This window comes from Triticum aestivum, chromosome 7D (assembly GCF_018294505.1).
Source record: "Triticum aestivum cultivar Chinese Spring chromosome 7D, IWGSC CS RefSeq v2.1, whole genome shotgun sequence".
Lineage (NCBI taxonomy): Eukaryota > Viridiplantae > Streptophyta > Magnoliopsida > Poales > Poaceae > Triticum > Triticum aestivum.
In genome coordinates, this window is record NC_057814.1 from 50,030,729 (window position 1) to 50,101,886 (window position 71,158).

At 44.5% G+C, this 71,158-nt stretch overlaps 4 protein-coding genes and 1 non-coding gene across 7 annotated transcripts; 3 read left to right on the forward strand and 2 right to left on the reverse strand.

Annotated features, from left to right (window-relative positions):
• The first annotated feature begins 2 nt into the window (after positions 1-2).
• LOC123170754 (tyrosine--tRNA ligase 2, cytoplasmic-like) lies at positions 3-15,256 on the forward strand. Its single transcript, XM_044588528.1, has 4 exons — positions 3-636; positions 702-938; positions 1,846-1,908; positions 15,251-15,256. The coding sequence occupies exons 1-4, from the start codon at positions 112-114 to the stop codon at positions 15,254-15,256; spliced, it is 831 nt and encodes a 276-aa protein (XP_044444463.1). The 5' UTR covers positions 3-111.
• Positions 15,257-28,520: 13,264 nt separating this feature from the next.
• Positions 28,521-35,519, forward strand: LOC123166560 (translation factor GUF1 homolog, mitochondrial). Its single transcript, XM_044584362.1, has 12 exons — positions 28,521-28,885; positions 29,695-30,442; positions 30,608-30,764; positions 30,888-30,942; positions 31,763-31,830; positions 31,898-32,002; positions 32,085-32,156; positions 32,233-32,346; positions 32,876-33,016; positions 33,609-33,668; positions 34,703-34,930; positions 35,016-35,519. The coding sequence occupies exons 1-11, from the start codon at positions 28,580-28,582 to the stop codon at positions 34,875-34,877; spliced, it is 2,001 nt and encodes a 666-aa protein (XP_044440297.1). The 5' UTR covers positions 28,521-28,579; the 3' UTR covers positions 34,878-34,930; positions 35,016-35,519.
• A 635-nt stretch (positions 35,520-36,154) lies between these two features.
• Positions 36,155-36,225, reverse strand: TRNAG-GCC (transfer RNA glycine (anticodon GCC)). Its single transcript has one exon. It is a non-coding gene; the product is annotated as a tRNA-Gly (tRNA).
• A 95-nt stretch (positions 36,226-36,320) lies between these two features.
• On the forward strand, positions 36,321-43,388 carry LOC123166561 (carboxypeptidase SOL1). Of its 3 annotated transcripts, XM_044584363.1 has the most exons (15): positions 36,321-36,514; positions 37,123-37,186; positions 37,286-37,381; positions 37,915-37,945; positions 38,030-38,086; positions 38,592-38,687; positions 39,086-39,208; positions 39,318-39,422; positions 40,276-40,322; positions 40,871-40,996; positions 41,120-41,222; positions 41,302-41,364; positions 42,351-42,434; positions 42,615-42,678; positions 42,818-43,388. In XM_044584363.1, the coding sequence occupies exons 1-15, from the start codon at positions 36,397-36,399 to the stop codon at positions 43,129-43,131; spliced, it is 1,491 nt and encodes a 496-aa protein (XP_044440298.1). In that variant the 5' UTR covers positions 36,321-36,396; the 3' UTR covers positions 43,132-43,388. The 3 variants fall into 3 exon arrangements, with proteins under 3 accessions (XP_044440298.1, XP_044440299.1, XP_044440302.1); XM_044584364.1 differs by lacking the exon at positions 36,321-36,514 and having other exon boundaries at positions 37,892-37,945; XM_044584367.1 differs by lacking the exons at positions 36,321-36,514; positions 37,123-37,186; positions 37,286-37,381; ... (1 more) ...; positions 38,030-38,086; positions 38,592-38,687 and having other exon boundaries at positions 39,141-39,208; positions 39,350-39,422.
• Positions 43,389-45,428: 2,040 nt separating this feature from the next.
• On the reverse strand, positions 45,429-48,891 carry LOC123165770 (uncharacterized). Its single transcript, XM_044583496.1, has 7 exons — positions 48,733-48,891; positions 48,294-48,649; positions 48,129-48,217; positions 47,665-48,045; positions 47,075-47,197; positions 46,688-46,970; positions 45,429-46,608 (listed from the first exon to the last, which is right to left on the reverse strand). Exons 2-4 carry the CDS (start codon positions 48,590-48,592, stop codon positions 47,696-47,698), a joined length of 738 nt encoding a protein of 245 aa, XP_044439431.1. The 5' UTR covers positions 48,593-48,649; positions 48,733-48,891; the 3' UTR covers positions 45,429-46,608; positions 46,688-46,970; positions 47,075-47,197; positions 47,665-47,695.
• Positions 48,892-71,158: the final 22,267 nt, after the last annotated feature.

Consider the following 71,158-nt stretch of genomic DNA (forward strand, 5'->3'; position numbering starts at 1 on the left):
CTAGCAGTAAACATCCTTACACGGGTGTAATCACGATTCCCTTTTCACTTCTTGTGGCGGGCTCTTATATATTTGTTGAGCTGTGTTTACGATCCTATATATTTCGTCCCCATGGACAACTCAGTTGAGGCGACAACTCAGATCAGCACTGCAGGGTATGCTGTCGAGATGAGTTTGGAGGAGAGGTTTGCGATAATGAGGAGCATCGGGTTGGGGAGCACCGACGAGGAAGAGGAGCTTAGGTTGCTACTAGAGAAGAAGGTCGCTCCTATCTGCTACGTTTGGTGCGATCCCTCGCCGTCGATACACATTGCCCAGGGGATCATGATGGTGCTCAATGTCAATAAAATGGTCAAAGCTGGCTGCAGGGTTAAAATTTTGATGGCTGATTGGTTTGCTCATATACACAACAGATTCGGTGGTGATATGAATGATATTCGGACTATTGGATGTTACATGATTGAGGTATGGAAAGCAGCAGGCTTGGAGCTTAACCGGGTAGAGTTCATGTGGTTGTCGGATGAAATAAATCGCCGTTCACATGAATACTGGACGCTTGTGATGGATGTTGCCAGAAATAACACTTTGGGGAGGATGATAAGGTGCTGGGACAAGACCTTTGAATATGCACTCACGGTGTATGGAATGCCTATGACCGGCCTGATGTGGTGGCTACAATGATCTTTGAACCTTGCATGCAGTGTGCTGTTGTATTACTCCCCAAGGCAGACATATGGCTGCTATCCATGGATCATGATGAGGATCTTGAGGAGGTTCGCGAGCTAACTAGAGAGTACTGCAAAGACATGAAGGGTGAAAATCGACCTATTATTCTGTCCCACAATAAGCTCCCCAATTTAATAGAAGACCATGAATTTGGTAATATAGGAGATCCAGCTTGGACCATCTTCATGGAAGATGGGGAGCAAAATCTGAGTGTGTGTAGCGACCCGACCTCAGACGGTCAAGTCTGTGTGCTTAAGTGTCATCCCTGGATCGGTATGCTGACACACACAGTACTCGAGGATTTATAACAGAGGTAAATCACATGTATAAAGTAACGTAAATAATATTACCTCAATCCAAATAGCGGAAGTAACAACAAGGTTGTGGATTCCCATCAACACCAACGGCAAGGTTGAGTGTAGAAATCGTAACCCTAACATATCACTTACTCGTCGTAAGATTCCTGCAACATGAGACGTTGCAGCCACAAAGGGTCAGTACATTGAATGTACTGGCAAATTCACACCATAGGATAATAATGAATAATAGTTATCACTACATGCATATTTGGCTGGTGGAAAAGCTCTATGGTTATAATGTTTTTGCGAAAAGCCAATTTTTCCCTACTGCAAAGGAATATATTTTATTAACTACAAAGTTGGTTGAATAATATTGAGAAGGTTCCTCCAACTCAATCCCAAATTAATAATCATCAACCCAACAGATTAATTAAGTAAAGTGATGAGATCAAATCAATAATTCAAGTACCAGATACTCAAAGATGTCCATAACCGGGGACACGGCTAATCATGATTAGTTTATACACTCTACAGAGGTTTGCGCACTTTTCCCCACAAGACTCGATCTCCTCCGTTGGATTTCTCGCACTACATGATGTTTGAGAAACGGATGACCGAGACACAGTCTTTCAGAAGCATTAACTCTTTACTCTGGGTAGACAGTTACACCTACTTTCCCTCTACATCTGTAGCCTACCACTGAAAGAGGTCATGCAACATACTCGACTATGTTAGAGCCCATAATAGCTTGTGGCTGCACACGGAAGTTTCTAGCATGAATAATCTTATGATCCCTTTGAGCCTGGGTGGCGAACCATAGGATGATCACATGGGTACTCCGGGATATCCTAGGATAACACTGGATTCTCCAGGTGCCCTGACAACCACTAGGTGCTCCAGGGTGCCTCAACCAATCCACCCAAATGTGTATTAAGTAGCCACATTAAGTTATCCATTAATTAACAATCTCACATTTGTCATGGATATGCTCAGCCAATCCACGTCTACGAGCATAGCATAGCAGTATAAGCATAACGTAGAAGTAACTCCCAAGGTTTGATAATAAAAGGGCAATAGGTTCTACCTCATCATCTACTTCCCAACCCACATTTAAGAGATCCTACTTATGCAATGTTTGAGGATTGTAACTAATGCATAAAAACTGGGTATGAAAGAAGTATGATCAAAGTGTGAACTTGCCTGTACTGTTGATGAAGATGATTCGCACTCATAACTCCTGATAGTTCTACTCGTCACACTCCGGTCAATCTATCGTGAGCAAGCAATTGCATACATAAGCACTCATGCAAAAGAATCGAAGAAAAGAACTCGGAAAACTTCGAAAACAGGCAAACAACTCTTGCAACAGAAAATAATTTCTAACAGTACCAAAATTGAGTGGATTTGGCCTTATTATAAAGTTTAGGTCAAGAGCTTCGACTTGCAAAAAGAATCAATTAAATCGGAGTTATAAAACTCAAGTTATGAACAAAAGAAGTTCAAATTCAAATCTGTTTGAAATCAAATTTTAAACTATCAAAAACATGTTTAAGTTGGTTATCTGGATAGAGGGGATCATAAAGAATAAGTGGGCGTTGGTTTTGTTGGATTTGGAAAAAACGGGTAAAAAGTTGCGGGGTTTTGAAGATCAAGGACTAATCTGTAAATAAAATATTCATGGATGGGTCCCTAGCCGAAAATTAAACAGAAAACAAGTCTATCGAGCGAACGCTCGCTAACAGAACTAATCTGACGAATAGACTGAAGAACCTAAACGAACGAACGAACTCTAAATAAGTAAAACTAAACAAAATCGGTTTTAAGACGAAAACCAAAACTAAAACAACTAAAAAGAAAACCGGGCGAACTGGGCGGTTCCCACCGGTTCAGGCGGGTCGGCGGTGGATCGGAACGGCGTCGGCAGTCAACTCCGGCGGCAGCGAGGCGAGGCGGCGCGGCGGTTTCGGTGAGCGCGGCGAGCTCCGGCGTCGGGACGAGGCGGCGGACGGCGGCGGATCGGGCGGAGGCGACAGCTACGCGGGGCTAGGCGAGGCGCGGCTGCGGCGGCGGCAATCTGCGGCGCCGGCGCGCTGGCTAAGCGGATCGGGCGGCGGCGAACTCGGGGTCCAATGGCCCGGGGTCGCTATTTAAAGGCTGGGGGCAGCGGACGGCTTGCGGGAGGGGCAAGGAGAGTCCGGCCTCGGCACGAAGGTCGAGATCGGCGCGGCGGCGATGGCGTACGGGCGGCGGAAACCGAGGCCCGGTCGGGGGTGACACGGCGCTGGGCTGGGGTCGGCCTGGCCCGGTTGGCTGGGCCGGCCTAGTTCGCGGAAAAAGTCCTTTTAAAAAACACACACAGAGAAAGAAATATTAAAAACAAAATAAATAAAAATATTATATAGGCATATAATATAGCAAAAATTTTAGAAAAATATTTCCTACAACCTGAACATTTTTCTAGCATCAAATAAAATCCACAAAAATTTAAATAAATCAAAGAGTGCTACTGGTGCACTAAAACCTCATAAAAATCATTTTCAAAATACCAAAATAAATTCAAATTTATTTCTCTCCAATTTTCTAATGTAGGGAATCATTTTACCCTATTTTCCATATAAAAATACAAATAGCAAAAGAGACCTAGGAACTAGGATGACGTGCTCGCTTGAGAGTGTGTGGGAAAAAATAGTTAATGATTATTTATGGTGGACTTGCATGCGCATGAAGAGTTAGTGGGAAAGCATATTTAAATGATGGATCTACTTAATTATGTGGATATCTTGCATGTTAAGATAAATAGGATAGTGGGGATGAATCTCATGCAATTCTCAGACCTCTAAGGAGCAAACGAGACATGGACAAAAGCGCAAGAGAATGAGAATGAAAAAATATGATCTTTTGGGCTTTCAGAATTAGAAGAGAGCATTAACAACACATGAAGTCTAATCAAATGGTTGGACAGGGACTCGTGATGTACGTCTGGAGTAGGTCGGATGACACCAATAATAAAAATACAAATAGCAAAAGAGACCTAGGATGACGTGCTCGCTTGAGAGTGCATGAGAAAAATAGTTAATGATTATTTGTGGTGGACTTGCATGCGCATGAAGAGTTAGTGGGGAGCATGCGCATGAAGACTTAGTGGGAAAGCATTTTATAATGATGGATCTACTTGATGATGTGGATAGTTTGCATGTCAAAATAAATAGGATAGTGGGGATGAATCTCACACAATTCTCTGACCTCTAAGGAGAAAAAGAGACATGGACAAAAGTGCAAGAGATTGAGAATGAAAAAGATACGATCTTTTGGGCTTTCAGTTGCAGAAGAGAGCATTAAAAACACATGAAGTCTAAAACGGTTGGACAAGGACTCGTGATGTACGTCTGGAGTAGGTCGGATGACGCCAATAAAAATACAAATAGCATAAGAGACCTAGGATGACGTGCTCGCTTGAGAGTGCATGAGAAAAATAGTTAATGATTATTTGTGGTGGACTTGCATGCCCATGAAGAGTTAGTGGGGAGCATGCGCATGAAGACTTAGTGGAAAAGCATTTTATAATGATGGATCTACTTGATGATGTGGATAGTTTGCATGTCAAAATAAATAGGATAGTGGGGATGAATCTCACACAATTCTCTGACCTCTAAGTAGCAAAAGAGACATGGACAAAAGCCCAAGAGATTGAGAATGAAAAAGATATGATCTTTTGGGCTTTCAGTTGCAGAAGAGAACATTAAAAACACATGAAGTCTAAAGCGGTTGGACAGGGATTCATGACGTACATCTGGAGTAGGTCAGATGACGCTAATAAAAATACAAATAGCATAAGAGACCTAGGATGATGTGCTCGCTTGAGAGTGCATCAGAAAAATAGTTAATGATTATTTGTGGTGGACTTGCATGCGCATAAGGCCCTTCCCAGTGCTCCATGATGGACAGGTGCTAAGCATGCCATATAGGCAAAAAAAATGACATGGCGCAGTAATTAAGGAGGAGAGAGAGCACTTTCGTGACCCCAGCAAGAACCAATGCCAAGCACATGAACTTAGGCAAACCACTTAAATGAAAGAAGTTGACCAATGCATGGAAGAGTTTAGGTGCTAAATCATTAAATACAGTGAGCTTAGAAACAACAAGTTAAACACCTATGCATTGGTGAGTTGAGTTGCTAAGCTATTTAATGCATTTAGCACCTCTTCTAAGCACCTTTGCATTGAGAGAGGTCTAAAGAGTTAGTGGGAAAGTATTTTTAAATGATGGATCTACTTGATGATGTGGATAGTTTGCATGTCAAGATAAATAGGATAGTGAGGATGAATCTCTTAGGTATATAGGATAGCGAGTATAAAATAAGGGTTCACATATATATTTCTTAAAGAAAAATAGGAAAATACATATAAAAATAATAAATACATATAAAAGCGGGATGTCGCATCTTCAAGCAATATGGATCCATCTCTTCGATGCCAGATGCATGTTATCCACGACGTAGAATGGACGGAGTATGATGCGGAGCATCCTATGGACATCACCATGTCAAGAGTCCATTCGACGAGTGACACGTGCAACATCTACTTCACATACGCAAAGGTGAATCATCTCCTTTACACGTGCTCACTTGACCCCTTCGAGGATGGTATACTACTTGACACTCCACTCGTGTGCATGCATAGGTATTGTCGGAACACTACGGACGACGAGGAGGAGTGCAAGCGCCAAGGTACAACTACACCATCCGCGAGGGAGGCCTGGAAGCGACGACGAAAGAAGACGGAGCTGCTGAAGCTACAGCGGCCGGACATCCGGCGCCTGTGCAGCCGCCAAGGAACTGCACCAACAGACGGCCAACAGCATCAGCGGCCGGACATCCCGCGCCTCGCCAAAGCCCGGACATCCGGCCCTTCCCCCGGAAATCCGGCATCGACGACAGAAGGCACCCGAAGTTTGGCCACTTCAGCCCGGACATCCGGCCCGAGCCCCGCACATCCGGCGCCTCGCGAAGCCCCAGACATCCGGCCCCTAGCCCGGACATCCGGCGCCTGCTTGCGCGCAGAGTCGGGCCAGAGGCCCATGTATCCCTTTCTCACTTACCCTTTCGTGACTTAGACAATATATACCCCTTCTCCTCCATCTTTCTAGGGTTAGCAAAGGATTAGCTCATTTAGAGATAGAGCTTTGCTCATCCATATCGGATCTACTCCACGAGAGAGACTGCGGCCCCTCTACGGAGAAGATCCACCTTGGATTCAAGACCCCTCACGGGAAGATCCCCTCGTGGATTCAAGACCTCCTCACGAAGAAGAACCGGTTACCGTTTGTATCGTCCGTTGTTGACTTTGGATCTTGTATCTTACCTTTGTGTTCATCGATCTAGCGCATGTGTGATCTATTCTTGTTGGTTGAGTGATTTCTCTCGTGTTCCTCTCGTGTTTCCCCTCGTGTTCATCACGTTCTTCGTAGGGATCCGCTCCTTTCGTGAAAGATCGGCCATCTAGGGTTCCACCCTACATCATCTTGGTATCATGAGCCACGTTGATCACGATTTCGGAGCCTCCCCGTTGTGTTTTCTAGCCTAGTTTTGTTGATTTTGTCCCAAAATTCGAAAATCCCCACCAAAAAATAGCCCCAATTTTTTTTGTGATTTGTTGGTTTGATGAAGTTTTGTTGGATTTGATCCATGGGTTTTCTTTGTTACTAGTGGATCTAGCTTTCCCCCAATTTTCCCCACTTTCTATCCACGAAATCTCCGCAATTTAGCCCCCGAAATCATCAATTTCCGCCCCCAAAATCGAGTTCCTCGAGTTCATCCTCGGATTTGGAGCCCGGACATCCGGCCCGTAGCCCTGGACATCTGGCCCCCCGGACATCCGGCCCGTAGCCCGGACATCCGGCTCCTGGAGCACATTTTCGCGCAAGTTTCTAGACATCAGGTCCCGGATATCCGGCCAAAGCCCCGGATGTCCGACCCCTGGCATTTCAGCCTTCCCCGTTTCACCGTTTTGTGCATAACTTCCACGTCCGAAGTCCGATTTTCGCGTTCTTTAGCTCGTTGAGTAGCTATTGACATCCTCTATCCCTCTAGATAGGTCCCATCACCATTTGACTCCATCAAATTTTTGGCACTTTGGCATCTTTGCCTAGGGCTTCCACCATAACTTCCGCTTAACCACCACCGACTTCCGCACCCTAACCAATTTTGTTCCCCTTAGCATTTTGAGGTTGTTTGAGTTGTGATTTGAGTCCCCTAAGGTGTTTCGGCTACTTAGGGATGATTGCTTCTTCATCAATCGCCACCATAACTTCCGCATAGGCTTACCCACCATACACTTCCACCAACCCAACTTAACCCAATTTTGTTTGTGTTGTGAGTTGTGTCTCCTAAGGTGTTTCGGCTACTTAGGGACCGTGTTTCGAACTCTGACACCGTGTATAGTCCATCCACCTTACCCTCGACTTCCGCATTGCGTCTCAAAACCCATCATTGCATTTCCGCAACCCCATTGAGCTTCCGCAAAACCACCACCGCTTACACTACCACCGTTTGACTTTTGTCCTAGATATTTTGAGTTCGCGGTTTTTCCGTTTCCTAAGGTGTTTCGGCTACTTAGGGACGAGTCTCCATCATCTTGGTATCTACATCAAGAACACCGCCACTCATCATCACCAAGGACGGTAACCTCGACGACACCATTGTATATTCCCCTTGCAATTGCATTGATAACCCCTAGCCCATTTTGCGTCACTTGCCTATCGAGACTAGCCATTTGAGTATTGCCGGCAACGTTACTTGTGCACATTAGTGTTCATACTTCACATAGCATACATACCATCATTGTGTTGCATATCTTGGTATCATTTCTTGTGTCACAAAGTTGTCTTCGCATACACAATTGCTATCTTGGTTTGTGCATTTTGCAAAGTGGCCATACAAAAAAAAAGAATAAGCTTTTAAGCAAAAGAGAAAGAGCAAAGAAGCTTGTAAGAAAATGCCATAGCATCATACCACATTGCATATAACATTGTCATATCCGATCATCTTGGATCATCTTGAGAGAAACACCGGGAACCATACATACATAGCATACTTGGGATAGAAGTTTATCCATTTTGCATATCATAGGTTGTGCACAAGTGTCGTATCCGCCTATTGAGCAATCGTGCTAGCGTCTCTCTTGAGTTGTGCAACACGAGCGTTTTCCGTGCACTCCACATTTTGTGCTCATTCCTTGGTTGCACGACCCCATTTATCTATCCGTGTGTGTGTTTCCGTGTGCCATTCTTTGCTATTGGTCTACTTGTTTCACTTGCGAATTTGTGAATCTCTTTCAACATTATTGACTCCTGCTAACATTTTGCATCAAATGTTTTGTGCCACTATCCTCACCGAGCTCCACTATAAGCCTTACTTGTGTAGGTGTGAGAAACCGACAAGAATTGGTACCAATTGTGCTATTTCCTTGTTACACATTGAGTGATCATTGATCCATCTTCAACATCGGTCAAGGTACATTTGGTATCGTTCTTCTCTTTCTCCCACTCACATTTGCTCGAGTCTTGCGATGGATAGGCAAGGCATTTCACCTTCGGTCTACAACAACGATGAGCTCGATGCCACGAACAACTCCAACGACGCCAAGATGCAAGCTCAAATGGAGGAGATCAAATCCCTCATCAAGTCATACAAGTGATCTTCCTCATCTTCGAGAAGACGCTCAAGAGCACATGCCTCAGAGCTACCATCTCCGGCAAGGTCACATCGGCATCGACACCATCACCACCACGAACGTGAAGGTCAAGAGCTCTACACCAACAACCGCTCAACGACTTCACCATCTCCCTTGGCATCGTCGCCAAGCGTCTTCAAGGCATCTTCGCCTACGGATATACGGCATCTTTGCCAACAAGCACCTCAAGACTACGCTCAAGAGAAGCTCCCCAAGCTCAAGTCTGCGACTTCCACGAGCTACTACGACCTCGACACCGACCATGCGATTCCTTTCTATGGGACTCAAGAACCCGAGGAGTATCTCGAGTGGGAGCACCTAATGGATGACTACCTCAAGCTACATCAAGTTCCTCCCGAAGATCAAGTGAAGTGCGCCATAAGAAACTTCCACGACTACGCCTCGACATGTTGGCTTCACACACCTTCAGAGACCTACGACATGAGTTGGCCCAAGACGAAGAGAGCTTTGCGGCGAGAATTTGTGCCTCCAACCTACTCGGAACAACTTCTACGCCAATTGGAGAACACCAACCAAGGATCCAAGTCCATCGACGCGTACTTCAAGGAGATGAAGATTGCCTTGCGACGAGCCGGCGTGGACGACCCCATGTCAATGAAGTTCCACTTCATGATGGGATTGAACAATGCCATCTCCAAGACCATCTTCCTCGAGAACTACAAGTCCCTCGACGACAACTACATTGGTGCTCTCAAGGCGGAACAAGAACTCATGAAGGCCAAGGCTTCTCCACCCCAAGCACACTTCTCGAAGTACAAACTCAAAGACGATGAGCATGAGGCTAGTACCACCAAGATGTCCAAGCCCGACGAGCTCCAAGACGATGCTCCCAAGTTCGACTTCACCGCCATCCCTCTTTGTGGCATTGATGATGCCGAGTCCTCCATGACTCTTTTTCAAGATGGTGCGGCGACGAGTACGACTACGGAGACCTTCAAGGACCAAGCTTTTGAGGCAAGCGACATGGTGACGAGCAAGGATGATGCTTCCATCTTAGGAGGCGAGAGTGATGATGTGCCATCTTCGGCCTTCATCCACGGCGACGGTGATGAGATGGTTGACTATTTCACTTCGACCACGGCGACGTATGATGACTTGAGTGACTTGTGCCACCATATTGAGAGTGAGAGTGACTTCACCACTAGCCCCATATCCAATGTGTTGCCCCAATTTCCATGTGCGGAGAGCCACAACCCCCACCACTTGAGTGAGATGAGTGCCTCCACCATACGTGCGATTGAGTGCACCTACTTTGAGGGAGTGAGTGAACCACCACATAGAGAGAGTGAGGAGATTTTGAACTCTAACGACTTAACCTCTACCTCTATTGTGTATTCTCATTTGGTGATAGGTCTCATTTATGATGACGCGCCGATTCACGACGACTTCGTCCTTCCTATGGACATGACGATTGCCATGGTGGAATATGATGCACCCCCACATGGTTCCATCAAGATGAAGATGACCACCATTTGGTCTTTGCCACCTCACCTACACCACTTGATTGGAATGACAAAGGTAACATAGGTGACGGTGATGCTCTAGTCCAACTAGTGGACATTCTTGACATTGATTGCTTGCATGATGTTGATCCACCTATTACCTTGCTTCATGATAGTGAGATTTCCCCATGGGATGATTTACCCATTTATGATGAGTATGATGATTGCCATGTGGAGTCTATTAGTTGTGATGCCATGTTACATAGGATTTCTTGTGACAATTCTTTAGGTCACATCATGTTTGACAATCCGCTTGACTTGTCATATGCTATGCATGAGATCAATCTTATGTCATATTTGCAATCTCTTCGTAGTGACTATGCATATGCCATTAAAATTACCCCAATTTGCACATATGGCATAGATGACAAGCCCATGGTTATTGGCATTTGTTTTTCTTGTGATGATATTGACATGCTCCCTTTGCATCATTTATCTCATATGCCATGCCATGACCACCTAGCTTCGGATATGCATTGTTGTGGATGTTGTCCATTTTCTCCATATGATTACAATATTGCTCATGAGGAGACCCCCTAGTTTCCTCATACATTTTAGGAAATTTTGATCCATCCTATCCATTGCATGATCCCAATAATTATGTGCACAATATGCTCCCCATGAATCATAATGATATTGTTGTGCCATATACTAGTATGCTCAATTTGCATCCCCATCGTGTCATACATAACAACTATTCTTTCATGATGGATGACATGTTCTTATACCATGCATCAAATTTCTTTGAGCGATGCTTATCTTGTGCTAACACTCACTTGCACATACACATCATGATGGATGATGTGTACATTTACCACGCGCACAATTTCTTTGGTTTGTGTCTCTTTTGTGTAGGTACCCATGAATACTTGTCAACCTCGCAATCCCACGAGTTGACAAAACGAGCTCTCGAGAGCAATGATGACTTGGGATCCCATGGATTGCCTTTCCCACCGCTCACTTCGCGCAAACACTTCGCGCATTTCTTTTACATGGCCCTCACATGGTTATCGGTTGTTGTCCATTATATATCCTTTGCCCATCTTGCCTTGTTCACTTTGCATGATATGCCCATTACTATGCCTTTGCCATGCATTTGTGACCCATGCTTTGCATTACACATGATGATTGATTCTAGTACTTGTATGTGTATTTGCAAGCGTGGTGGAGATATTGTTCGTTATTGCCATGATTGCTTTGTGCCCAATGCCTATGATGATACTATGATCTTGATTTGTGTTCGTGCTTGCGATATGTCATGTACATTGCCTATGCCTATTCTTTGCTCACATGACATGATTGCCATGATCTCCTCTAGTGTGTTGCATCTTCGCTCCACTAGTTTGCACGACTTGATTACTATTGCTTGTCTTATTGCATCACCAATTATTTATACTTGCTCACTTCATGCGGTTGATGACAACTATCTACATGCTTCGCACATGATTGTTATTGCTTCTTGTCATATATTTCCATATGTTGCCTCTATCATGCTAGATGATTTGACATGTATTGAGTGCAACAATGCTATTAGTCTTGCTTATGAGTTTGCCCCCATAGCATTCTCACATATATTTGGAGATTTTGACATATTTCTTGTAAAGCATGCTTGTCTTACCTCTTTGGACCATATACCTCGTGCCATGAATATTGCCATTGTTGCATCATATTATTCGTGCACTTGTGCTTCTAATGGTTATGTGCAAGAGAAGAGAACCATCATGATGGATGATGTGTTTATCTACCATGCGCATACGTTCTTTGTTTTGTTGTGTGCATGTGTAGGATACTTGGACTTTATGTCGACTTCCGCTTCACGTGAGTTGACCATTCGAGCTCTTGCGAGTGAACCACCTTCTACCACGACGATTCTACATCGCACTTGCTTATACTTCGGCATTGTGAAGGACGCACAAGGACATGCTTTCAAGGTGATATCCTTCTCTTTTGAGAACCTCCAAACCATGAGCATGGATATTGCGGATCATACTATTTGTGTTGCTTGCACCATGAGACTTATTGGTCATCTTGGACCATTTGATTGCGCACATGTTAGAGATCTTGCTTCGACTTGTCGTTGTCACCTTTCCATGCCTCATGACATATATACCTTGTGTGTTGCATCCAAATCTTGGATTACTTGCTCCTATCACATGTTTGGTTGCAACAATGTCATTCCTTCACATATGCTATGTCCCATTGCTTGTCACATGATTGAATTGATTGCCTCACACATGATGACCAATTGCTCTTTCTATTGTGTTGAGTGCCACACTATGTTCACTACACCCTATGCACATTATGTTTGGATTGTCTTGCACTTAATCCATGTGTTTAGACATCTCATCTTCTTAGGTGTTGTGAATGATTCCTATGCCTACCATAGACCTTTCATTGAGCGCTTTGCCCATGCTTGCTATGAACCTGAGGTAGATGCTTATTCTCTTGACACACATATTTGCATCTCTACCTCCAATTTACATGCTTGCCCCCATGATATCTTTGCTTGTGCTCGATTGATATACTTACATGCCATGTCTCAATCCTTTGTCACACCATATGCTTTGCATGATGACGACACTTGTTTGGTGAATCACCTCTTGAATGCTTGGTTTTGCACTAACGCTAACCACATTTGTTTTTCCAAGTGTTTGTTGTCCTTACTCCTTTTGAAGGATCACAAGATGGTGCGACATTGGAGAGTGCCCATTTCGAGCTTCAAGATGACACGTACTTGGTGAACGTCCAGTTCTACATGGCGAAGCCATCTCTTTTCCATGGTGATTTGGTTTTCGATCCGAGGTCGGATCTTTCCCAAGGGAGGGGAGATGATGCGGAGCATCCTATGGACATCACCATGTCAAGAGTCCATTCGGCGAGTGACACGTGCAACATCTACTTCACATACACAAAGGTGAATCATCTCCTTTACACGTGCTCACTTGACCCCTTCGAGGATGGTATACTACTTGACACCACTCGTGTGCATGCATAGGTATTGTCGGAACACTACGGACGACGAGGAGGAGTGCAAGCGCCAAGGTACAACTACACCATCTGCGAGGGAGGCCTGGAAGCGACGACGAAAGAAGACGGAGCTGCTGAAGCTACAGCGGCCGGACATCTGGGCCAAAGGCCGGACATCCGGCGCCTGTGTAGCCGCCAAGGAACTGCACCAACAGACGGCCAACAGCATCAGCGGCCGGACATCCGGCCCTTCCCCCGGAAATCCGGCATCGACGACAGAAGGCACCCGAAGTTTGGCCACTTCAGCCCAGACATCCGGCCCGAGCCCCGGACATCCGGCGCCTCGCGAAGCCCCGGACATCCGGCCCCCAGCCCGGAAATCCGGCGCCTGCCTGCGCGCAGAGTCGGGCCAGAGGCCCATGTATCCCTTTCCCACTTACCCTTTCGTGACTTAGACTATTTATACTCCTTCTCCTCCATCTTTCTAGGGTTAGCAAAGGATTAGCTCATTTAGAGATAGAGCTTTGCTCATCCATATCGGATCTACTCCACGAGAGAGACTGTGGCCCCTCTACGGAGAAGATCCACCTTGGATTCAAGACCCCTCACGGGAAGATCCCCTCGTGGATTCAAGACCTCCTCATGGAGAAGAACCGGTTACCGTTTGTATCGTCCGTTGTTGACTTTGGATCTTGTATCTTACCTTTGTGTTCATCGATCTAGCGCATGTGTGATCTATTCTTGTTGGTTGAGTGATTTCTCTCGTGTTCCTCTCGTGTTTCCCCTCGTGTTCATCACGTTCTTCGTAGGGATCCGCTCCTTTCGTGAAAGATCGGCCATCTAGGGTTCCACCCTACATCAGAGTAGAAGGTGTCACCACTATGCCCCACACGTGACCGTGGACCTTGTTCACTAAGTCTGTGAACCAGAATTGGACGAAGATGGCGTCGTCCCACTAGGGGATGAAGTTGTACTGGCGCTGGTCAGAAAATTCCATCTCCGGAACACCCCGGTCTGCCTCCTCAAGTGCTGAGGCAGGACGTTCTTCGTCTCTGCACGAACCTAGCCCCAGCTGGGGATGATGTCGGGCACCACACGCACGACATTGTTGTTGGCTGCCATTGGGATGATCTTCTTCAGTGAACATCCATCTTCAATCCCGCTTTTATATGTACATATTTGGTATTGTATATATAAATCGAAACCTATTTGGTTTTACACTACATTTCATGATCACATTACTGTTTTATATTTTTTGCCGCGTATTAGTGGTGCCGACCTATGAAAAGATGCCACAAAACTCAAGGCTGAAATGCCGTTGATAAACATGGTGCGGAAGTTTGCTCGTGGATTTCTACATCCTTAATTAAATAGTGGTAGGGATACATAAGCCAACGCTAGTATGACTACAATGTCATGACCATATGAATTCTACAATCAAACAAAGCATGTACAAATCAAACAAAATCATTTAGGCATGACTACAGTCGCATGGTCATGATTTTCAAGATGTTTGTTATGGTCATGACTACAATCATATGGTCAAAATCAAACAAAATAATGACCACATGACTACAAACAATTCAAGCAAAATCAAACAAAACACAAGCTTATGACCAAAATCAAAACAAAATCACGACCATATGACCACAAATCAAATAAACCAAACCCATATCAAACAAACCAAAATCATGTATTGATATATAAGAATTCTACATGATTACAATGTCATGACCATATGAGACATGATTTTGGTTTGTTTGATTTCTTTACTGGAAAAACAAAGGACTATTTTCAAGATGTTTGAGTGTATACTAAAATTTATACGCAATACAGTACTCCATCGGTTCCATAATGTAGCACGTATATTTAGAAAAAAGTCAAACTATGAAAAGTCAAACCGTGCAAACTTTGACCAAAGTTTATAGAGAAGCATATTTATATCTACAATACCAAATATGTACAATATGAAACAATATCTTATGATATATGTTTGGCATTTCAGATGTAAATGTTTTTCTTGACAAACTTGGTCAAAGTTTGTGAGGTTTGACTTTTCAAAAAATTTATATGCGCTACATTATGAAACGGAGATCAAGGTATTTTTAGTAAAAATTCATATAGAAGAGGCCCTTCCTCTTTGTAGAATGTTGCAAAGTGCAAACTGGTCCACCTTTAGAGCATCTCTAGCAGACCCTGCATAACGCCCCGACCCGCAAAATAACCGCCAAAATGCGGTTCGGCACGGAAAATCTTGCACGAACAGACCCTACAAATGCGGGCGGCCCGTAAAAAATTTTGAGGGGCGCGGCAAAATCTCGACCCCAACCGCGAATACGCTGGTTCCCCTCCCGGCCCGTCGGTGCCCTGCATATAGCGGGAGTGGTTGGTGGGGAGGACATTTCAGCCTCCACTTTTCCCCACCTACCACCTCCCCGCTCCCCCTCGCCCCGCCGCCGGGCCCGCCCATGATTCCGGCGAAAGTAGCCGACGAGATCACGCCGAATGCCGCCACGCGCATGAGGTTGCCCTCTGCTACCTCTTGAGCACTGCGTTGGTTTTCCCTTGAAGAGGAAAGGGTGATGCAGCAAAGTAGCGTAAGTATTTCCCTCAATTTTTGAGAACCAAGGTATCAATCCAGTAGGAGGCTACGCGCGAGTCCCTTGCACCTACACAAACAAATAAATCCTCGCAACCAACGCGATAAGGGGTTGTCAATCCCTACACGGTCACTTACGAGAGTGAGATCTGATAGATATGATAGGATAATATTTTTGGTATTTTTATGATAAAGATGCAAAGTAAAGAAAACAAAATAAAACGGCAAAAGAAATAGCTTGTTGTTGGAAGATTAATATGATGGAAAATAGACCCGGGGGCCATAGGTTTCACTAGTGGCTTCTCTCAAGAGCATAAGTATTCTACGGTGGGTGAACAAATTACTGTTGAGCAATTGACAGAATTGAGCATAGTTATGAGAATATCTAGGTATGATCACGTATATAGGCATAACGTCCGAGACAAGTAGAGACCGACTCCTGCCTGCATCTACTACTATTACTCCACACATCGACCGCTATCCAGCATGCATCTAGAGTATTAAGTTCATAAGAACAGAGTAACGCCTTAAGCAAGATGACATGATGTAGAGGGATAAACTCATGCAATATGATATAAACCCCATCTTGTTATCCTCGATGGCAACAATACTATACGTGCCTTGCTGCCCCTACTGTCACTGGGAAAGGACAGCGCAAGATTGAACCCAAAGCTAAGCACTTCTCCCATTGCAAGAAAGATCAATCTAGTAGGCCAAACCAAACTAATAATTCGAAGAGACTTGCAAAGATAACCAATCATACATAAAAGAATTCAGAAGATTCAAATATTGTTCATAGATAAACTTGATCATAAACCCACAATTCATCGGTCTCAACAAACACACCGCAAAAGAAGATTACATCGAATAGATCTCCACAAGAGAGGGGGAGAACATTGTATTGAGATCCAAAAAGAGAGAAGAAGCCATCTAGCTAATAACTATGGACCCGAAGGTCTGAGGTAAACTACTCACACTTCATCGGAGAGGCTATGGTGTTGATGTAGAAGCCCTCCATGATCGATGCCCCCTCCGGCGGATCTCCGGAACAGGCCCCAAGATGGGATCTCACGGGTACAGAAGGTTGCGGCGGTGGAATTAGGTTTTTGGCTCCGTATCTGGTAGTTTGGGGGTACGTAGGTATATATAGGAGGAAGGAGTACGTCGGTGGAGCAATGTGGGGCCCACGAGGGTGGAGGGCGTGCCCGGGGGGTAGGCGCGCCCCCTACCTCGTGGCTTCCTGGTAGCTTTCTTGACGTAGGGTCCAAGTCCTCTGGATCACGTTTGTTCCGAAAATCACGTTCCCGAAGGTTTCATTCCGTTTGCACTCCGCTTGATATTCTTTTTCTGCGAAACTCTGAAATAGGCAAAAAACAGCAATTCTGGGCTGGGCCTCCGGTTAATAGGTTAGTCCCAAAAATAATATAAAAGTGTATAATAAAGCCCAATAATGTCCAAAACAGAAGATAATATAGCATGGAGCAATCAAAAATTGTAGATACGTTGGAGACGTATCAAGCATCCCCAAGCTTAATTCCTGCTCGTCCTTGAGTAGGTAAATGATAAAAGCAGAATTTTTGATGTGGAATGCTACTTGGCATAATTTCAATGTAATTCTTCTTAATTGTGGTATGAATATTCAGATCCGAAAGATTCAAGATAAAAGTTCATATTGACATAAAAATAATAATACTTCAAGCATACTAACTAAGCAATTATGTCCTCTCAAAATAACATGGCCAAAGAAAGTTCATCCCTACAAAATCATATAGTTTAGTCATGCTCCATTTTCGTCACACAAGAATGCTCTCATCATGCACAACCCCGATGACAAGCCAAGCAATTGTTTCATACTTTAGTAATCTCAAACTTTTTCAACCTTCACGCAAATACATGAGCGTGAGCCATGGACATAGCACTTTGGGTGGAATAGAATATGATGATGGGGGTTATGTGGAGAAGATAAAAAAGGAGAAGGTCTCACATCAACGAGGCTAATCAATGAGCTATGGAGATGCCCATCGATTGATGTTAATGCAAGGAGTAGGGATTGTCATGCAACGGATGCACTAGAGCTATAAATATATGAAAGCTCAACAAAAGAAACTAAGTGGGTGTGCATCCAACTTGCTTGCTCATGAAGACCTAGGGCACTTGAGGAGGCCCATTGTTGGAATATACAAGCCAATTTCTATAATGAAAAATTCCCACTAGTATATGAAAGTAACAAAATAAGAGACTCTCTATTATGAAGATCATGGTGCTACTTTGAAGCACAAGTGTGGTAAAAGGATAGTAACATTGTCCCTTCTCTCTTTTTCTCTCATTTTTTTGGGCCTTCTCTTTTTTATGGGCTTTCTCTTTTTTTATTCCTCACTTGGGACAATGCTCTAGAAAATGATGATCATCACACTTCTATTTATTTACAACTCAATGATTACAACTCGATACTAGAACAAAATATGACTCTATATGAATGCCTCCGGCGGTGTACCGGGATATGCAATGAACCAAGAGTGACATGTATGAAAGAATTATGAATGGTGGCTTTGCCACAAATACTATGTCAACTACATGATCATGCAAAGCAATATGACAATGATGAATGTGTCATGATAAACGGAATGGTGGAAAGTTGCATGGCAATATATCTCGGAATGGCTATGGAAATGCCATAATAGGTAGGTATGGTGGCTGTTTTGAGGAAGATATAAGGAGGTTTATGTGTGAAAGAGCGTATCATATCACGGGGTTTGGATGCACCGGCGAAGTTTGCACCAACTCTCAATGTGAGAAAGGGCAATGCACGGTACCGAAGAGGCTAGCAATGGTGGAAAGGTGAGAGTGCGTATAATCCATGGACTCAACATTAGTCATAAAGAACTCACATACTTATTGCAAAAATCTACAAGTCATCAAAAACCAAGCACTACGCGCATGCTCCTAGGGGGATAGATTGGTAGGAAAAGACCATCGCTCGTCCCCGACCGCCACTCATAAGGAGGACAATCAAAGAACACCTCATGTTTCAAATTTGTTACATAACGTTTACCATACGTGCATGCTACGGGACTTGCAAACTTCAACACAAGTATTTCTCAAATTCACAACTACTCAACTAGCACAACTTTAATATCACTACCTCCATGTCTCAAAACAATCATCAAGCATCAAACTTCTCTTAGTATTCAAAACACTCATAAGAATGTTTTTACTAATCTTGAATACCTAGCATATTAGGATTATTTAAGCAAATTACCATGCTATTTAAGACTCTCAAAATAATCTAAGTGAAGCATGAGAGATCAATAGTTTCTATAAAACAAATCCACCACCGTGCTCTAAAAGATATAAGTGAAGTACTAGAGCAAAAACTATATAACTCAAAAGATATAAGTGAAGCACATAGAGTATTCTAATAATTTCCGAATCATGTGTGTCTCTCTCAAAAGGTGTGTACAGAAAAGATGATTGTGGTAAACTAAAAAGCAAAGACTCAAATCATACAAGACGCTCCAAGCAAAACACATATCATGTGGTGAATAAAAATATAGCTCCAAGTAAAGTTACCGATGGAAGTAGACGAAAGAGGGGATGCCTTCCGGGGCATCCCCAAGCTTTGGCTTTTAGGTGTCCTTAGATTATCTTGGGGGTGCCATGGGCATCCCCAAGCTTAGGCTCTTGCCACTCCTTGTTCCATAATCCATCAAATCTTTCACCCAAAACTTGAAAACTTCACAACACAAAACTCAGCAGAAAATCTCGTGAGCTCCGTTAGCGAAAGAAAACAAAAGACCACTTCAAGGTACTGTAATGAACTCATTCTTTATTTATATTGGTGTTAAACCTACTGTATTCCAACTTCTCTATGGTTTATAAACTATTTTACTAGCCATAGATTCATCAAAATAAGCAAACAACACACGAAAAACAGAATCTATCAGAAACAGAATAGTCTGTAGTAATCTGTAACTAACGCAAACTTCTGGAACTCCAAAAAATCAGCCAAAATAGTAAGACCTAGACAATTTGTTTATTGATCAGCAGCAATTGGAATCAATATTTTATCACGTTCTGGTGATTTTTAACAATTATTTTCGTGAACAGAAAGTTTCTGGAATTTTCTGCAAGATCAAATAACTATCATCCAAGAAAATCCTATAGGTTTAACTTGGCACAAACACTAATTAAAACATAAAAACATATCTAACCAGAGGTTAGAACAAATATTTATTACTAAACAGAAGCAAAAGGCAAAAAACTAAAAATAAAATTGGGTTGCCTCCCAACAAGCGCTATCGTTTAACGCCCCTAGCTAGGCATAATAGCAAGAATAGACCTAGGTATTGCCATCTTTGGTAGGCAATTCTTCAATGAGGCATCTACCATCCTTAGGAGTTTCTTTCTTTTTATTAATTATCAATCTTTTAGGCACAAGACCGAAAAATTCATTTGTAGCAAATGGTTCCTTAATGATAGCGAAAAGATTGGGATGAATACTTATAGATTTAAGATCCGCAGTTTCCTTACTAGAGGATTCAACCTTATTTTTAGGAACATACATAAGCTTGGCAATTTTAGTTGGAGGACTTGGAGTATTCTTTACGGAAGAAAAAGCGGTTCCCAAGTTAGTAATGATACCCTCAAGTTTATCGATTCTAGTGGAATCCTGATTTATTCTTTCATTAACTATGGGTTCCTTCTCCTTAATATTTTTCAAAGTGACTCCTACTTTAGATCCGTATTGGGTAATTTGATTATGTATCTTTTTGTCCAAATTTTCAATTAACTCTACGGTAGCAACTTTATTTTCAATAATTTCAAGTCTTTGCATTACATCTCCAAAGTTAACATAGTTCCATTAACCAAAAGAGGTGGTGAGCCAAACAAATCTATCAAAGCATTATAAGAATCAAAAGTATGGCTACCCAAGAAATTCCCTCCGGTAATGGTATCAAGGATATATCTGTACCAAGGAGTAGCACCTACATAAAAATTGCGGAGAAGAACGGAAGTAGATTGCTTCCGGGTAGATCTATTTTGAGCATTGCAAATTCTATAACAAGCGTCTTTTAGATTTTCTCCCTCCCTTTGCTTAAAATTTAGAACTTCATTCTCGGGAGACAACGGAGAAGATAGAGGACTAGCCATAACGACAAGCAAACGGAAAAGAGGCAAACGGAAAAGAGAGGGCGAATAAAACGGCAAGGGTGAAGTGGGGGAGAGGAAAACGAGAGGCAAATGGCCAATAATGTAATGCGGGACATAAGGGTTTGTGATGGGTACTTGGTATGTTGACTTTTGTGTAGACCTCCCCGGCAACGGCGCCAGAAATCCTTCTTGCTACCTCTTGAGCACTGCGTTGGTTTCCCTCGAAGAGGAAAGGGTGATGCAGCAAAGTAGCGTAAGTATTTCCCTCAGTTTTTGAGAACCAAGGTATCAATCCAGTACGAAGCTATGCGCGAGTCCCTCGCACCCACACAAACAAATAAATCCTCGCAACCAACGCGATAAGGGGTTGTCAATCCCTACACGGTCACTTACGAGAGTGAGATCTGATAGATATGATAGGATAATATTTTTGGTATTTTTATGATAAAGATGCAAAGTAAAGAAAAGCAAAATGAAACGACAAAAGAAATAGCTTGTTGTTGGAAGATTAATATGATGGAAAATAGACCCGGGGGCCATAGGTTTCACTAGTGGCTTCTCTCAAGAGCATAAGAATTTTACGGTGGGTGAACAAATTACTGTTGAGCAATTGACAGAATTGAGCATAGTTATGAGAATATCTAGGTATGATCATGTATATAGGCATCACGTCCGAGACAAGTAGACCGACTCCTGCCTGCATCTACTACTATTACTCCACACATCGACCGCTATCCAGCATGCATCTAGAGTATTAAGTTCATAAGAACAGAGTAACGCCTTAAGCAAGATGACATGATGTAGAGGGATAAAATCATGCAATATGATATAAACCCCATCTTGTTATCCTCGATGGCAACAATACTATACGTGCCTTGCTGCCCCTACTGTCACTGGGAAAGGACACCGCAAGATTGAACCCAAAGCTAAGCACTTCTCCCATTGCAAGAAAGATCAATCTAGTAGGCCAAACCAAACTGATAATTCGAAGAGACTTGCAAAGATAACCAATCATACATAAAAGAATTCAGAAGATTCAAATATTGTTCATAGATAAACTTGATCATAAACCCACAATTCATCGGTCTCAACAAACACACCGCAAAAGAAGATTACATCGAATAGATCTCCACAAGAGAGGGGGAGAACATTGTATTGAGATCCAAAAAGAGAGAAGAAGCCATCTAGCTAATAACTATGGACCCGAAGGTCTGAGGTAAACTACTCACACTTCATCGGAGAGGCTATGGTGTTGATGTAGAAGCCCTCCGTGATCGATGCCCCCTCCGGCGGAGCTCCGGAACAGGCCCCAAGATGGGATCTCACGGGTACAGAAGGTTGCGGCGGTGGAATTAGGTTTTTGGCTCCGTATCTGGTCGTTTGGGGGTACGTAGGTATATATAGGAGGAAGGAGTACGTCGGTGGAGCAACGTGGGGCCCACGAGGGTGGAGGGCGTGCCCGGGGGGTAGGCGCGCCCCCTACCTCGTGGCTTCCTGGTAGCTTTCTTGACGTAGGGTCCAAGTCCTCTGGATCACGTTCGTTCCGAAAATCACGTTCCCGAAGGTTTCATTCCGTTTGGACTCCGTTTGATATTCTTTTTCTGCGAAACTCTGAAATAGGCAAAAAACAGCAATTCTGGGCTGGGCCTCCGGTTAATAGGTTAGTCCCAAAAATAATATAAAAGTGAATAATAAAGCCCAATAATGTCCAAAACAGAAGATAATATAGCATGGAGCAATCAAAAATTGTAGATACGTTGGAGACGTATCACCCTCCGCCACCCCCTCCTGCGTCGGCGGGCCGGAAGTTGCAGATCTACGGCCCTTCGTCGCGGGCGGCCCGGATTTGGCTTTTCCAGCCGCCGGTGGCTACGCCTAGCGATGGAATGGCAGGGGAACACCTCGCGCAGCCCCCGCAAAGTCCCATCGCCGCATGCGGCTACGGGTTCGTCCTGTCGTCGCCGCCGACGGTTTGCCGGCATGGATTCGACCGGCTGTCCGCCGGGCTCGGCGCTCGCGCAGCGGCTCTGCGGCTCGCCGATGCCGCTCATACAGTGCGACGACTGCACGCGGACAGTGCTGCGGCTAATTTCGGGCACGCCGAAGCACCCTGGATGGGTGTTCTTCAAATGCGAAAACGATGGGGTACATGTTATTTTCATTCGGCTTTGACACCACATTCTTTGGTTCAATTGCAATAGCTCATTTCGAACACCAATACATTGATTTATTGATAGAAAGATGGATGCTCATTTTGATTTTGGGAAGACCAATACATTGATTTATTGATAGAAAGAAACTTAATAGACGTTGGTGCACTCCTTAGTAGAATTGAAGGCAATGAAGTGGCTGCAAATTTAGGTGAAATCAAAGCAAAGAAAAGCATTATCTTGTGTTAAATTGAGCTGCAAATTTAGGATTTGTGGGCCGGCGGAAGCGGCGCCAGACCAGACACCACAAAGCCGACCCGTAAAAGAGCATATTTCGCGAATATCCTTTTATACGAGTCCGTTTTACGGGGTCTGCCTCTGCGGCCGTTCACGCTGGCCCGCAAAGACATTTTTTCGCGAACTGCAAACGCGTTTTGCGGGTCGGTGTTAGAGCAACTCTAGCAGACCCTGCAAAAACTTGACCCGCAAAACGCGTTTGCAGTTTCACGAAGATCGTGTTGCGGGTCGAAAACTAGCGCGGCCGAACATATATCGTAAAACAAACTGTAAAACTGGAATAAAGAGCTCCTTCCTCCAGTCCGGCCGTTGCCGCCCCTTCCTCCAGCCGGCCGCGCCCCGTCGCCCGCAGGCCATGCCCCGTCGCCCGTCGGCCACGCCCCATCGCCCATCGCACTACTAGAAAAAGGGCTATAGATGGGATTGACACTAATGGCGCACCAGACAAGCGGTGCGCCATTAGTATATACTAATGGCGCACCAGACAAGCGGTGCGCCATTAGTATATACTAATGGCGCACCACCTTCTGATACGCCATTAGAGTTGAAACTACTAATGGCGCACCTGGCGCAGGGTGCGCCATTAGTATCTAATTTTTTTTAACTAGTGCGCCTGTCCAAACATACTAATGGCGCATCCAGACACAGTGCGCCATTACTAGTTGTAACTAGTAATGGCGCACCTGGCCCAGGGTGCGCCATTAGTATCAAATTTTTTTTAACTAGTGCGCCTGTCCAAACATACTAATGGCGCATCCAGACACAGTGCGCCATTACTAGTTGTAACTAGTAATGGCGCACCTGGCCCAGGGTGCGCCATTAGTATCAAATTTTTTTTTAACTAGTGCGCCCATCCAAACATACTAATGGCGCATCCAGACACAGTGCGCCATTGCTAGTTGTAACTAGTAATGGCGCACCTGGCCCAGGGTGCGCCATTAGTATCAAAAAAATTTTTTGCAGGGTCCTCCGTCAACTGCACGCCCGCCGTTGGCGGTGCCTCGACATTAGCCGAGCTCGACGCCATCATCACGGTAACTAATTAAGCCTCTCTCGGCCGAGGACTTCATCTCCTTGCCTTTGACTGGGCATCCCTAACGCCCTACATGTTTTCGCAGGGCGCCGCCGACGTTCCGTGCACTCTCCTGCACTTCGTGAACAACGAGTTGGTCGATGTCGCCAAGGGCAAAATCGTTCAACCGGGCAACCCCTTGTTCCACGGTACCCAGATGCCACCCAACTTGTTTAGGGTTCAACTAGTTCGGGTGCTGCCAGGCTGCGACGAGGTGTTACCTCCGATTCGACCCATCGGGGCCGACGATGATGACGTGATGAACCTCAGCGCCTGCCTGAGCTGGCCCCTGCTTTGGCCGAAGAGCCAGATTCGTTTGGGGGCGGGGGACACCACCCCAAAGACAACACCGCCAGTCGTGCCGGCGCCAAGTCGGCCCCATGGCAAGACCGCCGCAACGGTGCTGGACATCCCTATGCCACTGGATCCAAACATGCATATGGCACAGGATTAGAACGACGACGACGACGATACATTTGCCAACGTCGATCAGTACTTTGCCGATCATGGGGACGGTGGCAACTTCATGGGGCCTCCTTCTCAAGAACCCAACCCAACAAAAGACGTGTGCGATCTAGCTGGTACCGCAGAGAAGCCAAGTTGCAACAGGCGTCGTCTGCAGTTCAGCTCTCAGGAGACGCCTCCAGCTGCCGACTTCACCGAGCCTCAGATAGGCGAGGTGCGAAATATGATCAGCCCCAACACACTCAAGAAGGCGGTCTGTGAGCAGAACTCGGTCCCATTACAGGAGAAGAAGAAGGCACGCAAAAGAAAGACTAACAAGGGTGCGGGCCAGCCGGCACCGAGTACGATCCGTGCTCAGGACGGGCCACCTTCAACTGCGGATATCTCGAGGAGGGTGCATGTGGCGGGTAGGCCGATGCTACCGAGAAATATGCTCGATGCTGCAACCGGTGCTATGCGGAGTCTGCATGACAGTGTTCTTTCTTTGGAGAAGCGGCGTCTCCGAGAGAAGGATGTGGCATACCCGGTTTTCGCGGCCAAGGTGCCAGAGGGCAAGGGCTTTGTGGATAACTCCATCGGGGGTACGATCGTCCTGCGGTTTGATGACATCCACGCTATGTTGAACCTTCATCCGCTGCACTACACCTTCGTTCGGCTATTTTCGCTGAGTATGGAGATGCGGATCATTCGCGACAAGACCCCGGACATCGTGATAGTCGACCCCTTCTACATGCGTGCCAAGATCTTGGGCAGCGCTGGGGACCGGCAAGTCGCGAGTTCTTACCTCGAAGGCGTCATTCTGGCAAACCAAGATAAGGATAACTTCCTCGTGCCTTACTTTCCCGAGTAAGTCCTCCCCTCAACCGCCCCGTAACATATGAATTCTTAGATTTCGATTGTTTTTCTTTTAACATTCCGTGTTTTCTGCAGTGACACACATTGCACGCTCATCCTCCTAAGCCCCAAATATTCCATGGCCACGTATTTCGACCCGGACCGTCAGTCGAACGTAGACTACACAAATGTCAAGAAGGTTCTTGATGATGTTCTCCCCGGCTACGTCAAATCTGGAGGCACCTTCACCAGGCCTATTCGTAAGTACGGCAAGCACATGTTCTCCCACAATACGATGTTCTGCTGCGTCAAGCAGCCGCCTGGCGGTCAGAAGGGTGCCTACTATGCCATCCATCACATGCGGGCGATCGTACGGGACCATCATCAACTTCTGCTACCGAGTAGACTCAAAGATTGGGCCGCGAGCGTGTCGGCAATCCAGGACGCGGACATCAGACAAGAATTCTTTCGCATCCAGTCGGAGTTTGCGGAAATCATCCATCAAGATGTCCTTCGTACCTCGGGGCAGTTCTACCTCAGAAATCAACCGTCCAACAGTGACATCGACACAATCCTACAAATGCAGGCTGACAACGCCCGTTGTTTCATGACTCCCACGATAGACGGCGGCTTCATCCACGCTCCGGTCCCTTGAGTCGAGTCGAAAGCAGTGATGCTGTGTCTAGTTCTGAAACATCGATTGGCTCATGTTGTAATTAAACTTTAATGAACTTGTAGTATGTCTCTTTGGTTTCGAGAGTCCTTCAACTTAGATGTAATCGATGCTATTAATGTCTTGCTTTTCTCTTCCGATCGTTCTGTTGCATACTTATATATTGCTTATGTATTGTCTGTGAATTGGTACTAACGTTTCGTTTGGCTACTGCATAGCGATGCCGTGGTATGTCGTGTACAAGGGTAAGGTTACCGGAGTCTACGACGACTGGGAGGAGTGTCGGAGACAGGTTCACCGATTCAGCGGTAACAGTTACAAAGGGTACGCCACTAGGGCCGAGGCCGAATCTAGATACGCCCGCTATCTAGCGGGAGAGGGGAGGGAGCGTTGGAGGAACCGGATGAAGACGAGTTTCATCGTGATGATGCTCATCGTGATGACCGCAGCTCTCTTCTATGTGATGGTAGTTTAGATGATCGATATCGACTTGTAATGTGAAGACAAACTCGCGGTCTCGAGACTTGTAATATAATGTTCTATCTTTGTTCGGTCTTTTCAATTCGGAGACTAATATGATGAATTGTATTCGGAGACTAAAATGATGAATTGTATTCAGAGACTAATCTTCTATTGTATTCGATGAATCTGTTGTTGATGTGTGCTGTCTATATTTTGTCCAATTATACATTTTGTAACCTGTGCAAAAAACAGAAAATTAAAAAATAAAAAAACCTAATATTCATACTAATGGCGCATCACATCATAGTGCGCCATTAGTATGCTAAATTAAAAAATAAAAAACCTAATATTCATACTAATGGCGCATCACATCATAGTGCGCCATTAGTATGCTAAATTAAAAAATAAAAAACCTAATATTCATACTAATGGCGCATCACATCATAGTGCGCCATTAGTATGCTAAATTAAAAAATAAAAAAACCTAATATTCATACTAATGGCGCATCACATCATAGTGCGCCATTAGTATGCTAAATTAAAAAATAAAAAAACCTAATATTCATACTAATGGCGCATCACATCATAGTGCGCCATTAGTATGCCAAAGGATACTAATGGCGCATCACTAAACAGTGCGCCATTAGTATGCCGAAGTTACTAATGGCGCATCCTGTTGTTGTGCGCCATTAGTATGCCAAAGCACCTGGGTATACATGGCCCCCTGGGAGGCATACTAATGGCGCACTGTTGTATATACTAATGACGCATCTGGGGTGCGCCATTAGTATACCAGATACTAATGGCGCACCAGTGGTGCGCCATTAGTAAAATATACTAATGGCGTGCTACTAATGGCTCACCACTAATGCGCCATTAATGACCAAATTAGGTGCGCCATTAGTAGGCCTTTTCCTAGTAGTGTCGGTCGTGCCCCGTCCCTGCCGGTCGCGCCCCATCACCGTGCCGGTCGCGCCCAGCCTCGCCGGCCACGCCCCGTCACCTCCGTCGTCCGCGCCCAGCCTTGCCGGCCACGCCCCGTCGCCTCCGTCGTCCGCGCCTTGCTCTATTGCCAGGCGAGCCGTGCCCCTTTGCCTGCCGCGTCGGGAGGATTCCGGCGGCCAGGCTGAAGTCATGGGAGGCCACGACGATGTCGAGCTCGTCAATTCGAACCGGCGGCGATCGATTGCGGCATCTAGCGGCCTTTTCCGATGTGCGGTGATGAATTCCGGCGAGTTTAGGGCGGATTCCGGCAAACTCCGCGGCGGCGTGTTTGCTCCGACGAGGTTTGACCGGTATACGGGCCCCCCTATATTCGGCCTTCCAACCTCCAAAGATAAGGGTTTCGGGTGTGCATTTGCGGTGGCCCTTAAAATTTTTACGAGTTGGACTACTTTTACGGTTTCTGTTCTGCACACTTTTTCGCCCAAAACTGTAAAACGCAAATTTTTTACGGATTTGACCACTTATGCGGGGTCTGCTAGAGATGCTCTTATGCGGGGTCTAGATGCTCTTACAGTCTGCACAGACATTTTCTGGTCTATACACCCCTTCCACCCACTACCCCCGTCAAAGCCCGTCTCGCCAAAATCCCTCTCAGAACCCTAGCCCCCGCCGCCCCGCGGTTCCGCATGGCCGGCGCCGCCGCGCTCCGGCGGGCCGCCCGCAGCGCCGCCCGCGCGCTGGCCAACGCCCCCGCCCCCTCCCGGGCGATCGTGCTCCCCGAGCGCCTCTTGTCCTCCCAGGCCTCGCCGGAGCACCGCCCCCGCCCCGGCGTGTCGGCGTCGGAGCTGGGGCAGTACCCGCCGGAGCGGATCCGGAACTTCTCCATCATCGCGCACGTCGACCACGGCAAGTCCACGCTCGCCGACCGGCTGCTGGAGCTCACCGGCACCATCCAGAAGGGCCATGGGGCTCAGTACCTCGACAAGCTGCAGGTATGACGCGGAAATCTGCCCCCTTCTCAAAACACAGGCAATTCGATTGAAATGTTGGCTCTTTCATTACTTAATTTCACTGAATGAGGAAACATATTGCAGCGATGCATTCGTAATTTTGAAGTTCGTACATGGTAGAACTGCAGTACCAGCAACGTCATGACTTTGATAAAAGGATGATTTCCTTTCAATTGTTAATAAATGCGTCAGAGAGAGAGAGATAAACAGCCTTACAACGTACAGTTACATATTATTACTAGCTGAATACCTGCGTGTTGTTATGAAACTAATAAAAAAATCCAAATTATGTGGCACATCAGTTGCCATACAAACCCGCAGCCACAAAAACTGAGATGGATTTAGAAAAGACAAGGGAACAAACCAATAAAAAGTATTCATATGGTAACTACTAATTTACCCTACCGTGTGTGCTAAGAAAGTTATAGGAAGATTATTAGCATTTTTTTATCAGTACATTGGGCTATACAGGGGTTAGTAGATATGCTCTTGCTTGATATGGAATTTGGTAAATATATGGAGTTTGATAAAATTATACATTGGGAATTCTTCATTCTAAATTGCAAAATGGTTGAGGGCAGTTGGTTTCTCTTTAGGCTTCCTCATTTATGTCATTACTTATTTCCGGATGGTAATATTAGCATGAATGACATACCTTCACTGTTGACTTACCCTGTTTCTTAAATATTCCCATTTTCCTAAAGTTCCTCCTGTTCCTGAGGTTGATAAATCCCTGCTGTAGTTTTATACTTTCAGCCCTTTATTGCAACATTTATATCTGGTATCAACAGGTAGAGAAAGAAAGGGGCATCACCGTCAAAGCCCAAACCGCGACTATGTTCTACAAGCATACAGTGGAAAATCCCGAGTCCCATGGGACAGATTCTTCAAGCTATTTGCTTAACCTGATTGATACTCCAGGCCATGTGGATTTCAGCTATGAGGTCTCCAGGTCCCTAGTAGCTTGCCAGGGTGCTCTTTTAGTAGTTGATGCAGCCCAAGGTGTACAGGCACAAACAATTGCAAATTTTTACCTTGCATTTGAGTCAAACCTTAGCATTATTCCTGTCATTAACAAGATTGATCAGCCTACTGCTGACCCAGATAATGTAAAGGCCCAGTTGAAGAGGTTATTTGACATTGATCCAAGTGAAGCTCTGCTCACTTCTGCCAAAACTGGTCAAGGCCTTAGCCAGGTGCTACCTGCTGTTATCGAGCGTATACCTTGCCCACCAGGGAATTGTGATTCACCTGTACGAATGCTGCTCTTAGATTCATACTACGATGAATACAAAGGGGTGATATGTCATGTTGCTATTGTTGATGGTGCGATGCGCAAGGGAGATAAGATTTCATCAGCTGCGACTAGTCGCACATATGAAGTCTTTGATGTTGGCATTATGCATCCTGAGCTTACCCCTACCGGAGTGCTTTACACCGGACAAGTTGGATATGTTATAACTGGAATGCGTTCAACTAAAGAAGCACGGATTGGTGATACTCTTCATCAGGCTAAGACTATCGTTGAACCACTTCCTGGTATGGGATTCCAGACCCTCCTGAAATCATTTTTTATCATCTGATTAATTTAATAGTTGGGCCCTGGGAACACCTCATTTAATTTATTGACAGTTCTACATGCACTTTTTTTTCTTAGTTTTTCTTTTGTGGTATTATGTGACATCATGTAAAATAGTCATTTAGGTTTCAAGCCTGTGAGACACATGGTCTTCTCTGGTGTATACCCAGCTGATGGTTCTGACTTTGAGGCTCTTAGCCATGCAATTGAGAAGCTAACATGTAATGATGCCAGCGTGTCTGTTACAAAAGAGACAAGCACTGCACTTGGCATGGGCTTCAGGTATAAGCTTTTCTGCATGCTCAGTATATTCCCCTTCCGTTGATCACATGCTATCAAGTGTCCAAACATGCCTCAATTCATTATTGATCCGTACAAGAGTTTGTATCATGTGTATCTTTTCAGATGTGGTTTCCTAGGATTGCTGCACATGGATGTGTTTCATCAACGGCTTGAACAAGTATAGTTTTGCTATTACTTTTGCAAACAATTTTCAGTTTATTGGTGGCATGTAACTATAAGTTTTATTGTACACAGCTGTAAACAGCTTTGCACTTAATTAATACCACCACGAGTTCTTTCGAACACCAAAAATGGGCCAGTATACTCTCGTAGGAAAATTTGCGTCCCTATTACTGGAAGAGGCCAGTTAAGCTCCTGCTAGTCGATTGTAAGGGGGTCTATCTTGCCTATTATGGCTGATTATACTGATTAATTGGCCTGTTACTAAACCTGTTTACCTACTTTTAACTGGCGAGGGTACCCAGCATGAGTATACGGCGTAATATGAGGCCTAGTAGACCTGTTTTCAGTACATTGGATATAATACCAGCCAAAAGAGGTATTTTGTTAGTGCATCAGGATCCATGTGTGTATTAAGGCAAACTCTTTTGTTAAGAAAAGTAGCGAACACCTTTCAGCGATTCTATTGTTTAGTTTGCATGAAACCTCATTTTTAGTAATCAATACCCCGAAGGTTTTATGGTTCCTTTAGCCTCGGAAGAGGAATTGTTATCATTTTTGTTGTGTGGATTTAGGATTCAAACGAATTTACTTTGCATAATTACACCCACTTAAGTTTGCAATATCTATCCACCTATGTCACAATTCAATAATGGAGCCTTTTTTTTTTCTCAATTGGACCACATGCATGCACTTCTGCTCTCACCGAGAAATTGATGGAAAAAAGATGGTTGCGGTGTTCTTGCATCATCTGATGAAACTATTTCTACAGGAAGCAATCATTCATGAGATTTAATTTGCCACTGCATTTTGTACAGGAATATGGAGCTCAAGTCATATCCACCATACCAACTGTACCATATATCTTTGAATATGGCGATGAAAGGTGAGCATTTACAATGATATTATAATTGTTCTCTGCTAGGATATCTGAGCTTGATTGTTTTGTTCAGCAAAGTGCAAATTGAGAACCCTGCGGCCTTGTCTTTCAATGCTGGAAAACGTATAACGGCCTGCTGGGAGCCAACAGTCATTGCAACAATTATTATTCCTAGTGAGTAAGATCTGCTTCCTTTCTCATTAGTTTTCCTGTTCCATTTACAACTAGAAAGAGTGATGATGATCAACCATTTCTTTTAGGTATGTTGGGCCTGTAATTATGCTTTGTTCGGAAAGGAGGGGTGAACAGCAAGAATATACATTCATTGATGCGTAATTGGTCCCCCCAAATCACATTTTTTAAGTAAATGTTTTTTGTTTTTGCTCATTGTGGCTATGTTTGATGCAGTAATAGAGCTTTATTGAAGTACCGATTACCTTTGAGGGAGATCATTGTGGACTTCTACAATGAGTTGAAAAGCATAACATCTGGCTATGCTACTTTTGACTATGAAGATTCTGAGTATGTATCGTTTTCAATTTAAAAAATCAGATAAGGTCTGGTTACACTACTGGTTTTGTCATTTTTCGAGATTTTGAGATGAAAATGAATATGAATATGGTTGTAAGGTTGTGGCTCATCGAATTCCTGTGCTCTGGTCAGTCTTTTCCGTTGAACATTTTATATCCCCTTTGTTTCTTGAAAGTTGTTGGCCTTGCTTATGAATATGACCCCTGGTGCAGGTCTCTATCCAGCCTACTAAGTACCCACGAGAACAAATTTTTGCTTTAGACATCTTATGTTTCAGGGAACATCTCCCGGTGACTATTTGACTAGTAACTGTTTGAGTCGTTAAATGACTTAAACTGTTTTCACTTGCTTGATTAATTAGCCAAGTGGTGTACAAATTATTTACATTCGATGTGAGATGGCTATTCAAGTAGCACATAGGAATTTCTTCTATGATGGAAAAGGAAAAAAAAAATGTGACAGCTTCGTATCACTATTTCTGGTTCTTGTTACACTAACTTACTTAAGTTCATTTCAACAGGTATCAAAAATCTGATCTTGTTAAGATGGATATTCTACTTAACGGCCAGCCTGTTGATGCTATGGCTACTATAATCCATAACCAAAAAGCTCAGAAGGTTGGAAGAGAATTAGTGGACAAGCTGAAGAAATTTATAGAAAGGTATCCATTATGCTCCTTGTTTTGGGACTCTGATGTGTAAAATGAACAAGTTATGTCTATAGGAATTTATATAAAAAATCATGAGCTTGGCGAATCTAGATCCTACATGTCTAACCATCGGGTAGAGTTGAACTTTGTCTCCTTAAGTAATGCTTGTGTTCAATTCCAATAATTAGCTAAAGCAATCAACCATAACTTATATTTCCTTCAGCAGTGGGTGACTCTCTGAATGCACAACACTAGACTTGCTGTATTACTTTTTTCTGGTGTACTGAGTAAAAAATCATTGCAGTGTGAAAATTTTTATTTTTTGTCACGTATAGTTCATGCCCAATGATGGTCACTGGCCAGTGCTCTTTGATTAGATTGTTTCCGAGCATTCCTACGACTCTATAAATTACAATTGGAAGGGAAATGTAGTTTCATTAGAAAAGAGGATTGTGAAGCAGAAAAAAGTGGATTTCGGTATTGGGGAAAACTGCTGCTGCGACAATTTTTTTTAATCCTTGTGCTGATTGGAGACACTTTATTTCCTTTAGCCACTCTTTCCACTTAAGTTTATTTTGTAACTCTTTGGTCTCTCATTGTGCAGGCAAATGTTTGAGATCACTATACAAGCAGCAATTGGTTCAAAGGTTATTGCAAGGGAAACGTAAGATATTAGTTCTGCTTTAGTTTTCTTGAATACTAATCCCTCCGTTCCCTAATATAAGACGTTTTGGTAGTTTAGGAATGGAGGGAGTACATCATTCCTTCATTATTTTTGTTAAAGATTTGTGTTCATTTGAAGTGCTTTGAAGTTAACATTTGTACGCACTTCACTATATTTGCAAGTGCATCTATAGCTATTTAGGAATTGAACTTTTCTGTGAATAATTATATAGTTATTAACATGAAATGCATTTTCAGTTCGGAGTAAAGTCGGATTTATCCATTCAATTTCAGGCGTAGTTTGCCTGAATGAGTATGTTCGTTGGAACACCATCTGTTCCTTAGAATTTAGTGTCATGGGAAGTGGTTTTGATTTTTCTTTTATAGTTTTCATCATATTTAAAAAGCACTAGGTGCTAATTGTGCGTATTGCCACCATCTTGTGCTTTCTGACCAAAGCGCACACTTATGCGCAGATGAAGCACACTTAAGTGCTAGGCGTTTTGCTATCGCCTAGAGCCTACGTGCACTTAAGCCCCCGCCTAGGCGTGCCTTTTTAAACTATTGTTTTCATTGAGTTCTTTGTCTGACTTGATAATGGTTCCATCTTAACCTTTTCATTGGCCTAAAAAGATCTGCTTGTATATCATGACCAATCAGCCTTTGTGCATCAGTCCCATGGTTCAGTGTCTCGTCCTATTCTGTATTTTGGTCATGAAACATGTGAAATAGGTCCAGGTAGCTTGTTAGTCACCCAGTTCTAATTTATTTTCAACTGCCCATAGCATTATTCAGTTACATGAAAAATATTCTGTTCGGTATCAGGTTAGCTTAGCTGGAGTACTCTTTTATTTTCTTAAGTAAAAGCATGTGCATTTGACAAGTACTCCCTCCGTCCGGAAATACTTGTCAGGGAAATGGATAAAAATGGATGTATCTACAACTAAAATACGTCTAGATACATCCATTTCTCCGACAAGTATTTTCGGACGGTGGGAGTACATAATTGAGCATGTTGTCTTGTGTCATTTCCAGCCTGTCAGCAATGAGAAAGAATGTTCTGGCCAAGTGTTATGGTGGTGATATCACCCGCAAAAAGAAGTTGCTAGAGAAGCAGAAGGAAGGGAAGAAGCGTATGAAACGTGTCGGGTCTGTCGATATCCCCCAAGAAGCGTTCCATGAGCTACTAAAGGTCTCCAGTTCAAAGTAGACGAGCTGTACTTTAGTGTCGTAACCTCGTGTAGTCATCTTCCTTCCTGAAAGGTGAGTTTTGGTCACACGATCTTTGCACATTATATCTCCAGCTTCCATAGTAGCTTTGCCTTATGCCTTTTTTGTTGCACTGCAGGCTTTCACTCCTTGTTCACCAAGTACATACTGACGTTTTGCGCCGAGCAGCGTAGCACCACTGCTGTCATTGCTCCTGTGCCCAAGGGTTAAACCGCCGGTCAAAGGGGTTTATTTCACGCCGAGAAGCTCCGTCCTGCGGTGCTGGTGCTGCGAACCTTGGTGTTCCAGGATGTTTTGGTGGTGCTAAAACATGGACTCGCACCCTGGTGTGAGAAGAAAAAAAAAACCCGTACTGCCACACCCTGTTATGCTAGTTCTTGCTGGAAAGTGGACAGCATACGACGACGCTTGCTTGTTTCATACTTTCATAGTTGGCGCGAGCATATACGCAGAATGTTGTGCCTCACTGCACTATATTTTTTTGGAGGAAAAGTGCCGAACAATTCTACAAGTACAGTTATACTTGGTTTTATTTTGGAGAAGTTTTTCCATTGTTCTCCGTTGTATTCTTCTGAAAAAAACATAAACCCTGGAATAAGTGAAACTGCCCCAAGGTTCTGTATCTGCATTCCCCCCCCATCCATTGGACAATTAATTTGATTTTCTTGGGATGGCAGTGGTGCATCACTGAGAAATTGTGGCTAAACCAGTGCAGCTTGCTTTGAAGTGTGAGATAGATGCAGATATTGCTGGCGATGGCTGAAACCGGTTCGACATTTTCTTTTTGATTTAGTCGTGGTCGCAACATTTTATTGTTTGCATATGAAAAGCAATTTTTTTTACTAAAGAACTTTAAAGGGTTGTGCTACGAGTCATCCCGCTGATAACACCGCCTCCCTGGCTGTCAGATCAGCAACGGCTCCGAGACTCCGAGTGTCCTGCACCCTCCTGCTTTGCAAAGCAACATCGGCCATACTTTGCAAATATTACTGACGTTGCAATTTGGCATCGCAACATTGGTCATGTTTCATGAAACCCCAACAATGTTGCAACGGGCAAGCCTTTTTCGGTCAGGTGATTTGAAGCATTTACGGATTTATTAAAACTAAACATTTCGTGCTTATTGGAAAAATGGTGAATAAACAATTTATTAAAACCAAACCATTTTGTGCTTACTGGAAAAATGTTGAAGATTTTCTCAACAAAAAAAATAGAAAAAATGTTGAAGAAACATATACAGAAAACAAAAAATATTTCTGCACCAGCCGGGAATCGAACCCGGGTCTGTACCGTGGCAGGGTACTATTCTACCACTAGACCACTGGTGCTGCTGTGATTAGGTGCAGGATTTAGTATTAAAGGACAAGAAAGGTTGCACCTTGTGTGGATCGTGTCCACTACCGGTGGGGGTGGGGGTGGGGGCGAGTCAAACGGAAAAGCGCACGCCACTCAACCCCAGCCGGCCAGCCACCTCCCTCCCTCCCTCCCGCAGGGCGGCCATGGCGATCTCGCGCCTGCGCATCCCCCCCCTCCCCCTCCTCGTCGTCGTCCTCCTCCGCGCCTTCGCCTCCCTCCCCATCCAAGCCGCCGCGAGAGGCGGCCTCGGCCCGTCGCCAGGTTCCGCTCCCTCCCTCCCTCTCTGGATTCCATTTCCTGGGGCCTGTGTGCAACGACGCCGTGCTAGACGGACCTCAATCGATCTCGGACGGGTAGCTAGCTTGGCGGGACGCGGATCCGTTAGTTGGCTCGATTTTGTGGATTTGGGTGGGGGATGCTGCCGTTGTTCACGAGCCTAGTCGGTGCGGATGTGCGGCCGTGCCTGGGGTTGAGTTCGTTTCGGTTTCGGCACAGCATGTACGGATTGGGAATGGCGTTGGCGCACTGGCAGTGATGGCGAGTGCGAGCTCTCCTCTTTGGATGCATGATGGGTGCCTTATGTTTTGGACTGGCTGATGATTGCGTAGTTATGGTGTGAAGCCCACTTGGCTAATAAAATGGATAAGTAGCTGTCATAAATTGGCATATGTGAAGCTATATTCCTAAAATATTACTACCAATTAATATCTTCTCCCTATCCCCAAGCTTGTTTCACCAGTCAGTACTGAATACACTTTGCGAGTCTGCCCACATAGTTTCATTTAGCATCTTCATAAATTTCCGCCTGCGGTTCTCAGCATATGGGCAGCTGTTTCTTACCCAAGTGATAATCTGTTATTGTCAACCAGGTATCGCTGTTGAGAAACATGTGGCATTTTCGCGCGGTCTTCTTCAGGATATGCCTGAGATCACGTATGTTCTTTAATCAGAGCTTTTAGTTTTTATTCATGTTTTTATTGCACGAAAACATTTGCTGTAACATGTATGCAATGCCTTTTCCATCAACTTTAGGGACGAAATGGTTCGCGGATATATGAGCAACTCTGAACTTGAGAATGCTATACAAGACTTTGGGAGGCGCTGTGCTAATGTCTCCAGGATATACAGGTATATGATGTATAAGATTTTGCTCCCTGTCGATGAGTAGTATGCTCAGAGTCTCTCGACCATTTTTTGGGGTCCCCAGTTTGTTTAGCAGTGTCATATAAATATTGCTTTGATTGGTTGAGATCCAACTGTGGTGGGTAGACAATAGAATTAAATGCATTGCTGATCACAATGGGATCCAATAGTTCATACTTACATGATGGGTAGGTAATCTAAAAGTAAATGGAGGGGCAAATATTGAAAGGTAGCCTTTTTGCATGTTAAGTTCGAAACCTAAGTCCATTCATAAAAGCCTTGTCTAATTATATATGAAATATGGATTGCAGTCCCTAGTTACCTGGCTTTTGAGCAGCAAGCTTCAAAAGTACTATGTATGTGTAACTTAATCTTCTGGTTGCGATAATCAGTTTAATGCGTAGGACTGTAATCTCTCCAGTCTGATAGATCTCCAGTATGCTCATATATGATATATCCAAACTTCACTTACCTATTCTTTCTTCTCTCTTTGAGGGATTACACAAACCTGTTATCAGCATCGGGAAGAGTGTAAATGGTTCCCCGTTGGTATGTAACTTACCGATGATAGCTTTAATGCTTTATTCGTTGTCAAAATTGTATACTGGATAACTTTTCTGATTGCTCTTGTAGTGGGCCATTGAAATATCAGACAAGCCTGGGCTAAAAGAAGCTGAACCAGCATTCAAGGTTTGTGGCCTCTTTATCCTTAAGAAGTGGGTCATTCTTATAAAATTCTGAAAGGAAGTGTTTTATAAGTTGAGCCACCTGTCGACCATCTTGCTTTATCATTCCTTTTATCTCCGGTGCTCTAAAAGAACAGCTGTGCCTCAACGGCAATGGGAGTCTTTTCTTTCATATTTAGAATGACTTCCTTGACAATATAACTATTATGTTCCTCTTCTTCTTTGTGAGTTTTCATGGGGTTACCCCCTTCTCCCATGTTGACGAGAGTTAACGAAGCTATAATGGAATCACATCCAAAATCCAAGCACATGATTTTCCTGTAGAAACTAGCTTACAAGGCTATGTTGGCAATAATTCACCTAACTTGCTTGATCTCTTTTATTTCAGTTCTTATAGTAGTATAATATAAGTAAGAGCTATCTATGTTGCCATTCTCCTATTTCATTGTTAATGGTACCAAGACTGTAATTTTGATTTTTGATGTAGCCTTTGTTTTGAAAATTTCCAGTTCATTGGGAATGTCCATGGCGATGAGCCTGTTGGAAGAGAGGTCCTTATGCAACTTGCGTATTGGCTGTGTGATAACTACCTGAAGGATCCTTTGGTACGCAAGGTTCCCTAGTCGCTATATGCTCTTTGCTCAGTCATGGAGCTTTTGACTTGCCAACCACTTACAGTTTGGTTATGTGATAAACGATCTATAGTATTTTGAGCTTTGCTACATGACATGAAAAGGAAACATAGTACCTAACCTGAGTAGCAAGCAATTAATTTATGGAACAAAATTTAGATTCTGAAACAGGCTGCGAATTATGTTGTTGTGGTTGCATTGCTATGGATCATGTAATGTGCAACATATTTTTCAACATTGGAGATAATGTGCTCACTTTTTATCTGAACAAAGCTGTTATGAAAAGTTGCTCCAAAATATTTCCACCAGTTTTATGGAAATTGATACTAATATGCTATGCTCAAAACTTAGCTGTTAAATTAATTTTGTAGGCAACTCTCATTGTGGAGAACACACACCTTCATATACTTCCATCAATGAATCCAGATGGATTTGCTCTTAGAAGGCGTGGTAATGCAAACAATGTTGATCTCAACAGGGACTTTCCTGACCAAGTACATACTCGCCGCATTAATTTTCCTTATGGAAGATTCTATAACCCCCTTTGCACTTTACCTTTTTCTTGGAGCTGTTCAATTTATATTGTCATTTTTTTACTGGCAGTTTTTCCCCAACAACGATGATATTAAGCAACGGCAACCTGAAACTAGAGCTATTATGAACTGGATAAAGCAAGAACACTTCACAGCCTCTGCTAGTTTGCACGGGGTAATTATTCTTCCCTTAACGCTGTTTGTGAAATTATTTGATTAGTTGAATGTTGTCGACCGCCCAGTTTCTGTGGTCAAGGCTACTTCGTCAAGTAGTGAGCCACATCTCGGTTCTATTTGTGGGTTACTGTCTGTCATGTTGCTCATGGGAATGCCCCAAATTTCACATGCCCAAAAAAGTCATATCCAGAACAAACCTATTTTGTCTTATGTCTTTTTTATTCTCAGCCTGCTATATGGAGTGGTTGTGGTCACTTGTTAACTTTGCTTCTAATCACTTCATGCTCAATTTATCAGCTCTCCCACAAAAAATGCATAGGCAAATCATATTTGTGCTGCAATTGGTGGGTTGGATGTTGTTATATTTGGTCTTATTTCTTTTCAATCTGCTATATGGTGAAGTATACTATTAATTTCTAAAAGTGGATGTTTTGGAATGGGTCAGACCCTGTAATTCTGGAACTATAATTTTAACCTAGTGGTTCCTCTGGGCACCTCTGGGGCACTTCCATTTGATCTTTAAGTGCGAACATAATTGGTTAAAGGAAGAAAAGTAACAACAATAGCAGATGGTAGAAGATTTTTTCAGTTTTTAATACTAGAAAGGTATGTAAGAATAAGATCAGGATGTATGTAAAAGAAAATGGCCATTGTATACCACTCTACCATCCATCCATTTTCAGGATTAATTGTTGAAGGTCCAATACTAGGAATTCACTATTTTTTTTTCCATTTTCAGATGATCCATTTTGGTTTCATGGACATTATTCTGATATATAGTTCTTAAGTCATTACAAATTAGCTCCTGATTGACTGATTATCATCATTGCCACCTGATTTGAGTTTTGCAGGGTGCTCTTGTTGCAAATTATCCATGGGATGGATCTAGAGATACAAGGTAGCCAGTTTCCTAATTTACATTCAGTTTCAGGATCCCCTGCTAGTACTTTTGTGTGTCCTATTTCTCTACATCTTATTAAGACCCAGCAATAAGATTTTAACCAAGGATTGTACACACAGATGTGTCGGTATATTTCCCGAATGATGTACATTCAAATCTTTTGTTTGCCTCGTTGAGTCCTTGCTAATGTTGGTACTTGAATTTTGATGTTTGCAAGTGGTTTATTCAGAGGTTGGATTGCATGTGGCCACCCATGCTTGTTAAACAGCAACATTCTTGTGATGCCCCATAAATTTGTTAGATGTATTTTTTCTTATTTATAGGACCATCAAGATAGATAAGCAGCACACAGCTAAAGTTTTATGAGCAGCTGATCAACAGTCATGCACATAATGGTCTGTTCTAGTGGCGCTGTCGGAACCCTTGGAGTTTAATGTCATACAATGTTATCTTGTAATGCAATTTTTCATTCACCTAGTCTTTAGGACCACAAACTTGCTTAGTTTCAGACTTAAGCATTCTCACAAAGATTATCTTGCTTACAGAAAACAGTATTATGGATGTCCTGATGACAAGGCATTCCGTTACATGGCGTCAATGTACAGTCAGTCACACTATAACATGTCTTTGAGCAAGGAATTCGAAGGAGGCATTACAAATGGAGCACTCTGGTAAAGAAACAAACCAATAGCATCTTTTTGCTACTCTATATTTAATTTTTGATGTTATTAACATTCCAGTGAGTGTTGCTACTTTTCAAGACCGAACATAGCAATTTATGATTTGTGATGAAGGTATCCAATTTATGGCGGCATGCAAGACTGGAACTATATACATGGAGGCTGCTTTGAGTTAACACTTGAAATTAGTGATGTAAAATGGCCAAAAGCATCTGAGGTACTTCTGCATCTTGTTATGCTTCTGCTGCTGTTGTTGTAGACCACTTGGTGATATTCTGTGTAACCTTCTGCTACAGCTTCTTGTCATATGGAAGCAAAATAAGATGAGCATGCTCAACCTTGTTGCAAGCCTTGTAAAGGTAAGATATTCCTACTGTTCGATTCCTATGGTTATGCACCAGAAAGAATAAAGAACCTTGACCTATTTGAAGGGAACTGGTGTCGGTTAGTAAATGGGTTGAGTAGGGGTGGGTGTTCGGTATAAACCGAAAATTCGGTTTCTACCGTTCGGTATTTTTTTGAATTCGGTTAGGAAAATCAGAAACCAAAAATGACACCAAATGAAAGGTAACCGAAAATTGGGTTAACCGACTATTCGGTACGGTTATCGGTTTTATACCGAAGTACCACGCTTCAAATATTTGTGCTTGAATGGTTGTAGCGGCACCCCCATATATTGGCAAAATACTTGGCAAATCTCTTTGGTCAGGCGAGGTGGGACTAAATGAACAACATACTGGTCAGCTGTACACTCGCACGGCCGGACACACACTTCACAAAAAGCCCATGTGAGCTGGGCCTTGCATGCAATTTTGTCAGGTAGGCCCACGTTAAGCGAGGGACGCGCGGTGCATTGGTTGCTGAAGGCTGAAGCGATCGTGGCCTAGTGGGTGAGCTCTAAAAAATGGGATCGTGGGCGTGACTCCCGGGAGAAGTTGGATAAGCCTGTTTTTGCGTTGTTCTTTACTCGTTTAACGCTGACTCAGATTGTTCGGTTAACCGGAACGAAAACTGAACCGACCGAATTTTGTTCGGTTATTGGACTTGGAACCGAATTTTACTGTCATAGTATAAAAAACCGAAAATTCGGTTTCGGCATCGGTTCGGTCTTCGGTTCATCGGTTTTTATGCCCACCCCTAGGGTTGAGGCACAGGGTTCTTCAATCGTTATGTTTGTACCAGGGTATGGGTTGAGGCACTGTGTCACCATTTCATTCTCTGTCCCTTCTGAAATAGTACCTTCCGGTGTTATCGACGTTGTTCCTTTGGGTTTTGCTCCTTGTTGTTCATTTTCTTTAAGACATAACAATGTTTATCACAGTGTGCACATTAACTCTGGTTTCAGACAGGAGTTCATGGAAGGATATTTGCTGCAGATACTGGCCGTCCTATACCGGGATCACTCATGGTGAAGGGAATCGATTCAAAGGTGAGATTATTTGGCAACTTTAACCTATATCCAGTGAGGTATATGTAAGCGTTTTCTGGATCCTGAATGCAGTTTGATTATTTTGTGGTCTTATGGATGAACTGGCAAATTCATGCTAGAGATTTCTGGGTTTATCATTTGAAAGATCCTAATACTTGCCCCATGCATGCTTGATCATAGATAAATGCTAGCGGAACTTTTGGTGATTACCACCGGATTATTGCACCTGGTCAGAGTTATGAAGGTAGGATTTTAACGTTCCTCACTTGGCCTAGTTTCCTTTTTAAAAGAAAAGAAAATTCCAGAAAATAAATCTTGGATCGATAGGGCTAATCCATTGCTAAAACCACCAATGGGGCTTTCTTTCTTTAATTTACTGTCAGTCGTTGCATCGATGGAGGGCTTCAAACCGAAAAGAACACGTGTCATGCTGGGGCGTGAAGCCATGAATCTGGACTTCATCTTGGACCCAGACGGAGCCCTCAAGGGAACCAAGCCGCTGCGCAATGACTGCGGCTGCAGTTGCAACGACGACGGTGCCAGCAACAAGCCGTTCCTCCTCCGGGAAGCTTACCTCTGGCTGTATCTCCTGGCCCTGTTCTCCCTGCTGGCCCTCTACCTTCTCTTCAGGAGGAGAATGGCCTCGAGGCTCGCGGCACATCGACATCCTCCTCCGAAGCGGACTGTTGCCGTGTGAGATGGATCTGTACGTGCTGGTACATGTTTCATGTTTGTAGCGTAACCACAAGCTTTACAAACTGTTGTTCACACGTGGGATTAGATCGTGGCCATGATGTGCCATGGAAGTTTTGAATAGTTTTAGTTGGAGATATATATGTCGAGTTAACTGGATACATACAGAGATAGAGGAAGGATAGAGTGAATGAGTGACGCAGGCCGAGTCTCTTAGTTTCTTCATCTCATGCTAATAAAATCGTTTTACTGTCTGTTTTCTTACCATCCATGAAATATGCCTTGATTGAGTGTCCAAATTAATCCATAGCTTTTTAGAAACGTTAGTGCTATTCAGCGAACGTTCGCTGGGGTCCATGGCAAAACGAACGTTTCTCACAGCAATTTATTTGTCGGGAGTATGTCAATTCCTTCAAGCGAACATGATTTGTGTTGCCAAAACTTGCCATGTGTTTCTGAAGAATTATCATATGTGCTATGAGGAATTTGACATAAAGAGGGTCCTTTAGAAAAGTATAAAATAACGATGTATTGGATTCAGAATCCAAGCACACGAATATACGCCGATCACAAAACAATTAAACGCGTTTCTGCAAAAGAACAAACAAACAATTAGGCTGTGTTTGATAGCAAACTATTATAAAAACCAAAGTATTGAAAACTACAGTAATTTAATCTGTAGGTACAGAAAACCACAGTTTTGATATAACAAAGTATTTTGAAGTATTGGGAATACCGTGGACCTGTTTGGCAAGAGCTTATATGCGCCAACTAAAATTAACTATCTCGCCGTTTGAAGCCGTTGCAAACGCTCGCGTTCCTAGCTAGCTAGAGTTGCAACAGCTGATGAACAGCCATGCACAGAGCATCAGCATGCACAAACTAGTACGACCACAGACTAATTGAACGGATGGACATGCTCGATGCATGTTACACTCACCAAGGATGCAATCGAACTAGTACAACGTACTGGCGCGGAGCAACAACCTGACGCTCCGCAACACGGCTATGCCGGCGGCGCACCACGCAAAGCGGAGCGGCGCATGAATGAGAACGGCTTGATCATCCCGGCCAGGCCAGTCCATCATGCAGAGCGAAAAACGGACGGACACGACTTCCATGGAAAATCGGAGATAGCAGCGGGAGGAACCTTTTTGATTTGTTCATGGCCGGCGACCAAGACAGCCTCCTGGAACGACAGGGCAGCGGCGGCGGCTAAGGATGAGCTCCTTCTTTTCGCGTTCTCTTTTAAAAAAAGAGGTCCTAGGTTGTTTTTTTTTATGCAGAGAAAATACCGTGGTTTAGGGAATACTGCTGTATTAATATTGCAGTTTTGTGTGGTTACCAAACAGCTCACAGTAATTTAAACTGTGGTAATCATAAAAACTGTAGTATTCTTGTAATGCATAGAAAATACTGAGTTATCAAACGGATGAAGTAAACTGAAGATACACTATCTGCGCTCCATTCAGATCCTGAAGTGGTCGAGCGTGGAGGTGCCGTCGAGGCCCTTGGCCCTGTAGTCCCGGAGCAGCTCCTCCATCGTCGCGCTCTTGTACCGCGCGCCTCCTTCACCGCCGGTGACGATCGGCCGCAGCACCTTCGTGTGATGGCCATGGATCGTAGAGATCCGGTAGATCAGGGTAGGTGAGGGAGAAGATAGCTTGGGGAGGAAGAAGAAGGGAGGCAAGGGGAAAATAGTTTCTATTTCATTTCTCCAATAAACTGATAGCTTGAGGAGGAAGAAGAAGGGAGGCAAGGGGAAAAATGTTAGAACCAATCTTGTTATTAGTGCTAGGTTTAGATCATTTCTTGGTTTTTCTTGTGTCATGTTTATTTCCAGTTCATTCATGTAGTTGAAGCTGCTGCAGTGTGTCACGTAGAGTTGTGTTCACGTGCACAATGCAAAGCTAAATGGGTTATGATTAGTTAGCTGCATGTGTCAGTTTGTGAGGAGTCCGGCCGACCGAGTTGTGTAGCAGACCATAGATGGAGAAAAAAGCGGGCGCAGGCAGTTGCGGCATGCACCAAGTGAGGGCTTATCCATCTGCAGAAACTTGGGAGTGACTCAAAGTCTGTAGGTGTGAGCAGTTAGTGGAGAGATTAGTGGGTCAAGCCGTTAGTGGCTTGACCAGTGTGTTTGCATGCTAGCTAGCGCGTGTGTTGGCTGCTCTATTTAATCTCATATAATCCAGTTCATTCGGTGTGTGAAGAAATAGAGAAAAAGGCACAAGTGTGCGTGGTGCCAAGTTTGTGAGTGTCTTCTACCTCCTGTCCGTGTGTGTTTCTTCAGGGCAGAGATTACAAAAAATAGTTTCTATTTCATTTCTTCAATAAACTGATACAGGAGACGTCTGCGGTTTATAAGTTATAACCCACCGCTCACGCACACACTAGCTACTTTCCAGCTGTCACCCGGGCCCACTGGCCAGCTACGCTCCGCCTTTCTTCGGCCACTGTCGCTGCTTGTCTCTGAATCCTTGCCCAGGCAGTCGATCTCTGCTGCCATGGCATCCTTCTCTGAACCGCTGCCATGGCAGCTGTTTGCCCCCTCACTTGTATCCGTCAGCGCTTGCACCGTAGTGCTGACAGGTTCCCTGAAGACGCATCTTGTCCCCAAGCTGCTGCATTTGGCTGTAACTACAGATATACTCTTTCAGACTATTCTGATCGTTTGATCCTTGTTTGAGCCCGCTGCAGTTGTTCCTTTAGCACCTCTTTTGTATAGAAAAAAATCTCCAAAAAGTTTCATGTCATTTCGACTTCGTTTGGTACTGATATTCTGAAAAACCAAAAACAGGCAAAAAACACAACTGGCACTAGGCAGTAAGTTAATAGGTTAGTCCCAAAATATGATATATAATTGCTTGTAATTGCATATAAAACATCCAAGATTGATACTATTATAGCATGAAACAATTAAAAATTATAGATACGTTGGAGACGTATCACATACAAAGGCAAATTCATCCGGGACTAAGAGTTTTCGATTACACATCGGGCCGAGGATTGGCTGGACCGGCAAAGGTGTCCAAGTCGACACCGTCTGCGATCCGAGTGGTGGCTTCAATGAACGTCTCCATGAAGTCCTCAAACTTGAGTTTCTTCGTGTTAGCGACCTTGAGGGACTTCAGCTTCTCTTCATTCACGTCCTTGTAGTGGACACCGATGAACGAGATTGCAACATCGGCTTCGCAGCAGGCTGCTGATTTCTTGCATGCCTGCACTCGGCGGGGAATCTCGTTCAGATGGGCCATCATCGATTCCAGATCATTCTAGGCGGCCCCCTCTGGCTGCAGCTCCTTGTCGATCCTTCCCATCGCGCCCCTCAGCCAAGTGATGTACCCCAGGGCATTGTCGAGACGATCTTCCAACGAAGGATGGCCAGGGCAGCCTTGTCGTTGACGAGCAATGCAACCTTGTAGGGTCTAGATATCTCTCTCGATCCTTTCAGTCTCCAGCTCCACGCTGGGGTAGTATTCTGTCAACAGAAACAACACAAGAGTCAACACTTGCAAGAATTCGGAAGCAGGCGGGATTCACTTGACTGAAAGTCCTACCTGCGAGCTTCGCGTTCATCTCCTCGCTGAAGTCTTCAATGTACTGCTCAAGGGCTGCTTTCTTCTTGAGGAGTTGGATGACCTTCTCGTCCAAAGTCTTCTTCTCCTGCTCAAAGGCACTCGCCTGAGTGGTACACTTCGTCTCCCACTTGGCATACTGCTTTTTGAGCTCGGAGATCTCATGCCCGGCCACTGCAGCAGCATCCTTCAGAGTTTTGTTCTCCTCTTCAAGCTTCCTGACTGATGCCAACTTGTCCTCGGCGGCCTTGGTCTTGGTCTTGGCCTATTTACAAGGTGAACATTCTCGCTATGAACATCTGCTAAAGCGAGTTCGATCGAATCAAAAGGAAATAACTTTTTGGAGAACAGTCCGACGAAGAAACCAACCTCCTAAGGCACGCTTCTCCTTCTCGAGGCACTCATTCTTGTGCTTCTCAGCTTCCAGGTCCACTCGGAGCTGCAACACCTCCTTTCCAACATGGCGTAGGGGGCACCGAGCTCATAAGACGTCTGTTACAAAACAAAAAAAGTTAGTCGGATGGGAGACAAAAACCTTTCGGAGGAAGGAACAAGCTTGACCAATACCAAATATCGAAGTAAAACCCCGCCAGGGAAGAAACAAGCTTGACCAGTACCAAATACGGGAGTTAATCCTCCCATGGAAGGAACAAACTTGATCAATCCGAGACTTCCGAACACACCTACAATCTATCAAACCACCCACTCGGTCAACCGAGTGGAAGGTCGCACTCCGAGTGCTAAACAAACAAACGCAGTTTTAAAGACTCCCGCCGACTGCTTCCAGTCGATGATAGTCTCGGGGACTACATCCAAAGGGTGCACTCAGCATGCCTTCACTGGAAAAAAAAATACCCAATGGATATGCCCCACGCAAACTCACTGACAAGAATTCAACTACCCATTTGGAAGACAGACAAAAACTCAAAAACTACAATGGTACTTATAATGGTACTTACTCGGACATTGATCTGTAGTGCCTCGCTGGCGTTATACGCCTAGCCACTCATTCATTAGCTTCACCTGGATCAAGACCTCCTTGCTCGCACCCACCTGGTCCTCTGGGACCCTATGCAGTGTGAAGGCGGTAACGGGGATCAGGTGCGGCACGAGCGCGGGCCTGGATGCCGAGACTGTAGTCACGAGCTCTAAGCCTGCCTGAGCCAGAGGACTCGGACATGCAGGTTTCGCGACAGCCTTGGCAGGAGAAACGCTGTCCACTCGGCTCGGCGAGGTGTTGCGCATGGCTACGTCGGTGCCAGTCGTCTCCCTCATGTCAACCTTCGGGTTCAGCAGGCTGGCCTTGTCGTCGTCGTCCTGTTGGATCTTCTCAGTCGGCGCTACATCCGCACGAATGGCAAAACGTCAGTCTATAAACCAATCAGACAAGACTCGAAGGACAAATCACTCGGTGGATCAATACCTTTGGAGGTGGCGGTGTCCACGGCATCACCCTCTGTTTGGCCTTGCTTGGAGGCGTTCGTATCCAATGAGGTCGTCGATGTCTCATTGCTGCAAATTGCAAAGTCACTCGTCTATCAGCCGAGTCAAAATTACGCAAAGAGGAAGTTCAGTCTCCGGCACTTACGTCGAAGCCACCTGCACCACCACCTTGATCTTCGGCATGGAAGCCTTGCGAGGCTTGGTGGCAATGTGCTTCGTGCTGGGGGCTGGAACCCGGGAAGTCGACTTCGGGTCGTCACTCGGCGCCCGGGCACCGCCCGCTCGAGCACTCGGATCATTCTGCGCCTTGGTGCGGTGCTCCTTGGGGACGGTCTCGGACGAGGAGGAGTCAGCCTTGTCGCCGTCCTTGGTGTCGCTCTCCTCCTCCTCCTCCTCCTCCTCCTTATAGCTCTCCTCGGAGCGATGGCGCTTCGTGTCACTCATCACGTCTTCTGGCGATCGGTCGACCACTAGTACATGGGAGATCAGCTGCTGGAAACTCTGAGAAGAAGGAAAAAGATCACAACTCCAAGATGCACAGAAAGAAATTTTGGGTCAGTCCGACTGATTAAACACGGAGTTACCTGCTACGATCCTCAACTCCCTCTGCTCGATCGAATATCAGTTCATCACATATCTGGATACAATTGATGAATTTGATAGCAGCAAGAAAGGGGATCGGGAATTGAGAGCCAGGGGATGGGAAGGGGATAACGCCACAGGCGGCCGGTTCAGGGTTCTGTTCTTTCTTGCCCTTCCACTCCACACACACAAGCTTATATAGCTAGGTCACTTGCTCCAACTTGGGCCATTGTAACGACTGTTGGGCCTCCTCTCCCGCCTGGGCCGTCCTTGTACTGTTTCCTGATGAGCAGGCCGGTGCCGGGCAGTAGTAAGGCCCGTGACATTTCCTCCCCCTTTAGCCTGAGCTTGCCCCCAAGCCAGGGCTCGCGGAAAACGCGCCTGCAGGGGAATGACATCCTCCCACGACGACAGAGAGTCGGGGAACCCAGACCACTTCACCAGCGCCTGCTCCACTTGACGCGCCCCGCGCTGCACTGTCCGCCTATCCAGAAGCTTCTCAGGGACTTGAAACGGAAGCAGGTCTTTGTCAAGCGTGGGCAGCTCCGGTAGAATTGTTGTTGTAGGAGGAACTGTCGCGCGTAGCTGGGAGACGTGGACCACAGGGTGAATCTTAGCCTGGTCAGGCAAGGCCAACTTATAAGCCACCTCGCCGACACGTTGCAGAACCTGAAACGGGCCAAAATAGCGAAAGGCGAGTTTATGGTTAGCGCGAGCAGCCACCGAGGACTGGGCATAGGGCTGCAACTTCAAGTAGACCCAGTCCTGCACTGCAAAGGTCCTATCCGAACGGTGGCGATCCGCCTTATCCTTCATCCACTGTCGGGCCCGATTCAAGTGTTGGCGTAGACAAGCCAACATGGTGGCGCGCTCCTGGGTCCATTCAGCCAAATCTGGCATGGCTACATCTGCTATGTTGGAGATCCCAAAGAACCGCGGCTTGTGTCCATACAACACCTCAAACGGAGTGGATTTGAGAGTAGAATGGTACGAGGTATTATACCAAAACTCAGCCAGAGAGATCCAGTCAACCCACTTACTTGGGCAATTGTGCACGAAGCAACGAAGGTACAGCTCCATGCATTGGTTTACTCGCTCCGTGGTTCCGTCCGTTTGAGGGTGCCTTGCTGAGGAGATGTTCAAGGTGATGTGTGCCAGCTTGCACAGCTCTTGCCAAATCTTGCTGGTGAAGATTCGATCACAGTCCGACACCATTGCATCCAGAGGACCATGCAATTTGAACACATTATCCATGTAGGCTTTGGCTACTTGAAGGGAGGAGAAGGGGTGCCGCAGAGGTATAAAATGAGCATAACGAGTGAGCTTGTCCACCACCACCAGAATAGAGTTAAACCCCTTGGATGTTGGTAACCCTTCCACAAAATCCAGTGTGACCATCTCCCATGCTTGCTTTGGAACAGGCAACGGCTGAAGTAAACCTGGATACTTGACATGCTCTGGTTTGGCTTGCTTGCAAATGGCACACGCTGCTACATACGCCTTCACTGTCTGCTTCATCTGGGGCCAAGCAAAGTGCTGTTTAAGGCGACTGTAAGTAGCCTGGACACCCGAGTGTCCTCCGATCGCTCCAGAATGGAGTTCGGCCAACACCTGTTGCTGCACCACCGGATTGTTCCCAATCCACACGCGTCCTTTGTAACGGATGAGTCCTCCATGCACTTGAAATGAGCCATTGGTTGCTGTTGGAACTGACGCTGCTGCTAATATCTTGGTGCATTGAGGGTCTTGAGTGTAGCTGCGCTTCACATCCTCCAACCAGCGAGGAACACAAACCGAGATCGCACACACAGCAGCTTCTGGGCGACGGGACAAGGCATCAGCCGCTTGATTGAGAGCTCCTTTCCGGTATTCAATGCGGTAGTTCAGCCCAAGAAGCTTGGTCAAGGCCTTTTGCTGCCACGGAGTAGTCAACCGTTGCTCGTCCAGACAGGACAGACTGCGATGATCAGTGCGGATCACAAACTCCGAGGTTTGCAAATAGGAACGCCAACGCTCAACAGCCATGAGTACAGCCAAGCTCTCTTTTTCATAGGTAGAGAGTGTACGAAGCCGTGGACCAAGAGTTTGGCTTAGGAACGCAAGCGGGTGCTGGTCCTGCATCAACACAGCCCCAATGCCCTTGTCCGAGGCATCCGTCTCCACCACGAAGGGCTTGGAGAAATTTGGCAATGCCAAAACAGGAGCTGAGGTTAAGGCTCTTTTCAAGGCTCCGAACGACTCCTCATGAGCGGATGTCCAACGAAAAACCACTCCCTTCTTGAGCAACTCAGTTAACGGACGACTGATCAGACCAAAGTGACTCACAAACTTTCTGTAGTACCCTGCCAATCTGAGGAACTGGCGCACTTCTTTCGCCGATTGCGGAGTCGGCCACTGCTGCACCTTGTCAATATTAGTGGGGTCAGTTTGCACCCCTTCGGCGCTAATGACATGCCCCAAGTACCTCAATCGATCGCTCGCAAATGTGCACTTGCTCATTTTGACTTTCATTTGGTTCTCCTTCAGAGTTTGAAATACCGACCGTAAGAGGGCCACGTGCTCGTCCAAAGTTTTGTTGTGAACCAAGATGTCGTCTATGAAGACGAGCACCCCTTTCCGCAGGTAAGGAGAAAACATTGTGTTCATCCCGGTCTGAAACGTTGCCGGACCACCGGTCACTCCATACGGCATGACCTTGAACTCAAAGTGACCATGGTGAGTTTGGAAGGCAGTTTTTGCTTCGTCCGAAGGTCTCATCCGAATTTGATGGTACCCTGACCGTAGGTCCAAACTAGTGAACCATTTTGATCCATGCAGCTCATCTAACAACTCGTCGATCACCGGCAGGGGATAGCGATTCTTCACTGTGATTGCATTCAAGTGCCGGAAATCAATACAAAAACGCCATTCTCCATCCTTCTTCTGCACTAACAACACCGGCGACGAGAACGGACTGCGGCTGATCTGAATGATCCCTTGAGCCAACATGTCAGCCACTTGGGCCTCAATCTCATCCTTTTGCGCCGGGCTCTACCGGTAAGGCCTGATGTTGACAGGGATCGCTCCTGGCAGCAGGTCAATGGCGTGGTCGAAGGAACGGTGAGGAGGTAATCCGCGTGGTTCCTCAAACAGTTCTGAGAACTCCGCAAGCAATTCTTGGACTACAGCCGGTATACTTGATGAATCACCCTCTGGCTTCACCGAACAGAGTTGTACTAAGGCAAACACTGCCTCTTGAGCCTGCAGTAGTTGCAACTGAACCGTAGAGATGCTCGGGCATTTGTGTGCGTCCGCAGACACTCCTTGTAGCTGAATAAACTGCCCCTGATGCTGAAAAATCATGCTCTTGGCACCCCAATCGATGTTCATCAATCCACGAGATTCCAACCAATCCATCCCAAGTATCATATCATAGCTACCCAATGGAAACAATTTGAGAGTTGACTGGAAGACATGTCCTTGGATGTGGTACTCACACCCTGGTACCTCAGTATTGCAAACTGTCACAGCCCCATCGGCAACCCTCACCCGCAGTGGCTTGGACATGGCCTGCACCTCTGGCCAATCCTTGGCAATTTCTGAATTAATGAAGCTATGCGATGAACCAGAATCCACCAGCATCAATAGAGACTTCCCTTGTAAGGTTCCCAACATACGGAAGGCCCTGGGCGACTCCGTTCCTGAAGTAGCCGCAGTCGAGAGCAAACAAAGGTCCTCTTCCTCTGAATTGTCTTGTGACGCTGCTGATTCCGGCGACGCGGGCACGGCGAGCATGCCCACGAGCTCCTCCACAACATGCAGTGGCACTGTGGCAGCACAGGTGTGCCCTTGCCCCCATCGCTCACCGCAAGTAAAGCATAGACCACGCGCTCTCCGGTACGCGCGCAGGGTCTTGAGCTTGTCATCCACCGACGGCACACCAATAGCGATGCGAGCACTATCAGGACTACGCCGACCATCTGGCGCAGGTGTGCCTGGTGAAGTGGGCGCCCCTTTTAGCCCATTGGAGGAGGACGCCACCGTGACGGGCAACGAGGGCCGCGCCGAGAAGCGCCCTGCGCGGGCCATCGATGTCAGCCCACGAGCAGTCACCTGAGACTCCTGCTCCTGCCTCACCATCTCCACTGCTTCTTCCTGCAATTCAGCCAAAGCAACCGCAGTATCCAAATCCTTGGGGCGATGAAGCATAACAGCAACTTTAATTCCAGAATGCAATCCATCTATGAAGTGAGTGGTAAAGAACAAGGGATCCCAACTACTGTGATGTGCTAGTAAGCTATGCATGGCAACATTAAACTGCTCCGCATATTCCAACACTGACCCCGACTGCTTCAGCTTAGAAAACTTCCTAAGTAACTGCTGAAACTCTGTGCGACCAAACTTCTCCAACACCGCAGCAACAAACTGATCCCAATTGTGGCTCCGGACATGTGCTTGCGACCACTCTAACCAGAGTGCCGCCGCACCAGTGAAATTGACTACTGCAGTATCGATCCACACGGACGGATCTACGCCCCCAATGCGAAAACACGCTTCATAGCGAATTTTCCACCCCGTGGGGTTGTCCCCGTCAAATTCAGGGCAGTCCACTCTGGAATTTCCACTGCGCACCCCAGGGATCCGCTGGCGCTACCCAACTCCAGAGGATTCGGAATGGGAATGTTCGGGAAAGGCGTGCGAAACGTACCATTGGCCGGGATCGGCGCTGGGAGGAGCCCCCCCCCCCCAAACGTCGAGGCCCGAGTAGGAGAAGGCTCGCGGCGGCCTATTGGCCTGTGGTCGTCACCACTGGTAACTTGGTCGACGAGCGGCGCGACCGCCGTTGGCGAGGGCAACGGTGCCGTCGCCGTGCTTGCCGCGCCCGCACCGAACGCGATCTTGGAAAGCTGCGTCCGGATGTCGCTGAGGTCGTCCTGAAGTCGCCCAACCGCCGCATCAACGCCCGGGCGCCAGGCTGCGAGATCCTGGACGACTGGCTCAAGGGCAACAAGCGCCGGCTCCATCTTGGCGACCACCGGCTCCATCTTCTCGACGGACGGCGCCATCCGGTCCAGCGTCTGCTGGATCGAGAGGAGAGCCTTGGCGATGCCGCTCCGCTCCGCCGCTGCATCCTCCAACTGCTTCTGGACATCGAGCCCCGTCATGATCTCCTTGAGACTGCGAGTATGCGGCGCCAGATCGATCGCGCACGGGGAAGGAAAATTTTTGTGGTGGCTTTTGGAGGCTCTGAATACCAGATGATACGATCCTCAACTCCCTCTGCTCGATCGAATATTAGTTCATCACATATCTGGGTACAATTGATGAATTTGGTAGCAGCAAGAAAGGGGATCGGGAATTGAGAGCCAGGGGATGGAAAGGGGATAACGCCACAGGCGGCCGGTTCAGGGTTCTGTTCTTTCTTGCCCTTCCACTCCACACACACAAGTTTATATAGCTAGGTCACTTGCTCCAACTTGGGCCATTGTAACGACTGTTGGGCCTCCTCTCCCGCCTGGGCCGTCCTTGTACTGTTTCCTGATGAGCAGGCCGGTGCCGGGCAGTAGTAAGGCCCGTGACATTACCTCAATCGGCGGGGTGTCCTTCCCATATTGGGGAACTCTCCTAGCCCCACGCGGATTATCACAGACCGAGGTGATGGCAGTACGTACAACCACATCGGGTGCGACCTCGCCTGCAGCGGCTGGATCCGCTGATTGAGAAATGTCTCCAGCAGGTCCATCCCATTGACCATGGCGTTCAGGACTCCAACTAGGGCGTCAGCCATGAAGCAATCTTGCTCCCGAGTACGCCCAACTGTCCTGCCATCCCTTCACGAAATCGGGAATACTCATTTTGGGGAAAGCACTCTGCCCCCGGACCTGTATGCCCAGTCCGCCGCACAGCCGGGTCACATGGATCTTCCTGCCATCCGGCAAATCCTTCTTCACGACCATCAACCGGCAGGTGAAGATGTGCTTGAATAAGCCTTAGTGCGGGTAGCAGCCGATGAAGTTTTTGCAGTGGGAAATGAAGGACGACAAGTAGATGATTGCATTGGGGGGAAGATGATGAAACTGCGGCCCAAATAATCCAGAAATGCGCGGAAGAAAGGATGGGGAGGCATCGAAAAACCTCGTTCGATATGAGTGACGAGGAGGACACGCTCGTCCCCCTACGGCACCGACTCGACCTCGCCCGCCTCCAGCCGCCTCCATCCGTCCACTGGAATGAGCCCCTCCTCAACAAGCTCCTCCATTCGTTTCATCGTGACGAGTGAGGGAATCCAATCCCCCACGGCACAGCTCGCCGGTGGGCTGGAGCTCGACGACGCAACCCTCCCCGCCTTCTTCGTCTTCTCCAGCTTGACGTCGGAGTCCTTCCCCATCAGCTCGAGTGCTCGCGTGCGTTGGTTGATGAAGCGGAGGAGATGGGGTGCGCAGTGGGCGAGGGAGAAAGGGGATCTGTGAATTACCCTAGCCTACCAGCCCTTTATACCACGGGTAAAAACCAATGAAAAAAATAGCGCGCTACAGCAAAATAGCGGCGACCTCAAAATATGCTATTAGCGTGCTATATCGCGCTATAGCGTGCTATTAGCGAGACATTGTACACCGATATATTTAGCGAGGCAATTCTCAATACGCTATAGCGTGCTATTAGCGACGCTATAGCGCGCTATTTTTTTCAGTGGTAAAAACTGCTTCACGAGATCACAGCCAAAGATCCCTGGATCAGACGATGTACGTGGAGGTTGCAAACACAGATAAAAGAGGGCACGTGGCGGTTTTTTGGGGCGGCATTCAAGGCGTCGTGCCCCACTTTCCCCCCACTAGCCACGGTGTAACTGCTTCCGCGCTCCCACGCACGATTTCAAATGCCGAGATTTTAGCAGCAAATGCCGAGATTTTAGCAGCAAATCAATCTGATTGACTGCCCTCTATCCCTTTCCCAAAAGGACACTCGTCGGCCTGACCCACCACCCCTCAAGGGTCACCGTGCACTCGGAAACATAAAACGCCCGACTGAAGTCATCTTCAGAACTGTGATGGGATGAGCTCGATGCCCCTCTGCGGGTTGACTTGGCCCTTTTTCTAGGCTCCAAGATGCGAGCCCCATAAACTTGGACTCGGATATGGCCCGCGCTGGCGTTCCTCCGGCATAATGAGTGGCGTCTCTTTAGAGATGGAACAATCACAAAACACCTATCCCATTGCAAGAAAATCAATCTAGGGTTGTTACCTCTCCGAGAGAGAAAACAAAACTTCAAGCATGAGACGTAGGGTTGTTACCTCTCCGAGAGGGGCCCGAACTCTCTAAATCTGAGTCATACACTTGCACAGTAGCTAGGCTTTGCCCTTAGTTCATACCCCTAGTACTCATTGTCAGGTTTGTTGACTCAACAGAAATAGATACGTGGGCCTAGCCTATTTTGGTGTGTTTAGGCACGGTCTCGAGGTTCCAAGCCTCCTCCCGCCAGGTTTTGACTGATTCAGAGGATTTATGACTCCGGCTTGGAAATTCCGGTTCAGGTTTCGGGCTATCTAGCAACTCTCTATACGCGCCTGGACATTGGCCTAGAGGTTCTGAGCAGACCCCGGGACGGTCCAATAGCTCTCTGGACACACCGGAGGTTATGGGGCAACACCTCACTTGTTACCTTGGAGGTCGCCTTCACAATATGCGCCTTCGTCTTTGTGGTTCCTGCTTCATTTACCAAGTGGCGCCTGGACATCGAAAATTTTATCATTAGGTTCTGCCACACTTGTATGTTATATATGACTAACACCGTGTAACCGCAACATAGTGCCCATGTTTAGCATAAACAAGTAAAGCTTTATGACATAATCTTATATTCTTATGGAACCCATACTTTGATGATATATCTTTTGTGAAATTTGTGACTCATGTCGTGATTAGAAAGAAACCCATGCATACCGAGAGCACGACTTATATTTTTAAGTGTTTTATGGCTCATGTCACGATATTCATGTAAAAACCCATGCTCCGAGCATAATTTGTATTTTAAGTATTTTATGTCTCATATCATGGAATTAATATATAAGAATCCATGCGCAGAGCATAATTTGTATTTTAAGTATTTTATGTCTCATACCATGGAATTAATATATAAGAATCCATGCACATAGCATAATTTATATTGTAAGTATTTTACGGGTCATTTCATAGAATTTATACAAAAGAACCCATGCACACATCGTAACTTGTGATTGTAACATTTATTGCTTATGTCATGGAATTCACATAAAAGAATCCATGCGCAAAACATAATTTGTATTTTAAACATTTTATTGACCAGGTCATCGAATACATATAAAAAGAACTCATGCGTAGAGCATAACTTGTGATTTAAATATTTTATGGCTCATGTCATGGAATTCATAGAGAAGAAATGCGCCGAGTATAACATAAGAATCAAACATTTTAGAAATTTATGCCCCATGTCATAGAATTCTTGTGGGAGAACCCATGTATCGAGGATAGCTTGTGTTGTAGTTATTTCTGGCTCGGGTCAAGGAATTTGCGTAAAAGAACCCATGCACGGAGCATTATTGGTGCATTAAGTATTCCATGTGTTTCCCATGCGTTATTGTCAAAGTAATTTTGTTTACCATCTTGACTCGTATACCTTTTTTGGAGGACCGAACCTTAGAGGAGAATGATGTTGGGGAACACAGTAATTTCAAAAATGTTCCTACACACACGCAAGATCCATCTAGGTGATGTATAGCAACGAGAGGGGAGAGTGTTGTCTACGTACCCTCGTAGACCGAAAGCGGAAGCGTTATGACAACGCTGTTGATGTAGTTGTACGTCTTCACGATCCGACCGATCCTAGTACCGAAAGTACGGCAGCTCCGCGATCTGCACACGTTCTGCTCGGTGACGTCCCACGAACTCTAGATCCAGCTGAGGTCGAGGGAGAGTTTCGCCAGCGCGACGGCGTGATAACGATGATGATGAAGTTACCGACGCAGGGCTTCGCCTAAGCACTACAACGATATGACTGAGGTGGAAATCTGTGGAGGGGGGCACCACACACGGCTAAGACAACTGTCAACTTGTGTGTTCTAGGGTGCCCCCTTCCCCACGTATATAAAGGAGGGAGGGGGAGGCCGGCCGGCCCTCCTTGCCACGCCCCCAAGAGGGGAATCCTACTAGGACTCCAAGTCCTAGTAGGTTTCCACCAAAAGGGAGAGAGGGGAAGGAAGGAGAGGGAGAGGGGAAAGGAAAAGGGGGGCACCGCCCCCCTTTCTAGTCCAATTCGGACTCAAGGGGGAGGGGGCGCGCGGCCTGCCCTGGCCGCCCCTCTCTCTCTCCACTAAGGCCCAATGAGGCCCATTAGTTCCCCCGGGGTTTCCGATAACCCTTCAGCACTCAGGTTTTATCCGAAACTTCTCCGAAACACTTACGGTGTCCGAACATATCCGTCCAATATATCAATCTTTATGTCTCGACCATTTCAAGACTCCTCGTCATGTTTGTGATCACATCCAGGACTCCGAACTAACTTTGGTACATCAAAACACATAAACTCATAATACCGATCATCATCGAACGTTAAGCGTGCAGACCCTACGGGTTCGAGAACTATGTGGACATGACCGAGACTCATCTTCGGTCAATAACCAATAGCGGAACCTGGATGCTCATATTGGTTCTACATATTCTACGAAGATCTTTATCGGTCAAACCGCATAACAACATACGTTCTTCCCTTTGTCATCGGTATGTTACTTACCCGAGATTCGATCGTCAGTATCTCAATACCTAGTTCAATCTCGTTACCGGCAAGTCTCTTTACTCGTTCGGTAATGCATCATCCCGCAACTAACTCATTAGTTACATTGCTTGCAAGGCTTATAGTGATGTGCATTACCGAGAGGGCCCAGAGATACCTCTCCGACAATCGGAGTGACAAATCCTAATATCGATCTATGCCAACTCAACAAACACCATCGGAGACACCTGTAGAGCATCTTTATAATCACCCAGTTACGTTGTGACATTTGATAGCACACTAAGTGTTCCTCCGGTATTCGGGAGTTGCATAATCTCATAGTCATAGGAACATGTATAAGTCATGAAGAAAGCAATAGCAACAAACTAAACGATCAAGTGCTAAGCTAACGGAATGGGTCAAGTCAATCACATCATTCTCTAATGATGTGATCCCGTTAATCAAATAACAACTCATGTCTATGGCTAGGAAACTTAACCATCTTTGATTCAACGAGCTAGTCAAGGTACATACTAGTGACACTTTGTTTGTCTATGTACTCACACATGTACTAAGTTTCCGGTTAATACAATTCTAGCATGAATAATAAACATTTATCATGATATAAGGAAATATAAATAACAACTTTATTATTGCCTCTAGGGCATATTTCCTTCAGTCTCCCACTTGCACTAGAGTCAATAATCTAGATTACACATTAATGATTCTAACACCCATGGAGTCTTGGTGCTGATCATGTTTTGCTCATGAGAGAGGCTTAGCCAACGGGTCTGCAACATTTAGATCCGTATGTATCTTGCAAATCTCTATGTCTCCCTCCTTGACTTGATCGCGGATGGAATTGAAGCGTCTCTTGATGTGCTTAATTCTCTTGTGAAATCTGGATTCCTTTGCCAAGGCAATTGCACCAGTATTGTCACAAAAGATTTTCATTGGACCCGATGCACTAGGTATGACACCTAGATCGGATATGAACTCCTTCATCCAGACTTCTTCATTTGCTGCTTCCGAAGCAGCCATGTACTCCGCTTCACACGTAGATCCCACCACGATGCTTTGCTTAGAACTGCTCCAACTTGCAGCTCCACCGTTCAATATAAATACGTATCCGGTTTGTGACTTAGAGTCATCCGGATCAGTGTCAAAGCTTGCATCGACGTAACCATTTATGACGTGTTCTTTGTCACCTCCATAAACGAGATACATATCCTTAGTCCTTTTCAGGTATTTCAGGATGTTCTTGACCGCTGTCCAGTGATCCACTCCTGGATTACTTTGGTACCTCCCAGCTAAACTTATAGTAAGGCACACATCAGGTCTAGTACACATCATTGCATACATGATAGAACCTATGGCTGAGGCATAGGGAATGACTTTCATTTTCTCTCTATCTTGTGCAGTGGTCGAGCATTGAGTCTGACTCAACTTCACACCTTGTAACACAGGCAAGAACCCTTTCTTTGCTTGATCCATTTTTAACTTCTTCAAAACTTTATCAAGGTATGTGCCTTGTGAAAGTCCAATTAAGCGTCTTGATCTATCTCTATAGATTTTGATGCCCAATATATAAGCAGCTTCACCGAGGTCTTTCATTGAAAAACTCTTATTCAAGTATCCTTTTATGCTATCCAAAAATTCTATATAATTTCCAATCAACAATATGTCATCCACATATAATACTAGAAATGCTACAGAGCTCCCACTCACTTTCTTGTAAATACAGGCTTCTCCAAAAGTCTGTATAAAACCATATGCTTTGATCACACTATCAAAACGTTTATTCCAACTCCGAGATGCTTGCACCAGTCCATAAATGGATTGCTGGAGCTTGCACTTTGTTAGCATCCTTTGCATTGATAAAACCTTCGGGTTGCATCATATACAAATCTTCTTCCAGAAATCCATTCAGGAATGCAGTCGTTACATCCATTTTCCAAATTTCATAATCATAAAATGCAGCAATTGCTAACATGATTCGGACGGACTTAATTAAGCATCGCTACGAGTGAGAAGGTCTCATTGTAGTCAACTCCTTGAACATGTCGAAAACCTTTCGCAACAAGTCGAGCTTTGTAGACAGTAACATTACCGTCAACGTCAGTCTTCTTCTTGAAGATCCATTTATTCTCGATGGCTTGCCGATCATCGAGCAAGTTAACCAAAGTCCACACTTTGTTCTCATACATGGTTCCCATCTCAGATTTCATGGCCTCAAGCCATTTTGCGGAATCTGGGCTCATCATCGCTTCCTCATAGTTCGTAGGTTCGTCATGGTCAAGTAACATGACCTCCAGAACAGGATTACCATACCACTCTGGTGCAGATCTTACTCTGGTTGACCTATGAGGTTCGGTAGTAACTTGATCTGAAGTTACATGATCATCATCATTAGCTTCCTCACTAATTGGTGTAGGAGTCACATGAACTGATTCTGTGATGAACTACTTTCCAATAAGGGAGCAGGTACAGTTACCTCATCAAGTTCTACTTTCCTCCCACTCACTTCTTTCGAGAGAAACTCCTTCTCTAGAAAGGATCCATTCTTAGCAAGGAATGTCTTGCCTTCATATCTATGATAGAAGGTGTACCCAACAGTCTCCTTTGGGTATCCTATGAAGACACATTTCTCTGATTTGGGTTCGAGCTTATCAGGTTGAAGCTTTTTCACATAAGCATGGCAGCCCCAAACTTTAAGAAGCGACAACTTGGGTTCTTGCCAAACCACAGTTCATAAGGTGTCGTCTCAATGGATTTAGATGCTACCCTATTTAACGTGAATGCAGCCGTCTCTAAAGCATAACCCCAAAACGATAGCGGTAAATCAGTAAGAGACATCATAGGTTGCACCATATCTAATGAAGTGCGGTTACGACGTTCGGACACACCATTACATTGTGGTGTTCCGGGTGGCGTGAGTTGCGAAACTATTCCGCATTGTTTCAAATGTAGACCAAACTCGTAACTCAAATATTCTTCTCCACGATCAGATCGCAAAAACTTTATTTTCTTGTTATGACGATTTTCCACTTCACTCTGAAATTCTTTGAACTTTTCAAATGTTTCAGACTTATGTTTCATCAAGTAGATATACCCATATCTTCTCAAATCATCTGTGAAGGTCAAAAAATAATGATACCCGCCGCGAGCCTCAATATTCATCGGACCACATACATCAGTATGTATGATTTCCAATAAATCGGTTGCTCGCTCCATTGTTCCGGAGAACGGAGTTTTAGTCATCTTGCCCATGAGGCATGGCTCGCAAGTACCAAGTGATTCATAATCAAGTGATTCCAAAAGTCCATCAGAATGGAGTTTCTTCATGCGCTTTACACCAATATGACCGAAACGGCAGTGCCACAAATAAGTTGCACTATCATTAACAACTCTGCATCTTTTGGCTTCAATATTATAAATATGTGTGTCACTACTATCAAGATTCAACAAAAATAGACCACTCTTCAAGGGTGCATGACCATAAAATATATTACTCATATAAATAGAACAACCATTATTCTCGGATTTAAATGAATAACCGTCTCACATCAAACAAGATCCAGATATAATGTTCATGCTTAACGTTGGCACCAAATAACAATTATTCAGGTCTAAAACTAATCCAAAGGTAGATGTAGAGGTAGCGTGCTGATGGCGATCACATCGACTTTGGAACCATTTCCCACGCGCATTGTCACATCGTCCTTAGCCAATCTTCGCTTAATCCGTAGTCCCTGTTTTGGGTTGCAAATATTAGCAACAGAACCAGTATCGAATACCCAGGCACTACTGCGAGCATTAGTAAGGTACACATCAAGAACATGTATATCACATATACCTTTGTTCACCTTGCCATCCTTCTTATCCGCCAAATACTTGGGGCAGTTCCGCTTCCAGTGACCAGTCCCTTTGCAGTAGAAGCACTCAGTCTCAGGCTTAGGTCCAGACTTGGGCTTCTTCACTTGAGCAGTGATACGTCCATTTTGCATCATGCTTTTATATCGATATTTATTGCATTATGGGCTGTTACTACACATTATGTCACAATACTTATCCCTTTTCTCTCTTATTTTACAAGGTTTACATGAAGAGGGAGAATGCCGGCAGCTGGAATTCTGGACTGGAAAAGGAGCAAATATTAGAGACCTATTCTGCACAACTCCAAAAGTCCTGAAACTCGACGAAAGTCAGTTTTGGAATATATAAAAAATATTGGACGAAGAAAGTACCAGAGGGGGGCCACCCACCATCCACGAGGGTGGGAGGCGCGCCCTACCCCCTGGGCGCGCCCCCCTTCCTCGTGGGCCCCCTGGCAGGCCTCCAGTGCCCATCTTTGGCTATATGAAGTATTTTGCCCTGGAAAAAATCAGAAGGAAGCTTTCGGGATGAAGCGCCGCCGTCTCGAGGCGGAACCTTGGCAGAACCAATCTAGGGCTCCGGCGGAGCTGTTCTGCCGGGGAAACATCCCTCCGGGAGGGGGAAATCATCGCCATCGTCATCACCATGGATCCTCTCATCGGGAGGGGGTCAATCTCCATCAACATCTTCACTAGCACCGTCTCCTCTCAAACCCTAGTTCATCTCTTGTATCCAATCTTTGTCTCAAAATCTCAGATTGGTACCTGTGGGTTGCTAGTAGTGTTGATTACTCCTTGTAGTTGATGCTAGTTGGTTTATTTGGTGGAAGATCATATGTTCAGATCCTTTATGCATATTAATACCCCTCTGATTATGAACATGAATATGATTTGTGAGTAGTTACGTTTGTTCCTGAGGACATGGGAGAAGTCTTGCTATAAGTAGTCATGTGAATTTGGTATTCGTTTGATATTTTGATGAGATGTATGTTGTCTTTCCTCTAGTGGTGTTATGTGAACGTCGACTACATGAAACTTCACCATTGTTTGGGCCTAGAGGAAGGCATTGGGAAGTAATAAGTAGATGATGGGTTGCTAGAGTGACAGAAGCTTAAACCCTAGTTTATGCGTTGCTTCGTAAGGGGCTGATTTGGATCCATATGTTTCATGCTATGGTTAGGTTTACCTTAATTCTTCTTTCGTAGTTGCGGATGCTTGCAAGAGGGGTTAATCATAAGTGGGATGCTTGTCCAAGGAAGGGCAGTACCCAAGCACCGGTCCACCCACATATCAAATTATCAAAGTAACGAACGCGAATCATATGAGCATGATGAAAACTAGCTTGACGATAATTCCCATGTGTCCTCGGGAGCGTTTTCCTTTATATAAGAGTTTGTCCAGGCTTGTCCTTTGCTACAAAAAGGATTGGGCCACCTTGCTGCACCTTATTTACTTTTATTACTTGTTACTAGTTACAAATTACCTTATCACAAAACTATCTGTTACCGATAATTTCAGTGCTTGCAGAGAATACCTTACTGAAAACCGCTTGTCATTTCCTTCTGCTCCTCGTTGGGTTCGACACTCTTACTTATCAAAAGGACTACGATAGATCCCCTATACTTGTGGGTCATCAAGACTCTTTTCTGGCGCCGTTGCCGGGGAGTGAAGCGCCTTTGGTAAGTGGAATTTGGTAAGGAAAAATTTATATAGTGTGCTGAAATTTACTGTCACTTGTTACTATGGAAAGTAATCCTTTGAGGGGCTTGTTCGGGGTATCTTCACCCCGACCAGTAGAGCAAAGAGTTGCTCCTCAACCTACTGAAAATGTTTACTTTGAAATTCCTTCGGGTATGATAGAGAAACTGCTAGCTAATCCTTTTACAGGAGATGGAACATTGCATCCCGATTTGCACCTAATCTATGTGGATGAAGTTTGTGGTTTATTTAAGCTTGCAGGTATGCCCGAGGATGTTATCAAGAAGAAGGTCTTCCCTTTATATTTGAAGGGAAATGCATTGACATGGTTTAGGCTATGCGATGATATTGGATCATGGAACTACAAGCGATTGAAATTGGAATTTCATCAGAAGTTTTATCCTATGCATCTGGTTCATCGTGATCGTAATTATATATATAATTTTTGGCCTCGCGAAGGAGAAAGCATCGCTCAAGCTTGGGGGAGACTTAAGTCAATGTTATATTCATGCCCCAATCATGAGCTCTCAAGAGAAATTATTATTCAAAATTTTATGCTCGGCTTTCTCTCAATAATCGCTCCATGCTCGATACTTCTTGTACTGGTTCTTTTATGATGAAGACTATTGAATTCAGATGGGATTTATTGGAAAGAATTAAACGCAACTCTGAAGATTGGGAACTCGACGAAGGTAAGGAGTCAGGTATAACACCTAAGTTTGATTGTGTTAAATCTTTTATGGATACCGATGTTTTCCGTGAATTTAGCACTAAATATGGACTTGACTCTGAGATAGTAGCTTCTTTCTGTGAATCATTTGCTACTCATGTTGATCTCCCTAAGGAGAAGTGGTTTAAATATCATCCTCCCATTGAAGTAAAAGTAGTTGAACCTATTAAAGTTGAAGAAAAGACTATCACTTATAATGTTGATCCTATTGTTCCTACCGCTTATATTGAGAAACCACCTTTCCCTGTTAGAATAAAGGATCATGCTAAAGCTTCAACTGTGGTCAAAAAGTAATATTAGAACACCTACACCCTCTGAGCAAATTAAAGTTGAACCTAGTATTGCTATGGTTAAAGATCTCTTGGTCGATAATATTGATGGGCATGTTATTTACTTCTGTGATGAAGCTGCTAGAATTGCTAGACCTGATACTAAAAATAAACATAGACCTGTTGTAGGCATGCCTGTTATTTCTGTTAAAATAGGATATCATTGCTATCATGGCTTATGTGATATGGGTGCTAGTGCGAGTGCAATACCTCATTCTTTATACGAAGAAATTATGCATGATATTGCACCTGCTGAGTTAGAAGGTATTGATGTTACAATTAAGCTTGCCAATAGAGATACTATTTCACCGGTTGGGATTGTTAGAGATGTTGAAGTCTTGTGTGAAAAAAATTAAATATCCCACTGGTTTTCTTGTTGTTGATTCCCCACAAGATAAATTTTGTCCCATTATATTTGGCAGACCCTTCTTGAATACTATTAATGCTAAGATAGATTGCAAAAAGGATATTGTTTCTGTTGGTTTAGGGGATATGTCTCATGATTTTAATTTTGCTAAATTTCGTAGACAACCCCATGATAAAGAATTGCCTAGTAAAGATGAAATTATTGGTCTTGCTTCTATTGCCGTGCCTCCCAATGATCCTTTAGAACAATATTTGTTAGACCATGAAAATGACATGTTTATGAATGAAAGAAGGGAAATAGATGAAGTATTCTTTAAACAGGGACCTATTCTGAGATACAACTTGCCTGTTGAAATTCTAGGGGATCCTCCTCCACCCAAGGGTGATCCCGTGTTTGAGCTTAAACCATTACCTGATACTCTTAAATATGCTTATCTTGATGAAAAGAAGATATATCCTGTTATTATTAGTGCTAACCTTTCAGAGCAGGAAGAAGAGAAATTATTGAAAACTCTGAAGAAGCACCGTGCTGCTATTGGATATACTCTTGATGATCTTAAGGGCATTAGTCCCACTCTATGCCAACACAAAATAAAATTGGAGAAAGACGCTAAACCGGTTGTTGATCACCAACGACGGTTAAATCCTAAGATGAAAGAAGTGGTAAGAAAAGAAATACTAAAGCTTCTGGAGGCAGGTATAATTTATCCTGTTGCTGATAGTCAGTGGGTAAGTCCTGTCCATTGTGTCCCTAAGAAGGGAGGTATTACTGTTGTTCCTAATGATAAAGATGAATTGATCCCACAAAGAATTGTTACAGGTTATAGAATGGTAATTGATTTCCGCAAACTAAATAAAGCTACTAAAAAGGATCATTACCCTTTACCTTTTATTGATCAAATGCTAGAAAGATTATCCAAACATACACATTTTTGCTTTCTAGATGGTTATTCTGGTTTCTCTCAAATACCTGTGTCAAAAGAGGATCAAGAAAAGACCACTTTTACTTGCCCTTTCGGTACCTTTGCTTATAGACGTATGCCTTTTGGTTTATGTAATGCACCTGCTACCTTTCAAAGATGTATGACTGCTATATTCTCTGGCTTTTGTGAAAAGATTGTTGAGGTTTTCATGGATGATTTCTCTGTATATGGAACTTCTTTTGATGATTGCTTAAGCAACCTTGATCGAGTTTTGCAGAGATGTGAAGAAACTAATCTTGTCTTGAATTGGGAGAAGTGCCACTTTATGGTTAATGAAGGTATTGTCTTGGGGCATAAAATTTCTGAAAGAGGTATTGAAGTTGATAAAGCTAAAGTTGATGCTATTGAAAAGATGCCGTGTCCTAAGGACATTAAAGGTATAAGAAGTTTCCTTGGTCCTGCTGGTTTTTATAGGAGGTTCATTAAAGACTTCCCAAAAATTTCTAGGCCTCTGACTAATCTCTTACAAAAAGATGTTCCTTTGTCTTTGATGATGATTGTGTAGAAGCATTTGAAATACTTAAGAAAGCCTTGATTTCTGCACCTATTGTTCAGCCACCTGATTGGAATTTACCCTTTGAAATTATGTGTGATGCTAGTGATTATGCTGTAGGTGCTGTTCTAGGACAAAGAGTTGATAAGAAATTAAATGTTATTCAATATGCTAGTAAAACTCTAGACAGTGCCCAGAGAAATTATGCTACTACTGAAAAAGAATTTTTAGCAGTTGTATTTGCTTGTGATAAGTTCAGACCTTATATTGTTGATTCTAAAGTAACTGTTCACACTGATCATGCTGCTATTAAATATCTTATGGAAAAGAAAGATGCTAAACCTAGACTTATTAGATGGGTTCTCCTACTACAAGAATTTGATTTGCATATTATTGATAGAAAGGGAGCTGAGAACCCCGTTGCAGACAACTTATCTAGGTTAGAGAATGTGCTTGATGACCCACTACCTATTGATGATAGCTTCCCTGATGAACAATTAGCTGTCATAAATGCTTCTCGTACTGCTCCATGGTACGCTGATTATGCCAATTATATTGTTGCTAAATTTATACCACCTAGTTTCACATACCAGCAAAAGAAAAAGTTTTTCTATGATTTAAGACATTACTTCTGGGATGACCCACACCTTTATAAAGAAGGAGTAGATGGTGTTATTAGACATTGTGTACCTGAGCATGAACAGGAACAGATCCTACGCAAGTGTCACTCCGAGGCTTATGGAGGACACCACGCTGGAGATAGAACTGCACATAAGGTATTGCAATCCGGTTTTTATTGGCCTACTCTCTTCAAAGATGCCCGTAAGTTTGTCTTGTCTTGTGATGAATGTCAAAGAGTTGGTAATATTAGTAGACGTCAAGAAATGCCTATGAACTATTCACTTGTTATTGAACCATTTGATGTTTGGGGCTTTGATTATATGGGACCGTTTCCTTCCTCTAATGGGTATACACATATTTTAGTTGCTGTTGATTACGTTACTAAGTGGGTAGAAGCTATTCCAACTAGTAGTGCTGATCATAACACCTCTATTAAGATGCTTAAAGAAGTTATTTTTCCGAGGTTTGGAGTCCCTAGATACTTAATGACTGATGGTGGTTCACATTTTATTCATGGTGCTTTTCGTAAAATGCTTGCTAAGTATGATGTTAATCATAGAATTGCATCTCCATACCACCCATAGTCTAGTGGTCAAGTAGAACTGAGTAATAGAGAGATTAAATTAATTTTGCAAAAGACTGTTAATAGATCTAGAAAGAATTGGTCCAAGAAACTTGATGATGCATTATGGGCCTATAGAACTGCATATAAAAATCCTATGGGTATGTCTCCGTATAAAATGGTTTATGGAAAAGCATGTCACTTACCTATCGAACTAGAACATAAGGCATATTGGGCCATTAAAGAGCTCAATTATGATTTATGATTTCAAACTTGCTGGTGAAAAGAGGCTATTTGACATTAGCTCGCTTGATGAATGGAGAACCCAGGCCTATGAGAATGCCAAACTGTTTAAAGAAAAAGTTAAAAGATGGCCTGAAAAAAGGATACAAAAGCATGAGTTTAATGTAGGTGATTATGTTTTGTTATACAACTCTCTTTTAGGATTTTTTGCAGGTAAACTTCTCTCTAAATGGGAAGGTCCTTACGTTATCGAGGAGGTCTATCATTCCGGTGCCATAAAAATCAACAACTTCGAAGGCACAAATCCAAAGGTGGTGAACGGTCAAAGAATCAAACATTATATCTCAGATAATCCAATAAATGCTGAAACTAATGTTATTGAAACCGTAACCCCGGAGGAATATATAAGGGACACTTTCCAGAACGTTTTAGACTCCGAAAAGGAGTAGGTATGTGGTACGTTAAGTAAACCGACTCCAAAACAGTTCTAATGGCAATTTTTCTCCATTTTGGAATATTTAAGAAAATAGGAAAATAAGAAGTAGTCTGAAAGGGACACGAGCATCCACGAGGGTGGAGGGCGCGCCCCCTGCATCGTGGGCACCTCGTGTGCTCTCCGGACTCCGTCTTCCTGCATGATACTTCTTTTGGTCGGTAAAAATTCATTATATAATCTCCCGAAGGTTTTGACCACTGTACCACGCAAATATCCCCTGTTTTTCGTTTTGAGTTGTTTCTACCGCAGATTAGAGCAAGATGTCTTCTCAAGAGTCAGTCGGGGAGAGTCGGGTGTCTCATCCGACACCGGGGCCAGGAGCAAACAGTGATGCTAACCACTTTGGTCCGTCAACGGAGGAAGAGATGGAGGCCGACTTAAAAAGGATAGATGCTATGGAAGAGGATCAAGAAGTTACTTCTTGTTTCTGAGCCGGATTCACGATGGGGGAACTACAGAGCTCAGCTATTCCAAACTCGGTCATCCCTTCAATGTTAGATTTCTTTCTTATAAAAATATGAAAAAGAGTGTTGCTTCTTCTCCCGCAGCTATGCGACATCCATGGGTGAAAGGATCTTCAGCCGTCACGGGCAAGCTCCATAAGGAAATAATGGACTTCAAGCAGCAAGTCAATAAGCCCGAGGAAGAGAATCGTATCCTGAGGGGCATCATCGCCAAGAATATCACATCACCACCTCCGAAGAAGGAGAGATAAATACATGGGTATGGGCACTCCCCTTGGCAACTGCCAAGCTTGGGGGAGTTGCCCCGGTATCGTATCACCATCACACCTCTATCTTTACCGTTTTTCTTAGTTCGATCCTTTTGGTAAGATCTTGATCTAGTAGAATAAAGTTTTAGGATGATCTAGTTTTGAGTCTTGCTTTATGATCCTTCTATGTAACTGAGTCCATGAGCTATATATAATAAAGAATAGTTTTGAGTCAAGGGCTTGAGTATCTTGCTATGATCTTGAGGGAATAAAGGAAAGAATAAAAAGAATTAAAGAGATCATATTGATCTTATGGAGAGTAATGACTTCACATATAAAAGAGTATGATGAATAAAAGTTGTTGAGAGTTGACAAACATAGTTTTGGTCATCGTTGCAATTAATAGGAAGTAATAAATAAAGAGAGGTTTTCACATATAAATATACTATCTTGGACATCTTGTATGATTGTGAGCACTCATTAAAATATGACATGCTAAAAAGTTGATGTTGGACAGGGAAGACAACGTAATGGGTTATGTTTTCTTATATCCGAAATAAAGCATATTGTCATGGATCATCCAATATGTTGAGCTTGCCTTTCCCCCTCATGCTAGCCAAACTCTTTGCAACAAGTAGAGATAGTACTTGTGCTTCCAAACATTCCTTAACCCAGTTTTGCCATGAGAGTCCACCATACCTACCTATGGATTGAGTAAGATCCTTCAAGTAAGTTGTCATCGGTGCATGCAATAAAAAATTGCTCCTTCAATATGTATGATCTATTAGTGCGAAGAAAATAAGCTTTATACAAACTTGTGATAGGGAAGAAATAAAAGCGACGGACTGCAATCGTGAAAGACTAAATGATAGTTGAGTATGTGGACTTGCTGAAAAGCTCTTATATTGACTCTTTCCGATGTTATGATAAATTGCAATTGCTTCAATGACTGAGATTATAGTTTGTTAGTTTTCAATGAAGTTTCTGATTCGTACTTGACATTGTGAATAGATTGTTACTTTAGCATAAGAAATCATATGACAATATATATATTTATGTTGCTGTTATAAGAATGATCATGATACTCTCATGTCCGTATTTTATTTTATTGACACCTCTATCTCTATACATGTGGACATATTTTTCGTTATCGGCTTCCGCTTGAGGACAAGAGAGGTCTAAGCTTGGGGGAGTTGATACGTCCATTTTGCATCATGCTTTTATATCGATATTTATTGCATTATGGGCTGTTACTACACATTATGTCACAATACTTATGCCTTTTCTCTCTTATTTTACAAGGTTTACATGAAGAGGGAGAATGCCGGCAGCTGGAATTCCGGACTGGAAAAGGAGCAAATATTAGAGACCTATTCTGCACAACTCCAAAAGTCCTGAAACTCCATGAAAGTCAGTTTTGAAATATAAAAAAATATTGGGCGAAGAAAGTACCAAAGGGGGGCCCACCCACCATCCACGAGGGTGGGGGCGCACCCTACCCCCTGGGCGCGCCCCCCTGCCTCGTGGGCCCCCTGGCAGGCCTCCGGTGCCCATCTTTGGCTATATGAAGTCATTCGCCCTGAAAAAAATCAAAAGGAA

Bases quoted from the DNA above. Each gene is read 5' to 3' on its own strand.
- LOC123166560 (XM_044584362.1), top strand. From the start codon at position 28,580: ATGGCCGGCGCCGCCGCGCTCCGGCGGGCCGCCCGCAGCGCCGCCCGC. The intron at 30,443-30,607 runs GTATGGGATTCC...ATAGTCATTTAG, and splicing joins TATCGTTGAACCACTTCCTG to GTTTCAAGCCTGTGAGACAC. The intron at 32,157-32,232 runs GTAATTGGTCCC...TGTTTGATGCAG, and splicing joins GAATATACATTCATTGATGC to TAATAGAGCTTTATTGAAGT.
- LOC123165770 (XM_044583496.1), bottom strand. From the start codon at position 48,592: ATGAGTGACACGAAGCGCCATCGCTCCGAGGAGAGCTATAAGGAGGAG. The intron at 48,218-48,293 runs GTAAGTGCCGGA...TGCAATTTGCAG, and splicing joins GTGGTGCAGGTGGCTTCGAC to CAATGAGACATCGACGACCT. The intron at 48,046-48,128 runs GTATTGATCCAC...GTGCGGATGTAG, and splicing joins GGACACCGCCACCTCCAAAG to CGCCGACTGAGAAGATCCAA.
- LOC123170754 (XM_044588528.1), top strand. From the start codon at position 112: ATGGACAACTCAGTTGAGGCGACAACTCAGATCAGCACTGCAGGGTAT. The intron at 637-701 runs GTGTATGGAATG...CCTTGCATGCAG, and splicing joins CCTTTGAATATGCACTCACG to TGTGCTGTTGTATTACTCCC. The intron at 939-1,845 runs GTGTGTAGCGAC...GGCGAACCATAG, and splicing joins ATGGGGAGCAAAATCTGAGT to GATGATCACATGGGTACTCC.
- LOC123166561 (XM_044584363.1), top strand. From the start codon at position 36,397: ATGGCGATCTCGCGCCTGCGCATCCCCCCCCTCCCCCTCCTCGTCGTC. The intron at 38,087-38,591 runs GTTTGTGGCCTC...GAAAATTTCCAG, and splicing joins AAGCTGAACCAGCATTCAAG to TTCATTGGGAATGTCCATGG. The intron at 39,423-40,275 runs GTAATTATTCTT...TGAGTTTTGCAG, and splicing joins CCTCTGCTAGTTTGCACGGG to GGTGCTCTTGTTGCAAATTA.